Genomic DNA, 72,089 nt, shown 5'->3' on the forward strand with positions numbered 1-72,089 from the left:
ATGCATACAGACTGTTATGGCTTGCTCTTGCTAAAACTCCATCACCCTGGTCTAAAACAATAAATGTGTATTGTCTATCTTCAAGGTAATTTCCAAAGCCTGTATGAATTTTCTCAAGGACAGTGCTAATCAGCTCATTGCCATCCCCCTCTGCATGTTATTTTCGTTTTCTTGATTGTACCTAAAATGTAGACAATGATATTCTATATTATAGATAATAAATCTTTCTTTGATGTAAAACCCCAAGAAAATAAAAGCCTGTGTAGGCAAGGGTCAGGGCCCTCCCCTCTTGAGGGAGTGGCCGAGGCACTCACAGGCACTTTTCCCTTGAGAGAGTGGTCGTGCTGTTCCCTTTTTCCACACAGGGTGCTGTCGCCAGTGCGTTCCACAACAGGCAGACTCTGTGGGCGGTATCTGCAACAACCGCCAACCTAGAATTCTATTCCCACAGAAAAGAAATCATTTGAAAGTGATGGCAAATACATATTTTTTTGCAAATCACAGAAACTAAAAAAAAATTCACCGCCAGCAGAATTATGTTATAAGAAATATTGAAGTGAGTCCTTCAGGCCGAAGGAAAATGATAGCAGAGGGAATGTCATTTATGCAAAGGAAAGAAGATCACTGGAAATAGCGAATCGCGGGAAATATAAATTATTTTTTATAGATTTCTTGAAAGGTAATTTTCTGTTTAAATGAACATAAAAATAAGGTGAAGTTTTACCATGTGGAAGTGGAATGCATGACAACAGAACAAAGCCAGGAGGGAAGGAAAAGCGCAGTGCACAGGAAGTGGTGCAGTATCACCGGAAGGGGGACTGTGGTAAGTTAGGGATGCACGTTAAATCCCTGCAGCAGCCACTAAAATAAGAAGCTACTTGTGATGGCATTCAGGACCCACCTGCATAATACAGGACAACCTCCTTGTCTCAAGATTCTTAATCACATCTTCAAACATCATTTTTCCAAATGATATTTTAGCATTCACAGGCTCCAGGATCAGGAAGTGGCCGCTAGTCAGCCCAGGGCAGCATGGTTCTCATTTGGAAGCTGGACTGGAGGAGGATGTGTTTGCAAACTCACACACTTGCTGACAGAATTTAGTCCTCCAGCTTCTTTGGATTTCTCTTTCTTGGTGGCTATTGACCAGAGTCTTCTGTTAGCTCTGAGAGGCCATCCCCGGTTCCCGTAAATGGCCATTTCCTTCCTCAAAGCCAGCAAAAGAGTGAGAGGCGCCAGCAAAACAAGTGTTACAATGTCATGTAATGTAATTACACCTTGAAATTATATACATGCCACGACCTTTGCCATATTCTTTTGGTTAGGAGCAAGGCACATGTCCCATCTATATTCAAGGGGAATTTACACAAGAGTATAAATGGAGGAGGGGATCATGGAAGTCTGTGTAGTCTGCCACCCAGCCCCCAATAATTCACATCCCTGCCACATAAAAAATACAATTTACCCCTTCTCTAAATTCCCAAGAGTCCAATTTCATTGTAGCAATTTATCCAAGCCCAGAATTGCATTTTTGAAGTCAGGCCAGGTGTGGGAGAGGCCCCTTGCACATAGTCCCTTGATCAGTCTGTAAAACTGAACAGACAAGTTATCTTCCCCCAACACATCCAACAGTGGTGGGAGACAGTGCGGGTGGAGGAGGCTTAGAACGGAAGCTATAGACATCTCAATCAAAAAGGGGGAAATGAAAGGTAAAAAGCTGCACAGTAATTCTGAAATTTTCCTGTGGGAAAATGCTCAGTTCTTTGATTAGATTTCAAGATGTGGGAATAATTCTCCATGTCTCTCAGATCTGCTTTCTGGGATCTTAGTTCTACCTTCTGAGTCACTCTTCCTTTTTTAAAAGAAGGACAGCATATTATGATATTGTGATTTATTCTAAGAATTACATATTTTGTCTGTTACAATTTTAGAGCTACTACAACGCTTGAAATTTCTGAAGTGGTAAGAGTGATGGAGGTGGATTTTGTTATATTAATAAGATGACTTTTCGAAAAGTCCTTAAGTAACCAAGTGATGGGCACTGGTTGCCAGGAGAACCTGCTACATAATCAGTTTAAACTTTCAGTCCCACACTGACCTCCTAGGACAGGAGATTGAGTTTAAAAACCAAGGGCCAATGATTTGCTAAATCCCAGCTATGTAGAGAAGCCTCCATAAAAACTCAGAGGAGAGAGTTCAGACAGTGTCTGGGTTGGTGAACACATGGAGGTTTTTGGAAAACGAGACCTTGGAGAGATCATGGAAGCTCCATGCCCTTTCCCCATATTTTTCCCTGTGTATCTCTTCCACCTGCTGTTGCTGAGTTATAACCTTTTATAATAAACTGGTAATTTGGTCAGATTTCTTCCTGATTTCTGCAAGCTATTTTAGCAAAATCAATCAAACCCAAGGAGAGGGTTGTTGGAACCTCCGATATATATTTAGTCAGTCAGAAGCTGAGGGACAACCCAGACTTGTGAATGGAGCTACAGCTGGGGAGTTGCCAGTCTTGTGAGGCTGAGCCCTTAACCTGTGGGGTCTGGGGCTGTCTGCAGGTAGATAGTATCAGAACTGAGTTGGAATGCACGATGCCTAAGTGGTGTCCTACAGAATTGCTGGTTGGCATGGGGAAACCCTGCCTGGTACTTGAAATTGAGTGCAGAGTCATTTTGCACATGTCTGCAGCTCAGTAGTTTTATCAACCTGCTTCTTACCCACAGAATTGGGGGTTACGATAGTCTCCTCTCATTTTTCCCTCTCTGTATTTTTACTCTGAGCTGACAGTATTCTTTCTGAAACAATTTTCTCAAGTACTTTGTAGGCTTCCCATGGATTTTCCTGGGGTTCACTCCATTTGACAAAAGCTGCACCTACAGATCTTTTTGAGAAACCCCTTTTCCACCCCGGGCCTCTGCTGATTCAGCTGAGAGACCGTGTCATTAAATTTCCTGGAGGGTCTGGGGCTTGATTGAGAAGATCTGCGAGGTGTACCTTTAATCTCTTCAAAAGGCTACTTGTGTGGCTGAATGCTCTAACCTTTGGATCTTTTTGAAATTTTAGTAGAAGATTTTAGAGTTTCACCCTCAGTTTTTTCTCTAGAGTACTCTTTTCTGAGAATGCTTGGAAGCTGTCTCTCAACATTAGCATGTTTTGTCATTTGGAGAGGCAGAGAATATTTAAAGTCTTCAAATTTTGGTTTCTTTTAGCTTAACAGTTTTTTCCTCCATGTATCTTTTTTGATAAATTGAAGGAAAAAATTGTTAAGCTAAAAGGAACCTTCTTGATAGCAAGCAGAAATCAAGAGGCACATTTAACACTTTGCTTGGAAGTAGCTTTAGGTAACTAACTTACTCACAAGTTCTGCTTCTCACCTGATTTCAGAGGACAATTGTGCTGAGCTCTCTGTCACTACATCACAAGAGTCCTTCTTTTTCTATAGCCAATAACATATGTGTTTCTCACTTCCTTCTGAGTTCTCACTGGCAGCATTTTTAATGTCCATATTTCTACTAACCATCTAAGACAATTTAGAATTTCTCTATCATGACCTTCAGAATCCTCCTGGACTCTGAATTTTCCCTCCTCCCAGTTCCAAAGTCATTCCCATATTTTCAAGTATTTGAAATATCAACACTCCACTCCATTACCAAAATCAGTGTCAGTTATGCAACATAACAACATTACCACAAACATAGCAGCTGAAAACACAACACGCATGTATTTTCCAATTCCTGTGGGTCAGGAGTCTGGGCATGGTTTATTTGGTCTCTCTGCAATCAAGGTTAGGCCAGGTTGGCCAGGGCTAGGTTCTCATCTGGGGAGGGATATACTTCCAAACACATGCATTTGTTGGCAGAACTCAGTTCTTTGTGACTATAAGACTAAAAAATTCTGTTCCTTAATGTCTGCTGGGCAGGGTTTGTCCTCGGCTTCTATAGGTATAGTGCAGTTCTTTACCACGTGGGGAAGCAACATGGCCACTTGCTTCCTCAAAGCCAGCAAGAGAGCGAGAGGCTCCAGGAAGATGAGCACTACAGTTTTATAAAGTGTGATACATAACCATTTACTTACAATCGTATGCCTTCCATCACCTTCGCTGAATTTTAGTGCTTAGAAGTAAGTCACAGTTTGTCAAGGGGAGGAGATGATACAAGGTTGTGATACCAGGAGGCAGGAATTCAGAGACCACTGAAGATCTGTCTACCATAATGACCAAGCAAGCTTTATTCCCAAAATTCAAGGTTGGTTTAGTATTCAACAACTAATGTGATTCCCCATACTAACAAACTGTAAAAGAAAAAAAAAAAAACACTGGACTTTCTTTATAAATATAGAAAGACAATTTTATAAAATCTAAAACCTATTTCCAATAAAAAAATTCTTAGCAATCTGGGAACTTCCTCAGTCTGGTGAAGGACATTTATAATAAAGCCCCCAGCTGACATTATGTATAAGGGTGAAAGACAGAATCATTTTCCCATAAGATAAAGAGAGGGAGTAAGAGTGAGGGAAAAAAGAGAATGATATCTCTGAGATTTATAGAACCACATCAAACAATCTCATATACAATGTAAGTCCTCATTTAACATTGCCAATGGGTTCTGTGTCTTTAAGCAAAATGATGTATATTAAAACCAATTTTATCATAGGTCAATTGATATAAACAAGACTTAAGTTCCTATAGCATCTCATCAATGTTATAATGAAACAACTGTGAATAAAATGACATTATTTGAGAATCTGGTGCACGTATAATTGGAATCCATGAGGAAAAGAAAAGAGATAATAGAGCAGAAGAAATACCTGAAGAGATATAGCAGAAAAGTTTGAAAGTTTGCTAAAAGACACTTAACTCAGAGATTCAAGAAAGCTCGGTGAGCTCAATGCAGGATAAATACAAAATGATAGACGCACAGGCATAAACTAGTCCAACTGCTAAAAACAACAGATGAAGAGCAAACATGTAAAAATAGCCAGGGGGTGAGGTGGAGGAAGAGTACGGAGAACAGATACAAATAACAAGTGACTCCTCACCAGAAACAATGGAAGCATGAAAAGAACAAAATTACGTCTTTGAAGTGTCAAAGTATAAAACAACGTCATTGACCAGAACTCTACCCAGAGAAAGCACCTCATATTCAGAGAAAGGAATATCAAATAAAGAGGACCGCACACCAAAAGAGCTGAATGAACTCATATTGAAGGGCCCAACAGGGCGAGAAATGTCAATGAGGTTTTTCAGGTTGAAGAGGAACAACACCAGATGACCCCTCTGTCTCCTGGAAAGACTCAAACCACCAGAAAGGGCAAATACCGGGGAATATAAGGGGCTTTGTGTGTGTGTATAATATTTACAGTGTATATAAAAGTATAATTTAACAAAAGAGCTTTGGGTGTCAAAAGGTTGAATTAAATTATATTTTTTGCAAGGTTCTTATATTGTTCATGAAAAACTATGATATATTGTGTAAAAACATGAACTTAAACATGCCTATCATGCATATCTTTGTGGAAGAACCACAAAGATAAACAGTTTAAAAGTCAATAGAGGAGCTAAAATAAAATACTGAAAACTATTCATCCAAGACTAGAGAAACAATAACCACAGAAAAAAAGCACACACAGAGGAGAAATACAAAGCAAATATCAAGATGGCAGGTGGTAGATTTAACCTAACTGTATTGGTAATTAGCTATAATGGTTTTCTTTCTTTTTTTCTTTCCCACTTTCTTTTCTCATTCCTCCCTTTTATCTTCTCTCCCTCCTTCTCTAATATCTTCCTTTCCCCTCTTTCCATTCTTTCTTTTTATTTTTGTTCTTTCTCATTTTCTTTCATTCTTCCCCCCTTCCTTTCTGAATATCCTTCACCCAAAGTATGGCCTAGCAGTCTGTGCTTTAGGTCTTGAAATATAGTAAATTTCCTCTTGCTATTGCAGATGGAATCTGTTTGAATGACTTGTACCTTAGGAAAGACCAAGCCTCAACTAGCCACCGTATTTCTACTTCATTGTAAATGTTTGGTTATATATGATACATGTAATGAAGACACAATCCAAGTCAGAATGTGTGAGAACGTATGCAGTCAAAAATACAATAAGCATTTGTTTACACAGCCTTGGTAATTTTTAATGACATTATATTATGACATTATGGAGTCTCCTCTCCTTTTTCCTTTGGGAATAGACATTGCTTTAACAAATATCCAGCTCATAACTACATCAAAAAGACACGACAGTTATCTCAGCAAAATGGTGGATATAAGATTTTTGCGACAAGGGTGGCGCCTCCCCCTACTCCTCCCATTTCCTGGCCCCAGCTCCAGATTGCCACACCCCCCTGTGTCTTGCTGACCAAGTCATCCCAACGCTCTTGCTCCCAAGATAACATTGCTTATAGATATTTTTCAAATCCTGGATTGAAATAATTTGAGAAGGTCATATGGATGAAGGTCGTATCTTTTTGATCATTCTGATGACATCACGGAACCACACGCAAGCTTCTGTAAAAAATTAGAGAGTATGATTACAGCTAGTTACTTTCATTCCCATCTTTACATTCTAGAGTACAAGTTTGGGAAATAATACCTTCTAGATACATTTTGGCCTGTTTCAGTTCTGGTTCAATGTAGTAAAACCAAGCATCATTTTATGTGATGACCGCCCTGCTGGGTATTGGAAGATTTTCCGAGGTAGGTCAGACAACTGACTAAAGTGTAAGGTCTCTGCCGACTTTGAGAGGAAACTTGTCAGTAGTCAAAATTGAGAGGGACAAAGGGTGTCACGGAGTTAAGTCCTGACTCCACTGGAAACTTACTTTGTGATCTTGGACAAATCTTTAAATGTGTCTGAGCTTCAGATTTCTTCCACACAACTCTGTGCACACCCAATTCCTGTAAAATGAGAGCACACTAACCTGGTCCTAATATTACTAATCCCCCAATATTTTTTTAGAAAAAGGAACTCCTTTTATGGAAATAGAGTTCAATTAGTGTGATTCCAAACCTCTCCCTGATCCTTCGCTCCCTGAAAAGATGGGATGCCCAATATGACACAGTTGGGGGAAATGCCCGGGCCTCTACAGCCCGGTTTTCTTCTGTTTGGGAGCAAGCCTCTCCCTCGCAAACACGAGTCGTCGCTTGCTTCCCCAGCCCTTGGTCTTACCAGTTGAGCATTGCCTCCCTGGAGGACAATTCTGACTGGTTCTGGAATTAAATGAGTAGGCCTGTTGGTTCTCACTCTACACTGTCTCCTCCAATTTAGCAATATCAGTAATAAACGTGATTATTTTAGACTCATTTAATCATGTTCTTTTCCAGCATATACAAACACTGGTGGAATGGAAGTTCTCTTGAGAATTTCATAGGCTGTATGAGGGAGATTTGCGAAGAGTCCACCAAACAGATAGGCCATCCCGCAGAGGGGTGAGAATTGCAGGCTCTGCGCAGGCGCTCTCTCAGGCTCTTCTCCCTCGAGGATGCCCGGATGAGTGCGCTGCAGCTGCCGGCGTTTCCCAGCGGATGCACAGAAAACAGTGTCCTCGAGTGAGGATGGAGAAGGAGATGGAGTACGGGAAGAAGAAGAGGAAGAAGATTTGTATGACGGAATACCACTCTTTCATAAAAACAAGGGAAATCTTATAATTTGCGTCACCACGGATGGACCTACAGGGGATCGTGCTAAGTGAAGTAAATCAGACAAAGAAGGACAAATCCATATAATTTAACTTATTTGTGGAATTTGAAAAACAAAGGAAGTCGGTAAACAAAATAGAAACATATTTATACATACAGAGAACAAACTGATCACTGTCAGACAGCATAGGATTTGGGGACTGGGTTAAAAAGTTGAAGGAATTAAGAAGAACAAATCGGCTGTTAGAAAACAGTCACAGGGATTTCAAGTGTATCATCATCGGGAATATATTCCATAGTCTGTAATGAATACGTACGGTGCTATGTGGGTACCAGTCTTACCAGCGTGATCACCTTGTAAGTTATATAATGTGTAACCACTATGCTGTACACCTGAAACTAATATAACATTGAATGTCAACTGTTATTAAAAAATAAAAAGTACAAAATAAAAAAATATAAAAAACTGCAGGCAGGCTCTGATGCAAGTCTATCTCATTTTAATCCAAATTTCAGTCCTTCCAAACTGTGTCCTTGGGCAAGTTATTAAATCTCTGTGCTTCAGTGTTCACACATGTAAAATAAGAGAAAGGTAGCACCTGCCTTTCTAGGGTGATTCTGCAGATTATACAAGTTAGTATGTCTAGCACTTAGCATGGTGCCTGTTACATCGTCAATACCCAGTAAATGCAAATCACCATTACTCACTATTATAGTGGAGTTCCTCACAGCACTTGCACTCAGCACAGTAAGCGTTACAGAAGGTACTATTATCATCACTGGAGTGGCCAACATAGAGGAGGCATTTGTGCTATTTAGGGTAAGTAGTAGCGTGTGGAGATAATGGTGTAGCAAATACACCCAAACATTTAAAGGTTTACAGAACCATCTTTCAGTCCTGTAACATTCCAGAGAAATAAAGATTTACGTGTAAACAAAAACTTGTCCGTGAATGTTTATAGAAGTTTTATTCAGAATGATCTAAAAGTAGACACAACCCAGATTTTCTTTTTGCTGGGTAAATCGTTAAACAAACGATGGTACATCCACACCATGGAATATTACTTAGTAATAAAAAGGTATGTATTACTGATACCCATAATGACCCAGATTACTCTCCGGAGAATGATGCTGAGTGACAAAAGGGGCAATCCAAATACATTATATCCAGTAAGATTCCAATTGTACGATGACAAAATTATAGTGATGGAGAACAGATCGGTGGGTGTAGACATGAAGAGAGTGTGGCCTTGAGGGGGCAACACGGCGGATCCACGGGTTATGGGGATGTTCTGTACTTCAACTGTATCAGTGTCAATTTCTCAGCTGGGATATTATAATTTTTCGAGATATTGCTAATAAGGAGAACTGGGAAAAGGGTATCTAGGTTTCTTTATATTATTCTTTACAACTGCATGGGACTCTATAATTATCTTCAAATGAAAAGTTTTATTTTAGAAATTCCTTTATTTATTACCTAAAAACAAACAAAAGATAGAAAACATAACTTGCATTTTAACTCATATTTGATTTTAAAAGGTGGTGCAAAACTGTTTCTTAAAAGCAACTTTTCACTGGGAAGCTTATTCTCACGGAAAAATACATGCCCACGGTCACAATGGTTTCACTCATACTATTCATCACTCAGCCAACTCTCTGAGGTCAGACTCAGCCATGTTTGCTCTGGAAAAGGCCATTTTATTCAGAGCTGACAGCTCTCCAGACCAGCTACAAAGTTCTGACGAGACAGTCAGGGGCCTACTGCCAGTCTCCAGGGAGAAGCAGAAGACAGGGCCTCTATGGCTCCTGACTTGCATGGTCACTCTGTGGTGCCTGGGTCCAGAGTGTTGTCTGAGGGACAGGCCACTGGACAGAAGAAGCCCTGGTACTCTCCTAATAGCCAGGCCTTAGAGCTGACAACCGGTTCCTGGGGATGAACCAAGGGAGAAGGATCTGGGCCTCTCTGGCTGACCCACTTCCTCCTCCATGTGCCACCCTCCACACAAGGTCCCACTTGTGACCTCTATGCTCCTTCATGGCTCCCCTAGGCATTCATTTAACCAGATTCTTCAACATCTTTAAAGAGTAGTCATCGCTCAAAAAATACTCATCGAGCACCTCCTGTCTTGGGCCAACCACTAGCCTGCAGTGCCCATCAAGGCCGTCCCTCCATTTCACCACTGAGAAAGTTCAGCTCCCTTAACTTCATATGTACTGTGTAGTTTTTGAGTGCCTTCTATGAGCGCTCAAGGCATTGTGCATAACTTTTGCTGACCTTTCTGGGTTAATACCATCAGATCCTCACTGTTTGCATGAAGAAACACAGGCCTGGGAAGGTGAAGGGGCTCCATGTCCACAGGAGCTGTGAGTCTGATCCACACTGTAATATCTTTATTTTGTCTGGCTCTGGCCACTGGTGCTGTGAGCCTTGAGATAGGAAATCTAACTGAGCTTTCCCTGCACTGATTTGGTTAGACATCATTTCAATCTGTGTTCTTCACCTCCTGTCACCTTCTCTGCCTCTGCCTCTGGGAACCCTATGCTGGTGATTCCAGCCTGACCACCTGCCTTCAAATTTGGATTCATACTTGAAGATTCAGTGTATCATTTTTCATCCAAACTGACCAGCAATCTAAGTCAAAACTTGTGAAGATGCATGAGGATTTTTCTGTCACTACTGTTTGCAGATTCATTGTATGGAAAAGAAACACAACTGTGAAAGTCATTACCCACCAATTGTTTTATTTACAAGAATGAATACGAAGTCTCCAATACCCACTGGCCAGCACCACCATTCTTTATCTGCTTTCCAAGAACACAATGGTAATAGCTAATATTTAGGGAACATGGTGTTCTCCCTTCACTTAAACCCCTATTGAGTCCTCTGAGATCATTACTATTATTACCTTTATTTCACACATAAAGAAACTGAGACTTAGAGGGACTATGTAAATCCCCAGGGTCATGCAGCTAGAAGAGTCAGAATTTGAACGTCGGTGTTCCTACCTGCCTGTGCCAAGCTACCTGCAGGAAAAGAGCATTTGCCAACTGAGTGCACACTGTCAGGCTCTATCCGGGCAGCCCCTTGACTCTGCTTAACTGTGTGAACTAGTAGGTCAGCAGGCATCTGTTATTAAGTTCTTTTGATGCAACTATTCGCAGAAAAACCCTGTGGAAGCTACTAGCTAGTTTTCAAGAAAAATGACCTCATTATAGAAATATAACGATAATTTAAAGCTTGGGCTCTAAGATCCAACTGTGTGCACTTGAATCTCTACTTCACTGCTTAGAACACTGTGACCCTAATGAATCAGGTTAACTTTTCTACATTTCAGTCTCCTTGTCTGCAAACAGGACTAATTGTGGTAGCTGTCCCTAAAAGTTCCATAAGGAATTTATAATTAAACTTGAGCATACTGTTCCTTTAGCTTATGGAGCATTTTCTGGTTGGGTTCTGTGAAAGCTCAGAAGTGGATCATTTAGTTTTCACAAGCGTTCTCAAAACCCTAAGTACCTTTTCATCACACCTCCTTAAACTAGTCTCATTTCCACACTAAACTGTCCTAATCTTGGAAATCTTGCTTCCTTCGGAGCTAGAATCACAAGCACCAAAGTAGAAACAAAAACACTCTCAGCATTTATGAGGCGAAGTGCCACGAAGTGCCGGTTCTAGCAGAGCCTTCCTGTGGGAAAGACTGAAAAGTTAAGGCTGGGGAGTTCAAAGACTCAGAGCCGCTGAATAAAAACAAAATCCCTCAAAGTTACACTGATGGTTCTTCCGGATAATTTGTAGAGAATTCAACAGTGTTTATTACAGGTTCACTTAAGAAAGCCAAACATTCAGCCCTAAACACAATTTCAAAGCAAAACTCTGAACAATGTTTTCGAATAAGGAGGGAATTATGTGCACAATCTTACCTCCCAGGGGCTTTGAAGGATTAACGAGGGAAAAATAGAAGCTATTGGGAAAAAATCTCCAGAAGAATGAGAGGAAATAAGAGAAATTCACCATAATGGGACAGGTTGACAGGGCGTAATGTTTACAGTGCGACTTTTAATGGACATTAAATGCATCCCTGCAGGTAGGTGAGTTTTCTGTCCAGGGGCAACACCGCTGCGGGAGGGACACCCCAGTAGAATGGGAATCGCTGCAGAAAATGGAAAGCAGTTGAAGCACACACTGCCTTTCCTTTTCTTCTTTGACTAAGTGTCGAAGGAGCATTAGTGTTTGTCCTAAGAAATGGTGGTGGGGGAGCAAGGCAGGCTATCGTATTTCCTGCAAAAATGGCACACAAAATATCACATTATTATACTATTTACAATGTTTCTCCCTAAGGGGGAAAAAGTCACATTCTTCTCCAATTAAGACAGAAAATATTGAAATGATCAACATTCTTAATTATGATGAAGAGACAATGAATGAAGCTAAGGCCTTTAATAAATGTAGGATGTGGATATATTATTCTAGACCCTCATGTGAGTTCTTTGGGGGAAGACGAAATGTTGCAGGGCAGCAGCACCATGAATAACTCTTTGATCTTTCTCAAGTCTCCACTGTTTCAGCGCTACCCCGCCCCATCTGAGTTATGTAGCAGTCCCCACCGGGAAGCCATTCCCCTCTACAGACCAGACAGCACTGCAGGTGTGTTTCCTACCAGAGACAGCTGTGCATCACCAGTGTGAGCCACAGCTCGGGATTCAAAGGCCTGAAGCTCTGCCCGCTCTGAAAGTCAGAGGTTTCAGAACCAATGGAATATAGTTAGGGACACCCAGACTTTGGAATCAAAGTGATCTGGGTTTGAGCCCGGCCTCAATCCTTCTCTAGGTAAAGGGTCTTAGATGGCGTCTCATCTCTGGCGCCCACCTGCACATGGGAGAAAGTAAGACTTACCTGGCAGGGCTGCTAGCATGAATAAGCGAGATCATTATCTAAAGCACCAAGCTCATGTTATCTGTGTCATTGGTGTGGCGGTTGTCGTAGTTCCAGCCCAGAACACTGAGCCTGTTGAGGTATTGCAAACACCACATTGGCAGTGAGCAATGGATTAGTGACAGTGCTGTCCTAGAGTTGGCGTTGTTTTCCAAATAAAAAGTTTTTTTTTCTTCCAATGTCAGGCTTTATGGCCATTCAATACACAAAACAATATTCAATACACAATATTCCCTGAGATAAGTTATAATTGTCTTTGCTGTGAGAACCACTGTGTTTTGGAGCTTGTCCCACGTCAACTAGCCAACAACAGGGGCCAAATAGGTGGACCCCCCCCATATCAAGGATCTAGTCCTTTTCTTTTATGAGACACTTCAGAAAATTTCAGAAAGAACCACTTTATCTATACAGACTGGAATATTATAATGTGAGGTGTTTCTCTTTTTTCTCCCTTTTTACAGTGCATGCTAGGTTTCTTCAACAAATTTTTAAAATTGGCCTGGTTAATGAGAAGCATTCTTATAGCCACTGCTTTTCTCAACACAGGAGTGAAAACTCAGAACAGTATCATTCCTCTGTGGTAAGAATGTTGGGGATCCTGGCTGAGCACTTTGCTAGAAGGGAAAATAGCTTTTCCTTCCATCTGATTAAATACTAAAGAAGTGCAATTAAGAAAGTCTTCTTTAAGCACTATTAATTTGAGAACAAGACTCTCAAGAATGAAAATTTATGACAGTTCTCAACATGGTAGGTAAAGAGATGATTGCTTGATAGTTACTCGCTTATCTGAAAGTTACTTCTTTCCCATGCTTCAATGTCTCGTTTTGCCAGAAGCACACTGAAGACCTCGAATTTCTTTCTTTTGGGAAAGTCAAAGTTATCTTGTTGTAGGAACAATATTCCCTGAGATAAGGCCTACCACTGAATTGTTGATTACTCCATAAAGAAATTAGCAAAGGAAGTCATGGGAAGGTCAGGAAGGAGACACCTGACTGTTAGCCTTATGGATTCTTCTAGCATGATTTCTTATAAAATGTTGCTGTTGTCTTTTGCTTAGGAGAAAAGAAGTCTGCAAATCAGCTGGCATTTCAATTCCATTTCTTATTTTGCCACTGCTTCCTGGGGGGCTGGTCGTGGAAAATACATTTAGTCTGTTGATACCTTTGTTTCAATCAATAACTTATGAACTTTTACTTTTATAATGGGTTTTGTAAAAGCTGTCTATTCCTGCATAACAAATTGTCCCCAAACTTAGAGCCTTAAAACAACAAACATTTGTTGTCTCACAGTTTCTGTGGGTCAGCAACCCAGACAGATTTATTTGGGTAACTCTGCCTCAAAGTCTCAAAAGGCTACAGTGTTGACCGCAGCTGCTATCTGAAGACTCAACCGAGATAAAATCCACCCTAAGCTCACTCATGTGGTTATGGGCATGATTCAGGTCCTCCCAGGCTGCTGACGGAGGGAGGGCCTTTATTCCACACCGGCTGTTGACCAGCGGGGACACCCTCTGACTCTTGCCTTGTTGGCCTCTCCACAGAGCAACTCAAAACAGGGCAGCTGGCTTCCTTCTGTCTGAGTGAGCAAGTGAGAGAGTGAGAGCAGGCGTGCTAGACAGAAACTATTGTCCCTTTGTAATCTAATCTCAGAGTGACATCCTCTCACTTTTACCTTCTTTAGAAGCAAATTTCTGGATCCAGCCACACTCCAGAAGAAGAGAAGTTACATAAAGGCATGAATACAGGAAACGGGGATTATTAGGGCCACAGTGGAGGCTGCCTCCCGTAAACTTAGTCATAGCTGATCTGAGGGGTCACAGGAAGTCATTCATCTGGGTCATAGTCTCTGAAATTTCACTCTGTCTCTTAAATAGGACAGCATTATTTATTTATTCATTCAAGGCCAGATTTTAAAAAATCTATTCAATCATTTGAAAACATTTACTCTGGGGATGCTTCAAAAGGCCCAAGGTAATGGAGGTGACAATTCTGGCAACATAAGCCACCCTTCGTTAGTGAAGTCCTCCGTCTACTCCGTGGAAGTTTACACATCATGCAGTGACAACCAGACCCACATGAAGGCGGAGTGGGCCGTGGGGTTTTCTGTCGGCCTAGCCCCAGCCACTCTCCCCTCACCTGAAAGCCTGGAAAAGGCTCCAGAAAAGGAAGCTTTACATGAAGTTCTCAACACGCTTCCTAGGTACGTACAAGGTATCACTCTTGCTTGTTAATGCTCTCTCTCCAGGGCAGAAAGAGTGAGCTGTGGTTCCTGCGCACTGGAGAAGGAGACCACGGTCTCTCCTAGCACAATCTTCCACGGCTTAGTCATGGTTCCTGTGTTATTTCATTGCTATCTAAGTCTGGATTTCTTACTTGGCTTTTTTGTACGAGTCCTTCTGGTTTCTCCATCTATGTAGAAGTTACACTTTACCCATCCTTGCATCTAAAACAACTTTCATTAATATAGAATATGTGCAATGAGTTATTTATACACAAATGCCTCTTTCAGATGGGGCCTGATTTATAAGAGAATGAATTTAAGTAAAACCAGTTTGGTGTCCGTGATTGAAGGGCATCTAGGGGTGCAACTTATTTATACTTCCCCACTTGATTCCTTCCTTCTATTCTGGCTTTCCTTGTGTTTTAGACCAATTTTTCTTGCCCCTTAACCTTTTCTCCATGAAACCATGTATTTCTTTCTGTCATTCTTTGCCTGAATTCAGCTTCTGCTCCTGCAACAACCCTCTGTGGGGGGCAATGGGCACCAGGGCCTCTTCTAAGAAGGACAGAAATGAAAGACTCTCTTCCATCCCCGTCCCCAAGCGCAAATGCAGGCTGACTCTTTGCTCTTCTGCTCAGTCTCCATAGAGTTTTTCTATTTAAACACGGGGACACAGGTTTACTATAGTAGTAGTACGTATTTTAATGCATAAATATCTTTATCCACTTTGAGAATGTGTTTCCTGTTTTGACTTGTTCTCTAAATATGTATAATTTTTAAATTGCAGGTTTACGTAAGGAGGACAATTTAGTCAAGTATAACTTTCTTCACGAGACACGTCCCGGTTGCAGCACGTAAACTGTGGAATGCCAGCAGGCTTAGAGAAGGCACCGAGTCATCTTCCCCCACCCCTCCACCCAACACTCTAAAAATGTATCTGTTCTCTAAAGCAACTAACTCTATGAAAGTTCTGTCTAAGCAATGACAGTAGGGACCAAAACCTTAGCTGATATCACCAAGTAGAAAAAAATTCAAAATCCCGTCAGAGTGATAGGAAGTTCCTGTAGCGGGAGGACCTTTAGGCCCAAGTGGCCACAGGGCACAGTCACTTCACTGGCAGTCCCTTAGACTGTCTGCGGCGTCGGTAAACGATGGCAGAGACGAAAGTGACCCCCTGGGGAACGGGGCTGTGTCACTCCTTGTGTAGGCGAACATTAGTTCGGCTCCAGACGGCTTCTTTTTCTGAATCTCGCTCTGTTTTTTGGAGTGTCCATTTGTGAGGTTGAAGGACAAGTTTCTGACTTGAAATCCAAAGGCATAAGTTTCAAAACTGAGAGCTTTTACCTCAGATTGGAAAACAACCGACTCACTTAAATGGGTTTGTTTATTGTAAGTTAAATCAAAGCAGAAACATATAAATAGGTTGATATGTACCCAACACAGATGAGAGATAGCCTTCCACTGTGTCATAGGGCGGGTCTCCTGGAAAGAGGTTCCGAGGCGCAGATTTCTGCCCAAACAGTTCCTTCGCAGAGCGCTCCCACCTGCTGGAGACGGGGTGGGGGTGGGGCGGGGGTGGCCGCAGAGCGGGGCAGAGGGAGAAGTCGTGCTCAGCAAGCCCCTCAGGCAGTGCTGAAGCTGGGGTGGCCCTTCAGAGTTGTCACAAACTGGGCTAAGTTCAGGTTTTACAATCCCCTCCCCATTGTCCTCACGCCCTTTGCCACTGGGCTGACCTAATGACCTAATGACAGGAGAGAAGGGGAGAGACAACTTGGAAAACACAGCACCTTCTAGGCTGAGGGCAATTTCCTGAGAGGAACTTGGCTGTAAGCCCAGGGCAGCCTGCACTCCCAGCAGATTATTACCTCGGTCCTGGAGAGGGACCGAGACAGCCTTCCACCGAAAATGAGAAAAATACAGTCAGACACAGATCTGGGAGTTAAAACAGAGAAGATATTTATATAGTTTAATTATTATATTTAATGTTAAAGGATTCATATAAAAAGCTGAATAAAATAACTCAAAGTAACTCGTAAGTGAACAGAAAAGAATGATGAAAAACTGCAGTGATGCAAGCCAGGCAGCTCCCATCCACTACAAAGTACCTTCATGGAGGGACACTGTCAGCAACGGTGGGTAAAGTCAATACATTATTTCTGAAAAATGTGTGTGTGTGTCCTTCTAGGCAGTAATCTACAGGAAGACAGTTCTTTTCCTGCTAAGATATGGAGAGGTCAGTGAGATGCAGGTGACATGACAACACCCTGAAGATGTTGTATAGCAGACCCTTCACCAACATCTGATGGACGGCATGAGGAGACACCTCCACACACTCAGAGTCTCCAGTTGTCCCCAGTGATCTGTGCCAAGCAATTAAAAACATCAGCAATAGCCCTAGCCCGTGTGGCTCAGTGGATTGAGAGCTGGTCTGTGAACCAAGGGGCTGTTGGTTCGATTCCCTGGCAGGGCACCTGCCTGGATTGCAGGCCAGGTCCCCAGTGAATGGTGTGCGAGAGGCAACCACACACTGATGTTTCCCTCCTTCTCTTCCCCCTTCCCTTGCCCTCTCTAAAAATAGATAAATAAAATCTTTTTAAAAAACCAGCAATAAATGAATTGATGAAGTCCATGTCATTGGACAGGATGCTTCTGGATACTAAAATGTTTTGAGTGTCAGTAATTGACTTAGAACTCTGAAGTAGACTTAGACTCGGGACTCTGGAATTAGAACAGCAGGCCCACTTCCCATACAGGGGTAGGGAGCTGCCTGTAGTGAGTGCTGCAGACCCAGGACAATGACAGGAGGGTGTCCGGACCCAGCCAAGGGAGGCACCACTGGAAATAACCCTGGGAAGAATTCCCCCCAAATGAGAAGTGGGTATTGGTATTTCTACCAGAACTGATAGAGCTAGCTCCATTTTCACCTTATGTATTTAGTATATGGTTCAATTTATTCCATAGAGTACATGTAATTCTTCTCAATGAATCTTTTAGTCTTATTTAAAAAGTTCCAGGTGAAAAGAACCATTTTGGGCAGGAGGGTGTTAAGGAGAGTGAGTATAAATCTTACTCACTGGTATAAGCCCTGGGAAGTTTCTCAAATCACTTACTGATGCAGGATTTTATTTCATTTTTTCAGTGGAAATGTGCTTGTACATCAGTCTATCAATGGAAAAATAACAAATACAGCTTCAGTGTTTCCAATAGATCCCACACTGACAAGTACCTTGTAAGAAAAAACAGAGTGTTTTACTTTTATTAAGGTTTAAAGCCCAAACTTCAGAGCCTTGAAATGAGATTGGTTTTTGTCACACTTTGTTAGAGACAAGAAAAACGCAGTAGCCTGGACTCTGGTCCACTCTATTTGGATGCCAGGTCCCCTAATATCCTTTCTCCTGGCCATCAGCCTGTCCCAGTCCCTAGACTGGGAAGATCCACCCACCTGGACTTGAATAGACTAAGAAAGAGACTAAATTTCAAAAGCAAGTTTGCCCTGGTGTCGTCCTGAGCATCTCTGGTGCCCTGTGTGTCCCCATCAAGGGTGATGCCAGTGGTGTCTGGGTGTATGTAAGAATGAAATAAAATCAAAATCTGAAAAGGACTTTATAAACTGCAGAGCTCAACACACAAATATTAGGTGTCATTGTACATCCTTATCTTTGTTTCCAGGGATGTTTGCTGAAATAGTTGTCATGGATATTAAAAATTCACACCAAAGAGAAGATAAGAAACATGAAGAGACAAGAAGATCCCTTCATCTCCTTACAATTAGCCCCATTGCCCTATATCTCTTCCCCGGCTCAGCACCTGCAGCCGTCAGAATGGGGGGCAATTAAGTGGTTGTATCTGGGGCTGGTCTTCCAACACCATGACCAGTATGGTTTGCCCTAGAAGTTGCATTTCCAACCTTCTTTTACACATGAGGGTCCTGAAGTGCCTTTAGCCTCTGGATCTCCCTCCCTTCCTGGTAGAACATGCAACTGGGAGAAGGCCCACAGGCACGGAGAAAGGACAGGGAAAGAAAAAGCAGAGACCCTGAAGACAAAGCTCATATGCACACTGGTCCTCAAGGCATTCAGTTAGGTGACCTAGTCCCATTATTCTGAGGGCAGAGTGGGATTCCAGGAAGCAGAGAAGGCAAAGAATTTCCTACAACTTTCCAGTTCTGATCCACAACAAAGGGTGAGAATCTTCACTTGAAATACCTGTAGCCTTTAACCCCTGTCATTTCACATTCATAAAAATTAGCCACTCACAAGCATTCCTTCCCAGATTCACTTAAATTCAAACACGATTATTATTATCTTTACACCACTCGTGTTTCAGGTTGTCAAGACGGCCTCAGAGGTGATAGAGCTAGAAATATTTATTTCCTCTCTACTAAAGAGAGAGGCAAGGCCTGTTCCTTGGGAGCCCCCTTCCTCCAGAGGCACCTGTGTAGCCTAAAGCACCTCCATTTACCATGATGGGGTGAACCACAGAAAGAGTCCAAGCCTAGAGGTCAAGGCTTGAGCTCCAATCCTGGCTCCTCTGTAGCTGTATGACCTTGAGCTACTTCTCTTTGGCTTGTTTTTCCCCTACCCCAGAAAGTGTTGGGTTAGATTCTAACCCATGAGGGTTGCCCATGTTCTAACTGGGTTGCCCATGAGGGAACAAAAGAGCTCTCTAAAGGGAGCTTTTAAAATTCCTGATGCCTGGCACCTCCCTGACCAATTAAATCAGAAGGTCTGGGAATAAGACTCAGACCAGAAAAGTTCTCAAAGTTCTCCAGGTGATTGCAATGCTCCACCAGGGTTAAGATCTCCTAGTTCAGATCAATGGTTCTCCACTCTGGCTACACAGGAAGATCAACAAATGGGCTTTACAAACAAGAGCCCAGAGTCCCACCCTAGAAGAATTCCAGTAGAAATATCTGCGGTTAGTCTCAGGCATGATATGCTGTCAAAGCACTCAGATGATTCTAATGTGTAGCTAAATTTATGGACTGCCAGATGAGATGATCTTCAAGGACGCTCCTTGATCCAAGATTCTAAGCTTCCAAGAACCTGCATTTGTGGGGCTTTAAGCCTGTGAACCACTTTTTCAGGAAACTAAGGATTCTAACTGCTCCTCTCAGCTGCCGAGTTAAGCAACTCTGTCTGACTTTAAGGAACAGGAGGGCTATTCCCCCTTACATCCATCTTCTCCAGGCTTTCACTCTCAACAAGCAGGATGGACACACTATCCCCCTCATTTGCAATCTATGAAAAGGTCATCTCAGTCCCATCACAAGAGTACATGTCAGGATTCTTAATTTTTTGGTCACACCATCTCCTTCGGGAACTTCATGATTTCACCAAATAGATCCTCTCACAAGACAACTTCATTTCTGCACACGTATGTCAAATTGAGCTAAAAGTTTAATGGGCCCCTGAACCCTAGGTGCAAAAAAAGTCTATTTTGTTTCACCACAAAAGTCAAACATTTTCAAAGCCTAGGGAAGCCAAAATTGAAACATGGTAGAAAGAGCTGGGACTGAGAGTTAAGAGTTCTGAGTTCTAATCTTGGTTCCACTTCTAACCAGTTGACATTTAAGAGTGACCGAATTACTTAAGGCCGCAGTTTACTCATATGTCCAACTGAGAATCATAACACCTGCCCTGCCATCCTTCTGCTTTATCTTCCACTCTCATAAAAATTTGGTACTTTCTTCGCATACATATATATTCTATCCAAACTGTGTCTCTGGGGCCATAACACCAAAGTGTGTTTATTTACTTGTTAACTTATTCTGAGTGTCTGGGTTGACAAAGAAGCCATGGGGATAATGGTATGTAAGGGTCTTGGAGCCTGTAAGAGACTGGGTGAAGGGACTGCACACAATGTCCTTTTACTTGGAGAATGACTCAGAATCTGGCCTTGGGAGTGGCAAGTGGAGAGCCCGCAGACCCACCATGCACCAGCCATACAGTCCTTGGTGGGAAAAGGCCGGAACCGGGACCAGATGTCTGAGAAACAATCTCAGACTGCACAGTAACTGCCAAAGTGGCCACAAGCTTGGCAGGAACTCTTTAACTGGTGAGTGCCAAGTGGCCTGGAGAGAGTAGAAGTACTGGCGTGTGGGAGAGTCTGTGTTGCTAGGCTCACGGGACATGCAGGTCATTAGCACTCTAACCTGACGAGTGTGCCCATGAATTGTTGCCAGAAGAGCTGGTTGGATGGCTCTGAGGGGCTCCAGACCTGCTGCCTCACCAGCAGAGCACGAGATTGTTCTATCATTAACCTTGGGCAGAGTTTGGCCTAGATAGGAGAGGAAGTATGAAAACTGTTTCTGGTCGATCCCACCATTTCCCATTCTGCCCCCAGCCCACATTCCCTGACTTCTAGACAGTCTTTATAGAAGCATGAGATGGCAGAGGAGAGAGAGGCAGCAGTATGTGTCTTGGGCACTAAGCTTCTGCTCAGTTAGTTCACTTAGAAATGGAGAGAAGCCCCCATGCCCCAGGAGAGCTTTTTCTCTTGAATAACATTGAGGAAACAGTAAAAGAAGCCTTTAGCCTGGAGTGGTTATGCACGTACACGTGGGGAGACTAAAGAGTCTCAGAGAACTGTGCACAGCGCTCATGGTGGGGCAGAGGGCAGAGGAGAGCAAATGAGCCTGGCATTTTGACAGAGCTCTGTTCTTCTATAACAAAATGCTCATGCATTCTTTCTCTCTCTCTCCCTCTCTCTCAGGGACCCAGAGGGGCTGACTACTAGACAAGTTCTAGAGGTACTTCAGGGGTACTTTTGTTTTGACATCACACACACCATATATTTATATGCCTTCTGAATAAGATGGATGTCTGGTGACAGACCATCCTGCTGAAGATTCCTACCCTTCCCCTCTGGGAATCAGAGAAATCCCTACAGACTGGGGCGGGAGTTACTTGGGGAAGAATAATGCCAGCCTCCAGATTCTACACCTCAGTGTGGTCTCTGGTCCTTCTAACCTCAGGACCCTCAGTGGGGCTGTCGCTGATGGCCATCAACATGTCACAATCACAGGAGAAATGGCGGTGGGGGGACAGACTTTAGAGATACGGCTTCTCATCCTCATCTACTACTTCAAAAAATGACACACCGGCACTTTTTTGTCCCTCCGGTACATGGTTTCTTTTCACTTTGTCCTGCTGGAAAGGAAGAGTCCTGGCAATGCACCACGCGCCAACAAAACAATATGGCTTTCTTTGTATGTCCTTGCAATGCCTCCGTTGCTGTTTGTGGACTGTTTGCAACTACTGTTTCCAGCTGGGACAGTGGAAGATACACAAGTAGTATATATATTTCTAAATATTTACTTCATTGAAAATAAAGATAGGTATCTCATCGTTTCTTCCCATAAACTGAGTGATCTGGGTTTCCAAGCTGGGGCATTTCTTGTTGTCTTTACAGATCTGACACATGAATGCTTTCGTACCACAGATTCTTTCCTTTTTTAAAAAAATAAATTTTTTGGAGAGAAGCTTTCATGTTTTGCACAAAATTGCTTTCCAGTATATTTGAATCCCAGGGAGAACATACACACAACTGTGTCGATGAGGATAATGGGAGATGGATATGACCATCGGAAGGTTGTTCTGAGGGTCCCCGTCTTGCTGATTTGTCAAAGTCCCAATGGGACCACTGGCCAGAGGAGACCAACGAGAGCCACTTCCAGATTCAGGAACTCACAGGCTTTCCTGTTGGCAGCTCCTCAACCCCACACCTCAGTTCTGATGAAGTGAAATACCTTACCCGTTGATGGTGATGCCTCACCGAGATGTTTTTTACAAGCCCAGAAAGAACCTGAACAAAGCTCTCACACCCTATGTGGCGAGGAGGCTGCCTTGCAAGGCCACCCTTCCCATTGCTGCTGGAAGGAGATGGGGTTCGGGCCTCTCCACCTCCCCTTCTCCGTTGAGGAGGTTGTGCTTCATTTCCATATCAGCTGGGGTACAGTCCAGAGCCAGAAACCACACCCATTAGTCTAAAAGGGAACTTACTATGAAGAATTGTTAACTATAGATCTTGAAGAACTGACAAGGCAAACAGAACCCTTGGGTATTAGAGGATAGAAACTGGAGGTGAGGCACTACTATAGGGCTGAGGGCACAAAGGAAGAGATTGGAATTATTAAGACTTAGAGCTTTGAGGAGGCTCCAGGGAGCTGAAACTCTGACTTCTGAGAAAAAGACACCATCTAGGGACCGCCACACAGGGAGCAGGCAGTGTTGCTAGGGCAGACACTGGCAGGAACAGGAAGCAGGGCAATGTGTTGCTGTTTCCTCCTGAGCCTCAATCCAACACCCCCTATTGGCAGTACCTGGCAAAGAAGAAATACAATGTGCAGCTCCCAGCCCCAGCTTCAAAGGCTGAGAACTGAGTCTGAAAGACAATGGCTTAAGAGTGAGTGCACTTGACTAGGCCTCCACTGCTTTATCATCACTGACCTACTTTCCCCTTTTCCCTGATCCACCACTTAAACTGTGGACTAACCCTGTTTGTTTCCTCAGCATGGCTAAGCTTAGGTGGGAAGTGGATTTCCAGGAACCTTCTATTAAGGGAAACCAGCATGCTTCTGTCCCAGGCCTCAACTCTGTTGCCTTCGGGGTTGGATAATTCTTTCTTGCAGAGGGCTGCCCTGAGCCTCATAGGATGCCAAGCAGCATCACTTGCCACTGCCTATCAGGCACTCGTGGCAGCCCCTGACCTGCAGACAACCAAAAGTGATGACCCAAAGCCTCTACACATTGTCAATGTCCCCCGGGGAACAAAATCGCTGCCAGCTGAGAATTCTGCTCTAACGTCTCTCAGCATTGTCACCCAGGACTTTCTGGCCTGAAGATTAGAACAGGGAGAATGCACACGCGTTCACACACTACTTCGTGGTTCTTAGAGCTCTTTCTCTGGTTTATACAAGTGTATTTGAACAGTCCTGGGCCACAAGAAGAGACAGATGCTATTGTCTCCTCTTTCCAGATGGCAAACTGACTCAGGAACCCCCCACCCCACCGCGCATCCAAGAAACCCTATCAGGCAGAATCTACACAACACTGACAGACCCACCCCCAAATTTTAGGAGGGGTAAGGGGATGGTTGGACTGCTGACTGGCAGAGAAGGAAACCTTCCTCTTGCCCCCTAGCTACCAATAATGTTCCTTTTATTCTTCTTTTAAAATGTCCAGCTGTTGCCAGGAATACCATATAAAACATCTTTATGAAGTGAACACAGGCCCCAACAGCTTATACAAGCTGGCTCTGTCAAGGGCCCCGGTGTTTCTAATTAATGCTCGGACCCAGCGATCCACGCAAGCCCTACCTGCACCCTCTCCCTTAGGCTTTGACTTCTGGCTAACCTGCACTGGGGGCTTGTGCTTACGACTAATAAATGCCCCTGGAGTCTCTCACTGGGTCTGAGACAGCAGAAACAAAAGTCACTTCCAACCAGCTGTGTCCTGGCCTGAGCACTGAGCACTCCTAGGGGCACGCAGGGGAAAACTGCCTTGCCCTGTGCTATCCCGCTGCGCAGCCCGTGCAGCGAGTACTTCCCTGTGGGGGGCTGCTCAGTTTGAACGTGCTCAGCGTCAAGTGCAGGGTACAGCAAAGGGAGACTCCTCCTTACCCTGTAGAAAGATCATTCTGAAGACATCGGGCAGGTATCTTCACACCCCTCTGTTCACTGCAGTTATTAGGTGCTCCTGAAGGACGAGGGCAAGAGGGTCATCACTGGACAGGACAAAATAGGAGCATATATAAAAATAAATTCTGTGAGCTTACACTCATGGGCGTGCGTGTTTGTGCACATATGTATGTGGGGGGGGGCACTTGTGTATGCGAACCCTGTGGTCTGTTAGGCTAACTTCTTGACTAATTGATTACTTAGTATAATGGGGCATTAGAGCTCAGAGGAAACTCAAATAATAATTTGCCCAACTTACTTTTCTTATTAATGAAATTAAGATCCAGAAAAATTAGGTGGCAGATCAAGCCCATTATCACAGCCTGTTAGTGGAAACACTCAGGACTAGAACTCCCCAGGCAAACAGGCTTCTCTCTGCATCTCTCACCACTTCTTCCAGGTCCCCCTCTGGACAGGGTTGACAGTGCCAGCTGGTATCGGCTGACCCAGAGGGAAGGGACTGTTTGGTCAGTGCCTGCAAGTGACCAAGGCTGGTGGTTACTGGCTGCCACGACAGAAGATCATATATATCTTGGCCATTGGGAGAGACTGACCCTGGAGTGAGGAATCGTGAACTGTAACCAGTCCCTACATTCCTAGTAGAGAATGAAACCCTGGGAAATACCTAGATGGGATAAACAAATGCTTGCAAATAGATAATTCCTAATTCCCTTTACTTATTAATGTTGATTACTTAAAATCAAACTTAATCGGAATCTTTGCAGCTCAGAATTTATAAGTAAATAGGAAGCTCTGTTTGGGCAAGAATTGTGCTGTTATTGTCTTGGATTTTTTATGGTGCTTCACATCATGCTGGAATGGGGATTGAACTAGCACTCCAGTGCCACTGACTAATGAAATGACTGGAAGAATGATATAGAAATAAAAATATGAAATTTTTAAATGATAGGTTGACATCTAGGGCCAAGTCTTTTCAAAATAGTAAGGAGGTTTTCTTATCTCTGTTGACTATCACAGTATGCTAGGAGGGCGGTCCCACTCGGGCAGTGGGCATATTCCAGGGTGACTAAGAACAGTGTGTCCTCAGACTTTTCACACTTTGGGGTTGGGCTGGTTAGTGTGAAGCCTCAGGGATCTTGAAGGACGATGCAAAGCATTTGATTTGCAAAGCATTTGATGACTTCCAAACCATGTCACCCAAGGAAAATCACTGGAATCTTTTGAAGTGGGGATAATGAAGTCAGCATTTACCTCCTGAGGTTGTCATGAGGATGAAACCAAGCAGGATAATGCAGGTGCCATGCAGACTGTAAAGTGCAGGCCAAAAGGTGGCTGTTATTAGCATGCTACTGAAGTAAAACCACCTAAATCAGGGAAGCGGACCCCCTGTGCATTGGAAGCGGTTTTCCAAAGTCACACATGCAAGCACCGTGGAGCCACGTGGTGACAGCTGCAACTGCCGGAACTTAGGAGGTGTCTCCATGCAAAACAAACATCCTAATTCAAATGCAAATTTTAGTTCATGAAATTATAAAGAGTAAGGACTAACTAGCTACTGGTGTGTCTGGAATAATAAAATAAATAGTCTTAAATTTTGCTTATGAATAAACTGAATTATAACAAACAAGGCCATGAGTTGATCAAAGTAAACAAAGTGTTATATAAAGAAGAAAATGACTGCCCAAACTCCTGATTCCCCAGAATCATTCACCTTTATTTTTGCACACTTGTTTGTATACTTTCTTCACGGCTGTAAAAATATTAAAAAGTAATGGCATTGATGATGCGTACATAAGGCAAAGATGCTGAGTGTACGACATGAGTGACTATAGAGAGGGAAACCTTAAGGCTAGGTGCCACAGCTTCTCCTACAGATGAAGAGAAGTGGGGCAAGGGTCCCTTGCTCAAAGGTAAGCCTATAGAAGTCACAGGAGCCCCTCTGACGAACCCTTCCCCAGCCACCAGCCCTGGAGACATGTATGGCCCACGGCACACAGTGTGCGCACACTCCACAGAGCTGCTTCTCTCAACACATCCTGCTTGTCCGACTACTTACTTGCTTTAGTACTACAAGGACTCTGAGTACCACGAATGCCATGTGAGTACTATGAGCAATCTCTTTTAACAGTGGCCCTGATGATTGACTCTTCCTGCTCCACGTTATTACAAGTTTTGCCAACATGACAATTTCCATTATTCTTGGCATGTTGAGAAGGCCCTCTTTAACCAGGAACATCTACCAAGCCTCTGATCCCACGAAGCCTGGAAGAAATGAAGCTCTGCTGAGGCTGGGGTGTGGAGCAGCTGAACGGGCTCCTGTGCCCAGCAGGAAGGGAGCAGCAGAGACGGGGAACTGGGGCTCCACAGAGGGGTGGGATAGCTCCTGGTCTCCATCAGTTCTGCCTGAGTACCTTCCTTATTCCATTCGAAAGAGAGCCTCAGAGCCAGCCTTGTGTTCCGAAGCCTCAGGTAATTGCTAATCTTTCTACTGCTGGGTGCTTGGAATCATCAGTGACTCTGCTTCGCTCTAAATTAGTACAGATAAGCAACTGCTAAAGTGTGACTTTTTTTTCACTGTTTCAAAAGCACCGGTATTAAGATCCTGCCTTGCTTTCTTGGAAGGAAAGCAGAACAAACAAACCTGGAAAAATAACATAATGGCTAAACGTAAGATAAAATATAAAGCATTAAGTTAGAAATAATTTCTACCACTTTGATGTCTAAGAAGCTATTTTTGGAAGATAAAATACAGAATAAACATACACAGGCATATTACTATAATATACAATATCTGATTTGCACCACCATATTGTGGGAAAAAACTCAACAAATGGAAATTTCTCCTTCAGTCTGGCAGAGAGCCACCCTGCACTCTGACTTGGGAAAGAAGCCTGTAAATAATGTGGTTGCATCTGGTTTTATGTTACAGATTATTTGCAGATATCTAACTTTGATTATAGTTTAGCTTTTTAGATTTTTATCACAGAAACATATTTCAAAGAGCCCTAGCATGCAAATGATGGTGGAGAAGCTTGTAAAAACAAACTCTTGGGCTTCTTAGAGCCTAAGAAAACCAAAATAAAAACACTGGACAGGCTGCGGGACCCCCCAGCCCACTGGCACTGACTGGGCCCCTCTCACAGGGTCAGGTTCTGTCTGCTGAGCTCAGTGTCCTGCAAACACAGTGCTCACCCCCTGGGGTGAGCTGTGAGGTGTGGAACCCACATGAGCAGGAGGGGGAAGTCCAGCCAGCACCAGCTACCAGATGCTCTGGAAAGGGTGGATCAAGCTTGCTTGGTGGCAATAGAAAGGAATAGAGAAAAATGCCCATCTTCCTCTCATACAGCAAAGCACAGGTCATTCATAGCCAGGCACTGAAGCAACGCCCCACCCCCCACCCCACCGCGCCACCAAACACACACACACACACACACACACACACACTGTGTACCGCAAAGGGGGCATGGACATCAAAGGAGCCTGGAGGAAGATGAGCAGTGGCAGAAATTCAGTGCTGCCTGAGTAGGGGTATGAGAGGTAAAGATAGCCCTGCAGACTCACCCATCTTGTCAAATTTGCAGAGCAAGTTTCATCTGCCTTGGGGGTTAGCTTTGTAGTACCAGTGGGTTCTGATTGTGTCCTGGATCTTACCTGGTGGCGGCCTCTGACCTCACTAATGAATCCACATGTACTGAGGGCCTATCATGCTGTCTTCACGGTACTAAGCCTTGTGAAGGGGGAAAGGTTAGGAGTCAATTTGGGGGGCAAGTGGCAAGACCGCAAGACCAGCTCTTCTTAGATTTAGAAGCTGTTTGGATGCCCTTCCAGATGACCTGCTCCTAACTTTCCTCCAGCTTTGCCCTGCTCTTCCCCATGAGCCAATGCTGTGATGTTCTCCCTCTCCAACCCAGCAGCATCTCTTCACTTCTTCCTTCCCAGGAGAACTACAAGCATTCCAAAGACAACCCAGGGACAAGGTAGGGCCGAACTGTGGGCTCCAGTGAGAAGACACTTTCTTCTGGAAGGTCCCACCTAGTGTCTGAGAAATTCCACACATTCTTGCTGGAAGGAGATCTGGGCTAAGGGTGGGCTCAGGAGCTGCCCTTGAAGAGCTTCTAGTTTAACCTGGCAGAGGGCACTGTGCAGAAATCTCTGCAGAGAAGAGCCACCTGGCCCTTCTGGTCATTTCTAGCCACGTGACCCTATCGAGCCACCTCTCTGAACCGTAGCTTCCTCACCTGTGAAGTGGGGCTACTGATCTCTAGCCTGTCTATGTGTTTGAGACCATGTACATGAAAGTGCAGAAATAGAAGGTGTTACGGAATATTAGATGTTATTTGAACACTAAAGGGCTTAATGGACACCAAGGTCACCAAGAAGGTCTCATAAGTTCACTGTCTCAGAACTGAGAATTAGGCTCAGCTGTTGCTGAAAGAGCCAATGTGTCACCTTGTGGCTCATCTTAAAATGGTAAGGACACAGCCTTTCTGGGAGGTGGAGCAAAGCCTCAAGTGGACCTGCCACCCCCACTTCCTCTTAGGATCGTGAGGGAAAGTGCCTCTGTTTTCTGTGCAATCAGCCTGAACTGAAACACACATCACTTTGTGCCAAGTTCCTGGGGACTTGGGTTTCATGGGTCGGTGTGAGCAGGATCAGTGGGAACTTAGTGGTTTGACTTGAGGGGAACCTACAGGAAATAATTTAAGAAGATAATAAGGGAGATTTTTCCTGTCTGGAAATGAAGTCCATGAGTCTTTGCAGATAACATTATTCTCTCAAATTCAGAAATAAGTGCAGGAAAAGAGACTTGGCTGTAACCTGTCAGCACAGTTGGCCATACTCAGACTCCCTTGGAGCTTTGATGCCTTCAGCTTTGTCCAGAGCCCAGGTTCTGCAAACTAATGTGATGGTCTCCAGGACTTTTCTTCACGGAACCCAGTAATCACGTGAAGACAGGGTCCTGCCTGATGTCCTACCACCTTGGTCTCCCAGTCTCCTCTCTAGCCTGTTAGATTTACTCCCAACTGTCCCAAATATCTTTGGAATGAAAATTATACATTAACTCCTACTGAGGGAGAGGGCAATTCTTTGTGTGGCACCTCCTCCCCATGAATAATTTTTATTTTAACAAGTGGTTTGACCCAGAAAAGTAAGAGCGGTTTCAAAATTCAGAATTCAGAGCCATTTGTCCAGGAATTTTTGTTTGGCATTCATTCAATACCTAGAAAAGAGTAACCAGAATGACTGTACATAGAATAAAATCTAGTAAAATCTAGTCCAATCTCTTAACTTAATAGACCCCAAGCCCAGTGACTACTGGGTAAAGAAATGAATTCATGGATGAATGAGGGAAAGGAGCCACACAGAACTAAAGCTGTCACTGGAGACCATACAGGATTATAGACCAATGCCCTGATTTGCTAGAGGAAGGAGCTGAGGCTTGGAAAGCCTGCAACCTACCGAAGTTCAGCACAATCAGTGACAAAGGAAAGATGAGGGTCCTCCTCTCCTGACCCTGTGTCCTTAGTAGATGAGTCCCTCCCACTTCCAGCAGGACAGGCCTCTGGAGTCATGGGGAAAGAGCTCTGATGGGGGTAGAACCCCAGCCTCTTCCCCCCTCTGTGCTGCCCCCATGTCATTTGCGCAGTACTGCCAAGTCGCTCTTTGAAGCTGGAGGCAGCTTTCATCACTCCCACGACTAATATGAGGGAAGCATCCTAACATGAGTCTGGGAGAGAAGCCCCCTTGCTTGGTTCTCACGATTCCAGTTTCCTCTTCCTTGGCTGTCGTCCTATCTCTGATCAGCGTCCAGTAAACAGAAAAGAGCCTGCTTTATGCCATCACAGATAAAGTGACACGAGTTAAGGGCTCCATCTTTCACTCTTTCTTTGAAATGAATCCGCCCTGCCATCACTGCCTTTTGTCCCATGAGAGGAATGTGTGTGTGTGTTGGGGGCGGGGAGGGTGAGTGGTGGTGGTGGGGGGGGGGGGAGGTTCGTATCCAAACACAGGAAAGTGCCAGTGCTTTTACCTCTGAAAGGACAGGGGAGTAGCACAGGGACAGTGTGTTGGGAAGTACGGAGGGATTAAAGCAGCACTTTATTTGAGAGCATTTTCATCTTCATCGCTGTCCTCTTAGGCATGAAATGATTGCTCCAGAGGGAAAGCAGGGGCCTCTGCATGGTCCCGGTGAGTCAGGGTGCAGGATGTGGGCAGAACTCTCTCCAGCAAAAGGGAGGGAGATGCTGTTCGCTGCATTTCATATTGTGGTGTCACTTCCTCAAACTGTAACTGGCCTTCGAAGTCCATGATCTCTAACTACCTAATCCAGGTGTTTCAAAAAGTGAAAACTTCCTTTCCTAGGTATGGGAATAGAGGGGCCACCTCAGTTGCTTCCTAGTGCTGGTAGGAAGATGTGTGCAGTTCCTGGACAGAGGACGGAACCACACACCTCGTGTGGCTCTGAGCCACACTCACTAGAACATGTGAAAGCAATTCCGATTTCTGTTTGCAGTCAAAGCCCCAAACTCAACTTGGTGAATTGTGCATTGAACCCATTTATACACAGAAATAACTTCCAATTATTTTAGTACTTAACCTCACATGAAAACTCAGCTTGAGCATGGTTTTCCAGTCATTGACATCTAGTGCAGAAGGTATCTCACAGTACTTAAAGATGGGATGTGGGTGATGGGAAAAGAGGGGAGTTGTGGTGGGCTCTTCCCAGTGCTTCTTAAAGCTGCTGCACTTCATGCACTGACATGGTGTGCACCCTTCAAAGGAATTAGGATTGTGATAGAAAAGGTTTAGAAGGAAGAATATGGTGAAGTCTGTATCTCTTGATGTCAAATCACAGCTCGAGGACAAAATTTTGTTTTTATCCATCAAGTTTTTGTGATATAAGTTGGATATAAGAAGTCAGTTCATTATGGAGAATTTTTATTTCCAGTGACTTGCAAATATACTTTCAGGTAATTCTGTGGTCCTGCTGGGGAAGTAACTCTGCACCTAGCAGTGGGGCCAGGGGGCACAGCACCTGATCAGGAAATATTGTTTTTTTTTTAATTTTTTATTAGTGGTGGTCAACTCTGCTGCAATTTACTTTTCTGACATTGAAAGTTATTGATTTTTATCTGAGCTTACATACAATTTGGGCTTGCTAAATGTTTAGGTTTTTTTTCACTTCAGTTTTGATAAATCTGTTAATTACTTTTAAGTTACCAAAAAATAAGCTTAGAAAAGATATCTTTGTTGTTGCAATTTCTGATGAAAATAAATACATTTAGCTGGCACCCTAAAATTCTAGCTCTTAACCACTTCCTCCTATCATCACCAACAACTTTTTCTCATTGAGTTGATCTGTATAAAATGCGATTTAAAAGTAACAATATGAAGTGTTTTAGGAACATCATTATTTTATTAGAGTAGCAGTCACCTTAATTTTTAGAATAATTTTGGGTATTATAATTTTGACAAGATATAGTAAATTCAAGACCAGAAGGGTGAAGGGTCTAGAAATCAGTTTGGGGAGCAGAAGGAATGAGAATTTGGGGTCACAGAGGAGTTGAAGGTCTATCATGGGGATATACCCTTTAGATCTAATCTGTGTTTCTGCAGGATGTGAGAGCAAGACCACAAGGTCAATGTTGGCAGGACTTAGATTTCTAAAGATTAGAATTGTTCAAAAAAGGAATAAGCTGCCTTGTAAGGGAGTGAGCTCCTCATCAATTCTGTGGTCGGAGCACCCCCATCCACCACGGATGAGAATAAGTCTACCAAGACACGATCTGCTTGAGGAGAAGATGTAGCCAATTGCTCAAAGGAGAAGGGCCTTGAGCCTGTGCCTCAATGGGCTTTTATTGGGTTCAATTTGCACAGAAATACAGGTAAAGTTCATCAGTCATTGTCAGGCAGTAAGGATCAAACAATAGACAACATTCAAAGAACTATGAGGGCTTATTCTGAGTCAGAGTCAATTAGCTAAAGGGCTATAAAACTTTGGGAAACAAACTCATTTCATGCTTGGACCCTTATCAGAAAATTGAGGGCATTCTAAACAAAGCAGGTTTCACAGGATTTTATGCATTCTTTCTTGTTTCTGTTCAGGTCTTCACTGCCCTCCAGCATTGTCAGGTTTAAGTCAAGCAGGGGAAGTAAGGCAGCCAAGAGATTAGGAGACTTCTTGCAGACAGAATGAGGACTCAGGCTATGTCAAAACTGAGGGGTAAGGGTCCATCACCTCTTTTTTCTATAGCTTCCCAAGCCCTTCCCCGAGGGCCCCTTCATGGCCATGCCTGTCTTAGGTTGTCCACACCTTGAGTAATCTTACCCATCATTGGCTAACCAGTCACCTGCCCGAGGCCAAGCAGGGTGAAGTAAAAGGGGGCAGAGGCCAGCACCCCTGTCAGGAAGATAAGCTTTGTCTCCTTAGTGGCATATGGTCCTAAGTTCTCTTTACTCATCCTTATCCATTGGGGGAGTGGGGGTGGTTTACAGCTTCTGAAACCAGGTGGGGCGGTTCCCAACAATCAATGAGCAATTTCAAAAAAAACTAGATGACCTCCTGTCAGGAAGGTATGAAAGAGACTCTCTGGTCATGCTAAGATGTAGCATTCCCCATCTGGATCTCAAGAGTGTCAGGGAGTATGTGGGCCAGTGGAAGTGGATCAGAGTCAGATAAACAAGGAGGGGGCAATGAGGAACATGATGAGCTAGACACAGAAGACCTTGTAATTGTTTTGGAGAGCTCCTCTGGAAATTCAATAAACCATACCATTCATTCACTTCTTTATTCAACAACCATTTAATGAGCAATTGTCCTGGTATTAGGTATCCAAAAATGAAGAATGCTCAGTTCTTGCCCTTGAATTACTCCATCCTGGTGGAGAACAGAAATGCATAAAGAGAACATTTCTAAATGGGAGGTAAGTACAGTGCCAATAGAAGGTAGGGTCTTAAAGAATTAAGAAGGGCACTCAACCCAGACTGGGGTGAATGACAACTACAGTCATGTATCACTTAATGACAGGAGCACATTCTGAGAAATGTGTCATTAGGTGATATTGTTGTTATGTGAGCATCATAGATTGCACTTACACAAACCTAGATGGTATACCTGCTACACACCTCAATTATATGGTATGGACTACTGCCAATGGGTTTTTCTCTTTAAAAATTATGAGCTTTGCTTTTTAGCCTCAGAATCATTCCAGCAGCTACAGGCTAGCCCAAGCTCCAGGTCAGGCTGTGTGGGGAGCAGGGCACCAGCTGAGAAGACATGAAGGGTTTCACATACTGGTATATTTTATGTGTAAGTCAATGTAGATTTTAAGAATACTATTTATTCTTACCTAGGTGAATTGGAGATGATATTTAGTGCAGGCTTCAAATTCCATCTTTCTTTGTATGCCTCAATTACTAACATAATTTTTAGATTTTTGTATTGATGACAAAAATAACACATTTATAGTAGAAATTCTAGTTTGCTAAACAAAAACACAATGAAGAAAATAGAAATCACCTATAACATTACCCAAAATAACAAATTAAACATTTTAGGTATTTGCCTCACTGAGTCCCTCTGATTAAGTCAAACACTGTGTCAAGCTGTATAGATGTTTTAAACCTCACGGTAAATAATCGACAGAGGACCTTCTTCTAATGACTGGACCTCTTCACTCTGTACTCCCAGGTTTCAGGGTCAAAGGTGCCCAGACCAACCAAAAAGTCCTTCATTCAAATAATGGCCAGCAGGTTGGCTAGACCTAACCTGTGAAGGGATAGAGGTTTAAGCAAGGTGGCCTGGTTTACAACTGAAGTCTCCCTGGATCTGCTCTGTTCCCTGCATACACGGCCTTCTGGCCTCTCTTCCATAGCAACTGACACCAAATTGAATTATAAGAGGAATATAATTTATACCTCATCCTAAATACTCCTAATGTTATGAACTTTTAACATCAAGAAAATGAGAACCCTGTTTTCTACCTCAAATGAAAGAGTCATGAAATTTTCTTGTGCTATGTGAGGAAAGGCAGAAAGCAGCAAACATTCTTCCTTTCTCCTAAAACTAAAGAGAAAACCAACTTCACTCTCTCCTTTGTAAGCATGATAAACTGCTGTATTCATTTTTTTCTCAAAAAAGCAATACCATTTTTCTTTGTGCTAGTGTACTGCTAAATATTCTTTGAGGTTGAAGTCAAAATTGGAATTAGCCTTGCAAATCCACTTTAAAGTTTAGCTTTAAACTTGTTTAAATTCTTTACTCAAAATTAAATGTCACTCAGATATATATCCTGAATGACTCAATTAAATATCATTCAGTTTATATTATTCTCTACAAGTGGCAGGGACTAATGGGATCAAAGAGAGAAATGAAAACCAGGATGCTGTGTGACCCTCAACAGGTTTGAGAACCTCTTTGATCCAAAGTTGCCTTATTGTGAAGTAGAAAGAACAAGAGTTCCTACATATGGTAGGCTGCAAAAATGTCCACAATCCTTCATTTCCGGTACCCCCACTCTTTGCAGTGTGACTTTGCACACTTTCCATCGAGTAGTGAAGTCTACTTCCCATTGATTTAAAACTTGTGACTTTCTTTGGATAGTAAAATGTGACAGATATATGCTTGTCCTAAGCCTATATCTTGAGACTCTTTGGCTGCTTCCACTCTCCCTTAGAGCCTGCCCAGCCACCATGTGAACAAATCAGGCCGGTTTGCTCAGGAATGAGATCACTTGGAGCAGGCACAGGTCATCTCAGTTCAGGCTGTCCTAGACCAGTCATCCTCTGTCAAACAGCAGCTAGCCACATGTGCAACAAGGAGCCCAGGTAAGACCAGAAGAACCGCCCTGCTGAGCCCAGGTCAAATTGTAGAGCAGCAGAATTGTGAGCTACAAAAACAATTATTATTGTTTTACACCATTAACTTTTGGGGTAGTGTGTCATATAATGAATGCACATTGACACACCACCTCCTACAGGTTTATTGAGAAGTTTAATAAAATATTACAAAATATTTAAACTGTTCCTAGTTCTATGTAAACTCTAAATAGGTATTTGTTTTTATAATCATATCGTTAATAAAATTTTAAGATGTCTTCACAATTTCATAATTTAATTGGAAAGAACAAAAATAAAAATTACAAATGTTGGCTTTAGTAGAATATTCTGACTTGTATTTCAGCTCAAATCCAACAGTGATAGACTTATCTGCACTGATATTTTTGTTGTAGTGGTAATAGTACCCAGTGTGACTAGAATCTTTTGGCACATGAACAGGTATTTTTGCTGAATGATGAGGCTTTAAACTTTTGCCAGGGAAATTATAATTGTTTACACTTTTAAAAAACAAGTACCTACTTGATTTGCTTAGAGCCCCCTTTAAACAAATCTATCTTTCATTGCGATAGACAAAGAAAGATGGAAATTGATTGATTTATATCACAACTATCAACCTACTTTTGCTCACACACATATATTGTGTCAAGACCAAACATGTCATAAGCAAAATATGCACATTTTATTCTGCATGTGGGAAATCAGTTGAGTCACCCAGGGTGAAGTCAAATATAATTTAAGAATTGAAAATAGCTCTTGTTTTTTCCTGTGGTAACAAGTACTTAATATACATTTATATTTTAGTATAATTACTTATAATGTTAGATTATAAAAATTACTTTTGTGAATGTAACTTTCCTAAAACTTGTTGAAAGTGATTTTATATAATTACCTGGGTAACATAAAAATCTAGAGAATAGCAAATCAGCTGAAGAAATTTCAAATGTGACATTGCTTCATCATGAATTTTAGGGACTAAAGACATCCTCTCTGCTTGTCTTAGAAAGTCCACAAGATTGCCAAGGGCTGCCGGAATACATCTCATTTGCCAAGTCTTTTACTATACTTTTTTCCCTATCCTTATGCATCAGTAAAGCAAGCTTCATTTTGTAAATAGTTGGATCTTGCAATTGTTTTACGGACTTTGGTTTACAAAACAATGATATACCCTGTCATTGTCATTTTACTCCCCCAGCTATTTAAAGAGGTAGATGAGCCATACGTGATAATCTCCATCTGGAAAGCAAGCACATGAGAGAGAGAATTGCTACACTGCTGATCACCTACTTGGCAAGTGGTACCACTAGGTTCAAACACAATTTTTCTGGTTTCACGTGTTGGGCTCCTTCCATAGCAACGTCATCTGGATCTCTAAATACCACTGATTCATAGAAAGACATGGCCAAAGCACAATCCAATGAATCTGGCTTTACCATGTATTTGTTATGTGACCTTGAAGTTATTTAACCTTCTGAATTCTATACACAGAGGGGGTCAAAAGTAGATTTACAGTTGTGAGTATGCAAAACAGTTTATTCTTGTATTATTAATTATTATATTATTTATTTGTATCACAGCTGTGATACAAATTGCACACACACATAAAATATTGCATATGTCATGGAATTTTACTTAAATTAAATGATCCATGTAAACTGCTTAGCACTAGAAGTGTTTAATAGATGTTAATTGTTGTTATTATTTTGGTATTCATGCTATTATTACCCTGGTAGTAGGCTGAGGCACCTAGAGCCTCACTTCAGATTTCAGGATCTGAGAATGTTCTTAGAATTCTTTTGAGGATGCTAATTTCCCCTATTCTGTTAATCTGGTGTTTGGTTACTGTACAATTTCACCTCGAAGTGAAATGGACAAAGGTGAGACTTAATGTAGATTGTGTCTACTCTCTTTGGTGGTTGGGTCTGTGGGGAGTATGGGAGCAGTAAAGGAGTGATGCCTAGATATTTTCTCCCAGCTGATCGTCTTTAACTGCATGGACTATTCCCAATTTAGTGGAGATACTTTTGTAATAGAGGGGAACTCAAGATAAATCTAATATATTCTTAGGCACCCCCAAAATATATTGAGTTTGATAACAACCACTCATAATGCAACCAAAGCATCAGTAGGGGGCTCTGAGGTGAATATTTTCTATAGAAAATTGTTCTGTAGTTTCTAAGTCTTCACTCGTTTTTCTACCTTGTCCCTCACCACATGGTGTCAAATCGTCTGTTTATGAATGCATTTCCTCAGTTCCACTGTGAGACCTCAGAGTGCAGCAACTATGTCCTGTCCACCTCTGCAAACTTCTACTCACAGAGTGCTGAGCACAGAGTAACTGTTCAATAAATAATCTTTAAGTGGACAAACTTAATTGTCAGACTATTTCCTTGTCTGCCCTACTTCTTGAGAGGTCCCTTTCAGTAGGATGTTTGAATTAATTACTTTAATATCTATCTGACTTGTTTATTCTCTTTCCAAAGAGTATATTGGGAATTCCTAGCCTTTAGCTCATGTGAGTGGCTTTTTTAACCTGCGTGTGCACCATTTTGACAATTGTTCCTCAGGAATAAAAAAAAGTATAAGTAAAAAAAAGGACTACATAGTAAAAACTGTATGTTTCCATAAACTTTGTGTACATTTATTTGTGTCATTAAATACAGACACATGTATTTGTGTGTAATATATATCTCATGCACAATATATACCTATACATGGGTATGGGAGTCTATTTGTATATATTTATCAATTTCTCATCAATATTCTAAAACTGTTGGTTTTAGCTTTTGGCACTTGAAACTGTTCTTGTGTCTATTTGGTCTTCAGTCTCACTGACTCTTTCTGTGAGCACTGCATTGGCAAAATCACTCAAAGCCACGGCTGCTTTGGTGTGTCTGCTTCCTTTCCCAGGCTCAGGGTTGCTCTGAGATTTAGCCATTAAGAATTCAGGGCTTCTCAACCTTCAATCTTAGCAAAAGGCCTGCTAGAATATCCTTCATTTGTCTTCTGAGGAAGAAAACCTAGAAAAACCAACAACTCCACTCATGTACAAGGCAGTTTGCATGAGGAAGAAAAGAAAGCTGAAACTGTCTGAGCACTGCGAACTCACGGGGTTCCATCTGCTGCTGTTGCAGCCACAGTTCCCAAAGTCAGACCCGCAGTGAGCGGGCCAGGCAGGGCAAGGGTGGGAGCTCGCCTTTCTTACCCGAGGGGGTCCATCAAACCTCATCAAGGTGTTTTCCTAATTCCAGAACCATTTGCCCCAAACTTCAATTAGGTTATTTCCAGAAAGCAGAACCCCTTGCCATAATTTTTTGGCTTGAATAACTTTTTTTTGTTCTGTTCTTACTAGATGTGTGTGCACAACACCAAAGCTAGTGATTGGCATATTAAAAATGTTGAATTAAATCAAATGAATGGAACTGTTGAGTTTTAGAGCTATGGGAAGCAGAATATGACACCCGACTGAAAATTTTCTTCTGAAAGCTTCTCAAATCTGGACTGTATTTTTAGAGTTATGGAGAAAACAGTTGGTGAAGAGAAAAACTCTGAAAGGCACTTGACTGATGGTTGAATGTCAGGTCTTCGCCCTCATCAGAGGATCTCTAACTGCTCCCCAGAGGTTAATCTAATTCTGTAGAATGATAACTCTGAATTAACTCGAAGATTTGTATTTTCTATTTTTTCTTTCAACATAAGCTCTTATGTGCCACTACCCTCTTATGAAAGTGCAATATTTGGTGAAGTGCACCCGTCATTTTCAAGTAAATGGTATTTCCTGGGATGGGACAGGGGCAAATAGATTAACGAAAAAAATGGAACAAATAAATCTAACCTCCTTTTCTTATAGTTAGATTTTATGAAGTTTTTTCACAAGATTAAGGATTTCTACCAGATCCCCCACCTCTGGCCAATCTCACCGTGATTCCACTGACTGGAGAAAGGAAAGCACTTGGCATCTGAAGGAGAATGGCGGCACTCGGCACAGTCTCCTCAGCCCTGAATTTTCCCTCCCCCACAGTCAGGGCTCCCCTTCCAGTGAGATTTGTCCAGCTCGCCTGCAGTCGGGTTTGAGGCATTTTCATGGGCCAACATGAGTCACGGGAGATTCTGTAAACCTGTCGGGTCAGCGTTCTGTCATCATTCCCTTACTTCAGACTGTAGGCCTGAAGGTGTGTCTTTGTTGATCATTCTTGATGTGCTGATGAATGCTGTACATCTCCAGAAACTTTCCAAGTCTATCTCAAATCACTTTTACTGCCAAGACATAGAACCTCAAGACACCTTTTTCAAATACATTTCCTTTCAATTTACAAGCCCTTGAGTATTTCCAGGAAAATATTTTCCATATGTTTCTGTTTTGTGTCCACTTACCTCATCCTACTGTTTAGCAAGAAAAATTGACATTATCCAAGAAGCCTCATAATCTTTCCTTTCCATTGGAGGGTAAATGGCAACAGTCTTAATCAATTTCAAGTCTGGCTGGAGACTCAAAGCCACAGACATTTCACTTTGCAAATGCTATTGTCCTTTTCCTAATTAAACAAGCTATGCTGGAGACCCAGGGAAGACAAAACCATTTTAATCGCAGAGTGGACAAAGCAAAAGTAGCCAAGTAAATTGGCTATTACACAATTTATATTCTGTTGATAATGTTTTCTTGAGTACTTAAAGTGTTCTTACCCTCTAATCCCAAAATTTGGCTTCTAGGAATTGTCCCAAGGGCATGCTCAGAGACACACATGAAGATTAATGAACAATGTAATATCATTTATTACAGTGAAAAATTTTAATTTATCTGACACCAAAGACCCAAGAATATGTTATGACTAAAACAAATTATAACATTTCAAACCATGAAATACTATGCAACGCAATGAATATGTAGTAAAAGAAATTGAGTGACATAGGAAAATGGTAATAACATATTGAGTAGTGAGGTAAGTTACACCAAAGTGGCATGAAAGTTACTTAAATACTAGTGGGAGAGAACAAACTGATGAACTGTTTTCCATGGCCATCTGTGGGTTATTTGCTCCTGAAAAGAAAGAGAATTTCACTCCATGTCCCAAGAGTGTAGGCAGAGCTTGGAAGAGAATGGAGGCTGTGGCCTTTGAGGAGCAAAAAATGTTGACTCTCCTGGAAGATCTGGAGGCCCTCTGAACTAGAAGGGAAGTGTGGGTTGCAAGTTTCAACAGGAAGCTGAAGCCCAGGATCTTACTGATATGTGGTTCCCAGGAGGAGAAGCCAGGTGACAGAGGTGACCCAGGAAAGCCCTCAAGCATTAGCATTTAAGTGTTAGGATTTAATGTTATCTCTGTCCCTCTCTCCACTGGATAATTCCCACTGCTCCCTCACCTCTCCACCTCACTTGGCCCCGGACTGGAGCCCATGGAAACCTCACCTGCTCTGAGCGTCCTGACGCCTGCTCCCCTGGTTTCCTTCTACGTCCCTGCATTCCCCCGCACCCTCCTGAGCTGGCTCCTTCTCGTCCCCATCTAAACATGGATGTACTAAGGATTCAATCTGCTCCTCTTTCCTCTCCCTGCCTTTTCTCTCTAGGAGAGAAGGCAGACCATCCATTTCCAAATATGTCAATACCATTTTTATCCAAGATCATTTTTCTCCCCTGTGTATGCCTGGTTATCGCGACTTTTGGACTTCATTTGATACCACATAAAATGTATTAAAATGCACCTATAGTTCAAAAAAATATCCTTTTTTTGAAGAAGGTAGAGTGCTGTTTTCTGTTATTCAAAAAACCAGAATTTTATAAGCTTACTTTTGAAATTGTTTGAATACAGCATTTCATTTAAAACTAGCTCTCATTTTCCAGCCCCCAGCAAGCTTATCCAGGAATTCTTATAAAGCCAGAAAACCTAATCCCTAAATTATTTTAAGATAACATCTTTAATCTGTACTAAAACTGAACAATTATTAAAGATGGCATAAAACTACATTTTATAGACATTTGATGCACTATTTATTAATATCAATTTTTACTTTTATGTTTTGAATTATTTTTCTGAAATAATTTTAGACTCACCTAAAGTTGAAAAATTAATACAGAGTCCCCATGTACCCTTCACCTAGCTTCCCCAGTGATATATCTCATAAAACCATAGTTCATTATGAGTGATCAAAACTTTTTTAGTTACACCAGCTTTTATATGCACTGATTACACCAGTTTTTATATGCAGTGATTGTTTTGATCACATGTTTACTCAGCTTTATTTAATATATAAATATATACACATATATATACCCACACATATACATAAAACCACTACTATCAGGATATAGAACTTTGCATCAGGACAAAGGGACTCATGCTGCCCATCTCCAGTCACACCCTCCCATTCAGTTGCCTAATCTCTGCAACCATTGATCTGTTCCTTATTTCTAAAATTATGTCATTTTGAGAAAGTTATGTTAATAGAATCATACTATTTGAGATTGGTCTTTTTCACTCAGGGCCAATTCTTTCATCCCTATCATTTAAGCACCCTACTTTCCAAGGGGATCTGCCAGACCACATAGAATCAGTGGGCAGCGTAATATGTCTCAAAATAATTAAAATGAGATATTTTTGTGTGATTTGTCTGCTAATCTTGAAGAACAGTTGACAGATTCAATATAATATGAGAGATAAAAATCCATCGTGAAATTATTTTCGAATCATTTGGCATCTCCAAATTCCTTGGAGGCAGGTATCCTGAGGAATTTCTTTTTGAGTCAACTTTCTTTTTTGTCTCTGTCCCCATCTTTAACCAAGCCACCAACCCCTCTCACCTGAATACTCTGAGGCCCTTCACTCCCCTCTCTGCTTCAGCGCTTACCCTTCTGAAATCCATTTCCAGCATCAGCTCATGGCGCACACACTTATGAAGAATTTTACAATATTTACCTTGTTGAGTTATGGTCACTTATTGTTTATTTGTTTGTGCCTTCTCCCCTTCTATAAAATCACCCTGATGACAGCAAGTTCCTCTTGTTCCTAGCACCTGGGACATTTGGCACAGTCTGTGATTTCAGTAAATATTTACTAACTGAATGTTTACTAAGTGAACATTTACGTGGCTGAAAACTGCCCCCAAAATGGAGTAAGCAGGACAGCTGTCCTTACTACGCCACACAGTCACTCAGAAAATGCAGGAGGAAATTAGGAACTGCTATAGTAGTTGGGGTCACGTGGACTGGCAAGGTACTGTTGCTGATTTAAAAATCCGTCAACATACTGACTTCAAAACCTCCACAGTTTGGAAAATGCTGTCGGACCTTGCATGACCACAGTGGTTAGGATGCTGGCTTTCACCTGAAGTGCAGAGATCTCTCTCTCCTCCCTTTATCTCTTCTGCCCTTTTTGATTTCTTTATATGTATAGTAATCAGCCACTCATGAACTCTTAAGTCACACGCCAGTGAGAAACATATGGCAAAGAAAGGCAAGTTTCATGCCAGTACCGTAGAAGAACTACTACAAGTCAACTCAAGTTTGTAGGTTCACCCTAGACGCAATACTCTGTTTTGGGCTCTAACATGCTGATGGTGAGATCTAGCCAGCTCAATTCAATTGAATATTTTCTGCTTCAGCAAGAAATTTATTGAGGGAGGTTAGGGGTGATATATGGCATTTGGAACCAAAGGAAACAAGACCAATTTACATTTTGCAAGAAAAAGATTTTTTCATGACAAAAAAAAATCAAAGGCTTCTTCCTTCATAGAAAAGAAGTAAAATGAGAGTTTCCACTCCTAATTGAGAAAAAAAAATTGTTCTCCAAATAAAATATTTTTGTATCATTCTGATAAAACCAGGGCTAGTCATTGGTGTTAATAAAATATTTGGTGACTCAGATAATATCTAGTTTCTGAAGATTAAAGCTACTTAAACAAAAATATACTTTCCACTACTGAGCAGGATTTCCTTGCAGCCTTGGCTGAAAGAGGTCTCATTAAGAATACATATCTCTGACTCTAGCTGGTGTGGCTCAGTGGATTTGAGTGCCGGCCTGCAAATCAAGGGGTCACCAGTTCAACTCCCAGTCAGTTACAACTCCTAAAACCAGGCAGAGCAGTTCCCAACACTATGTTTTTTCCTAAATATACATACATACCTATGACAAAGCTTAATTTATAAATTGGGCAATTTCACAGATAGAAGATTTGTACTTACTGTAGATCTTAGCAACCTCAGCTTGTGATTTTTTTTTTCTTTCTTAGAAAGTCAAGAAATTTTACCTTTTCACTTAAAAGAAGCACTTTACAGCTTCTCATTGGCATATTCAAATTGCCAGCATCACTACTCTTTTGCTTTGGGGCCATCAAGTAAAATAAGGGTGACTTGAGCCCTGGCGCTGTGGTACATGGACAGTTTCTCTGACAACAGAGACAGCTACTAGGAGAGCATATTCGGCGTGAAGACACCGGACAAAATGATGACTCACATCCCTGGAGGGACTGAGTGGGATGGCACGAGAGTTCATCATAATTCTCAGATGATGCGCAATTTAAAACTTATGAATTGTTTACTTCTGGAATTTTCCACTTTGAGGAAAGCGAAGCCATGGACAGAGGGAACCACTGTACCCTGAGGAGGTCTGCATCTCAGAACTGCTTTGTGGCCGATTCAGCGTTTCATCCTTCTGTGACGTTTTCTGAGTGACCCCACTGGTTTCTCTGGAGTGGTGAATGAGAACAATTAAAAATAAACATTCTGGGTATTTCAGAAGCAGAAATTCACAGTGGCTAAGGACGTGGACTTTTGAAGTCAGTTTGCCCATATTGTGATCACAACTCCTTCTCCCACTCACTTTGTAAACTTGGACAAAGGATTTAACCTTCCTAAGCCCATTTCCTCTTCTCTAAACATGGAGTATATAAGAGTATATACTTCATGGGCTGATGTTTAAAGATCAAATAACGACATTTGTGTAAAGACCTTCATCTAATTTTAGCACCTAATGAAGTTAACTGTATTATGAATAAGTAAATAGTGGCCCCTAACCAGGGGCCGCATTAGGAGCCGCTATTGCACTGCATTATACACCGTGAGAGATGGAGTCCTTGTGGTGAAGGCACTTAACTGACCCAAGATATCTAAGACATTGAGTTGTCATTGAGTGATTTAGATTTAGAATATGGAATAAACCAGTGTGAAATTAATAAAAGTCTCTTAGCTTGAGGTTTTCAGTTGCGCGAAGGGTCGGGAGAGATGGCATTTACGATGAACTAGAAAATACCACTCAACTAGAAATTTTTTAGTAGAATCCATTCTCTCCATCAGAATTCTGGAGAGTGGTCCCTTCCTATGTTGAAATTTGGGCCATAAAAGGGCTCTCCAGGAATAATCATTTTACTCATCATTGGAAGCAGCCCTTCCAGCATTGCCAAAGGAGTTCTACTATTCACATCTTCCCAATAAAATAAAAAGCTCCCAGGGCTCATTTGCTTTAAGGTTTTATCCATGATGTATTTTTTAAATTCAAGATGTTCCCCCAAATAATCAGGAAGACAGTCCATGCACTGGGCTCCTGGAAAGTGTACCTCCCAGCTTTTTGTACCTCCCCACACCTGGGTCATTATAGTAATAGCCTATTTCACTGGAATTTTTACACCTTCTTTTAAAACAAGAAGTTAAGCAACTTCACACAAAATATCTTAGAACCTATAAATGTCTCACCCAACACTCTCCTTAGAATTCATGTTCTCTTGCCTATGGGATTCGAGTAAAATATACAGTTTATCCAGGAAGGGTCATGCCAAATGGAGACGTAGCACTTTGTTTAAAAAGTAGATATCTTATTACTTACAAACCTCACCTCCTGGCCCAGCCTAATGCCATAATTACTCTCTTAAATTTCCCTTTATTTAACATCATCTATCCTGTCTTCTTTTGTTGCCATTATTTAACTAACTAAACAGACAAAATACAATACCAAGGGCTAATGGAGGCATGAATCCAACTCGTGGAAACCTGCTTTTAATTTAGGATTATGGGGCCAGTTCCCTAGGAATTGCCACATTTTAAAGCAAATTGATTTTTCCTTCATGTCAAGAGATGACTGCTCTAACTAAATTTGGCTTAATCTAATAATGAGTCATGTTAGTGCTGTCTTCAAAATTAACATTTTGGTCCCAAATCCAAACTTTAATCATCAGATGTATATTCTTGCTGGTCTAAATAAAAAAAAATTAAAATCATGAATTCCCATGAGGACTTTCTCCACTCTCATGTAGACCTGTTAGAAGGTACGAAGGTGAACAGATAAAACAAAATTACATTGGCCACTTAGCAAACCACTCTGAATTATTTTTCTTTTTGGAGAGATACTGAACATTTCCAAAACTACTGGGAAATTAGGAAACTCACTATAAATATAAGCACCGGCTGAATGAGCAGCATGATCAACTTTTGCATATCTAGTGTTTCACAGTGTCATACATAGAACTGCTGCTGAGTGATGAGTGCTGAGTGGGTGTGCCCTTCACCCTTGAAAATACTAAGCTAAAAGTGAGAGTAACGCAAGAAGGATGACTCTTTTCTTTTGGGCTCTCTATTATATATACCAGGAGATCAAGGAATATGAGTATTTATTAATTGACTGACTGAATGAATGAATGAATGAATGACTCTGAAGCTAACCTGGTACCCAGGATGGGTTGCTAGGTCTAGTTCATACGGAATCTTTAGGCCAGGGAGAAACTTGGTGACTAAAATGCTGAACAACGACTAGTCAAGCATGACTTTCCACTTGCCTCCCAGTATGACACTTAGGGAGCCAAACAAACAACAATTTTATCACAATTTTGACCATTAGGCTCAAGAATTCTGCCAAGTTTGACTTGTTAGAAGTACAATTAGATGACTAGATTCTTTACCTTTTTCTGCTTATAATAAGAAATGGAAGGCAGTGAATACAGAACTGAAGAAATCACAATGAACTGCAGGAAATTTTTATTTTAAACATTTCAGATGATTAGAAAGTCTATACATAGTTGTTATATGCCCTGCCCTGATCCAGGACAAATTGGTAGGGAAGGACATCGCCTCCTTCAGGGAGTTTTGCAGCTCCGGTGCGCATAGGAAACTGCTCTCTTGTTCTGCATTTATTCAGAGTGGAGCACATTCTTCTTCATGTTAAAAGCATACGAAAAAGAGAGAGAGAGAGAGAGAGAGAGACCAAGATTTCAGCTACGAGAGCCAGTAACAGAGCTCCCAAAAGATGCTTTGTTTTCACATGTGGATTAGACCACTCTTGAGTTGGGTGGAATGATGCTATGAAGCGGGGCTGGAAGCGCTGTGAAAATAAATGAAATTCAGAATCTTCCTAGATTTAAGCACAGAATACCAATCACTGTCACCACATAAATCACAAAATTCAACAATTGTTACAGCAATGTGGTCACTAGAATTGACTCATATATTTCAACTCCTCAATAGCAACACCAACTTTGTTTATGCAAACTGGATTTTAACACTAGTTCTTCAAGTTTTCAAAGAATTTCATAAAGATAAAAGTTGAGTAGCATGTGGAATATATACATATTTCTTCACCACATATTTACATGGATTTGTATGCAAAAACCTTCATAGGGGACAAGAAGTGTAACCATGCTGGCCTCTAAAATGGAACTGGGTCTGGGGAGAAACACAATAGACATGGAACTGAACACATCAAAACTGCTTAATGTTTTTCTGACGTGCCTCCTGGCAGTGGAGAACAGCATGTCCAATTGGAAGTGCAGGGAGAACTCTGAGGCAGTCAAAAATGAAATGAAACCTTTTCTTTCTCTTTTTCTTTTTGAACTCCATAATATAATTTTTCAACATTGTCCTTTTGAAGTCTGACATTCAGATGAAAATTCCTGGAGGATCGTGAGATGCTGGAATGCGTGACAAAGGAGGGCACGGAATGTCCTTTCATGCGGGTCTTTAAAAAGAGGGCAGGCAACAGAAAGTTTAGATCCTGCTCCACCCTCTAACTCCAACATCCGAGGAAAATGAATTTTAGCTCAGCTTGGCCAGCACAGATAGAACAAAACGTAACAGAAACAGTCATTTCCTTCCTAATCATCTGTACTCTCACCCCCACAATATTGTAAATAAGCTCCTTGGTAGCAGGGGCATTCTCCATCCTGTTTTGGTCTTTTGTTCTTTACACACATACATTTGCAAGAACTCTTAATATTCTTGCTCTTCCCTCCTGCTCCGTGCTCACCTACGATTCCCCCACCTGGGAGCAGGACCACATCCACATGCATCTGGGCAGTCGGCTCAGCCCAACTGCTGGTCTGTGTCCTTCTGCACTTGCTGATGGTCCAGTCCATCCCTAGTCCTAGTTCAGCTATTTCCTCATTCCCTTCAGGACTATGCCACATCTTTTCTATTCTCAAATTTTCTGGGATTGAAATTCATTCCCCTGGGATAGTAGAACAAAGTCCTAACTTGAGGTCCTCAGTGTCCTTACCTTTGGGTAGGATAACACACTCTTGGTCCTCTCCACTCTTTCCTAGGCCATGGCCTCCTGCTTTGGGGGCAAACAGGCTTCTGGGTGTGAGCTCCTCAGCTTCTGGTCCTCTGTATACAAACTCATCCACGTCCACACCCGGCCTGGCCTGGCCTACTTCCAGTACCAGAAAATGAGGCACACTTCTTCTCATTCAAGGTCATGCAACTTCCTGGACCCTGAGCCCCGAGCCCCAAGCCCCAAGCCTCCAATTGAATTTGCTCAACCTTTCTCCCTTCTATGTTTTCTATTCCTCCTATTTCTTCTTCTCTCCGGCTTCCCCCAGTTTCCCCATGGCATATACAACATTCAAATAGATCTCACCTGATTCTCTAGAAAAGTAATAAGTCCCCCTGACTGCCTTCTCTTTGTAGTGACCCCATTGTCAGTCAGACTTCATGAAGACAGTTCTGTCCTTTGGGCAATCCTTGATCACCCCTCCAATCACTCCTTACTACTCACTGTCTCAGCTCTCACAAGACTACTCCTTTTCCTGAGGCCATCAGGAACATTCATAACAATGATTCATATTACTGAACATCTTCATTATCTGACACTGTCGACCCCTCCCTGCTTCTTGAAATGCTCTTCCCTCAGACCCCACATGCTTCCTGAATTTGATTTCTTCTTCGTTTTCTCTGTACGTCCCTCTTTCTCTCCACCCATTTAAATGATGACTTTTCTCTGAAGTTTGGTCCTTAGCCCTTCACTTTATTCTTTCCTAGACTGAGCTCACCTAATCTATTTGGGAGTCACAGTTATTTACATATAAAGGATATTTGCCGCATCTCACACCCTGAGGTCAGACACCCAGAAACAACCACCTGTAATATTTTCCTTCCAGCATTAAATAACATGTCACACTCAGTGTGTCAAAACTTCCCCTTCATTTGTACTTTCCATATATGTTCTGTCCCCATGGTGGCAGAATCTTCTCTGGCTGTGCCACCTGGCTACAGGTAAATGTCATTTTTACTCTTCATTTTACTGGCATGCTCTGCTGCACTGCTAACCAGCCCCTGTATTTTATGATTCATTTCCTAAATCCATCTCAACTCTGCTCCTGCTTCTGACAGACAATACTCTGGCTCAAATGCACCTCACCTTCCACAAGGATTAGTGCAGCAGGCTCCAAGTACATCTTCTGCACCCAGTGTTGCCTCTTCAAATACAAGGGAAGGACCCTCCACAAACGGTTGGGAACTGCCCTGCCTGGTTTCAGAAGTTGTAATCCCCCATGTCTAAGGCTGAGTAAAGGACTTTGGGACCATAAGCCACTTAGGAGACAAAGCTCATATTCCTTGTAGGAGAACCACCTCTGACCCCTTTCTCTTCACCCTGCTTGGCCCTGGGCAGATGACTAGTTAGCCAAAAACTGGTAAGATTCCTCAAAAGAGGAACAACCTAAGACAGGCATGGCCATGAAGGGGTCCTCAGGAAAGGGCTTGGGAAGCTATAGAAAAAGGAAGTGATGGACCCTTACCCCTCAGCTTTGACATAGCCCGCATCCTCTTTCTGTCTGAAAGAAGTCTCCCAATCTCTTGGCTGCCATAGTTCCCCTGCCTGACTTAAGCCTGAAACAATGCTAGAGGTGGGTGCCACCCTGTGCTGGAAAGGGCAGGTTCCTTAGGGTGATCAGGCCTAAGATAGAATGCATAATAAAATCCTACAAAACCTACTTTGCTTATACCCTCAATTTAAATGATAAGGGTCCAAGCAGGAAGTGAGTTTGTTCCCCCCAAATTTATGGCCATTTAACAATCTGACCCTGACTCAGAATAAGCCCTCGGAGTTCTTTCAATGTTGTCTATTGTTTAATCATTTCTGCCTGACAATGATTGATGGGCTTTATGGACACACCCTGTATTTCTGTGCAAACTGAACCCAATAGAAGCTTGTCAAGGCAAGGGTCAAGGTGCTCTCCTCTTGAGAGAGTGGCCATGCCATCCCTTTTCCTCCACAGGACTTGGTAGTCCATGTGAATTTGTCTCGTATCTCATTCGCAATGCCACAGATCCCAGGAGCCTGGATCTGTGTCAGCAAACAACTGGAGTTATCTTCTGGAGGGTGGGCCTTTTATAGTACAGGCTTCCCTTGCTATGTGAATGTTCTGGGAATTCATCTGTATCAGTGTACCAACTGGTATTGTTGTGAGAGGCTGTGCTTGGCTTCAGTGATTTTTTTGAAGACCCTTTCAATGTGATTGCCCATTTCATGATGGGTGATTTTTGAAATCACCCATCACACCTGCTCACACTGTGCTTGAGTGTTCAGCAGTATTTGACCCCAAATGGCATGACTCCCCTGTCCAACCCTCACTGTTCACTTGATCTCATCCCAAGCAACTTTTAAAAATTTCCCTGGATGAAAAAAGTCCTCAAAGAGAAATGTTTTGCTGGTGTGGAAGAGGTGAACCAAAAAAAACAGCAGAAGCACTAAAAGGCATCAAAATTGATGAGTTCAAAAACTGTTTTGAGTCATGCAAAAAAAATCTCAATAGGTGTATTGCATGAAATGGAGAGTACTTTGAAGGTGACTGAAGTTTAAACATGTAAGACTAAATACACAATTTTTTATAAATAAATTCTGGGTTTTTTGTGTCCCACCCCTGAATATCCACCACACCTCACCAGAAAGATTCATAACTAAATCTGACCTGTCATTCACCTCCCTAGTACCTACAAGATGAAGTTCAAACCCTTCAGCTGGCTGTACAGAGAAATAGTGCATAGTATTTCCAATCAGAAGAAGCTGACATGATCATTGGAAATGCTAGCACCCATATGGTAAAACCTGACGTGTCAACCCAATTCTACTGGAAATTATAGTAAAATTATTTGCATATGTGCTTATCTCTCAAACAAGATTGTCTTGAGAAAAGAAACTGTCCCAAGTGCCTGAAAAATAGGGAAAATTTATTAAATGTGTGTTGAAGTAGATGTGGAGAGCCTTCCTGAACTTGCTAAGGTTCTCTGAAATTTGCTCCTAGAAATTGGAAGACGGGGAGGGAAAAGTGGCATTAGCTGTTTGAGATTAAAGGATGAAAGTGGATTTTTGAGGGCAAGAAGTAACAAGGTTAATGGGTGTTTGGCTCCATGGGGACTGCTTTTAAGAATGGTGGTGCCTCTGATGAGTATGATGGGTTCAACAGTACTTGGAAAGAAGAGGCAGAGATGCAAAGAGAAAGAGTTGTTTCAGACCTGCACTTACCCTGTAGTGATAAGCACAGAGTGCACATTGGAATCTCTCTATATTTACATCTGTCATTGAGAGAGCAGACGGTCATCTTTGTAGACTTGACCTGATATGACAGGTGTTTACCACGTAGGTGTCAGTATTCAGGCAACATGATTAAGCTCAAGAAGTGTCTGCTTTCTGGGAATGATGAGCTGCTTTGTAACGGGGTCTGCCACCCAATCTGAAGAACCTTTCCTCAGCAGGGGGGAACCTCTCCAACTGCTTCGTGACACTTCCAGAGGGCCAGAGCGTACCGCCTGTATCTCCGCCTATACTTAGACTCCAGAAGGTCCCATGAGATCTGCAGCTTTGTCCTTAAAAGGAAGTCCCGAGTCCTTCGTTACATGGACGGCATTTTCCTGCACACCTAAATGTAAAAATCCCCCAGGACACTGCCTTTTTGTGTTTCTCAGTTTATGTGACTATGATTTGTGAAGTTAAAATTATAGACCAATCTCAGGCACCATTTTTATTACCATTATCTAAAACTTCCTGTACTTGTGGGCAAACAATAAAAAGGGACCTTTTTTGAACCTAATTACTTTTAAGAAAATACATTTCTTTCTCTTGGTTATTATTCTCTTTGTCTATCAATAGAATCTCTTTTCCTTCCTGAATTCTTCATTTTCTGATCATTATTAAAATTCCCAAAGGAATTCTCTGGCATTTCCTACAAGGCCAAATTTTTGTGGTTTGTTAGAAAGCCGTATTATGAAGAGCTGCCTGGATTGCGGCAATACTATGCAGGACCTCGAAAACGCAACATTTAGAATACTAATTTCAGTGCCGTGATGAAGGTCCTGCCACCAGACCACCTGATTTCAAAAGAAAAGATCATTTCCTATGAAATCTCTCATCATCCCAACTTGTTCATGTGCTTATTTACTTTGTTGTTTTCTACACTGATTCTTTCCCCATTTATCTCTATCTATGATGAGGAGTTTCATATTTAGTGTTCACTTTTTTTGTCTGTATTCCACCAAGTCAGGCCAGATGTCTAATTTGGAGGTGAGATCTCAGGAAGACTCAGATGACAAATTAAGGAACTGGAGAAGAATCTTCATTTCACTTTTGGTGAGTATCACCCACTTCTGTTATTCTATCAGAATATATTAAAAAGAATCCTATGATTTGACCCCATAAATTGTTAGTGAGAGTAGAAATTTCTATAATCACTGAGGAGGGTAAATTGGCAAAGTGTAAATAGTTTAAGTGTGCTGCCCTTTGACCCATGAAAAATTACAGGAATGTGTCTGGAAGGATATTCACCAATCATAGCATTATTTATTAACAAAAATCTGGAAACAACCTAGAGAGGATATGAGTCAAAAAAAAGAACAAAAGAATTCTAGGTAGTCATTAAAGGTAATTATGTTGTTATGTAGAGATTCTCATAGTATAAGAAAAGAAAGATAGCAAAAAGAATATATGATAAAAAATTTATCCTTAGTTAAATTGTGCATACATTTTTAAAAGTCCATGAGAATATTCAAAATGTTAGCAGTAGTTGTCACTGGGAAATAGAATGTTAAATATTTTTGAAAACTAGTTTTCCATTCTGTCTGAATATTTTATCATGAGCATATGTTATTTTTCACTTGGGGAAATAAAACGATACCAGATAACTTTGCAAAGCCTGTGACAGGGTACCTTTCTGAGCCCCAGAGGGAGCGCAGGAGACAGACCTTCTGAACCTGCTTGCAAGGAGCATTCAGTCAGTCGCCTTGGTTTTACTAAGCAGTCCACACAGGCTGCTGCACTGCACCCATTCTGCTAGAGAAGAGTCAACATCTTTGATTCAATGACGGAAAGGATGGGAGGAACCCAGGCCCTGGGAATGGTGGTGCCTGCCTTGCAGGTCACACAACACCCACATGAGACCCAGGCCATGGGCCAGCTGAGAACATTACCTAAGATGCCAAGTTCCACTCGGGGCTAGAGAGGCCCTAAGGACCCCTGGTGAGCAAGCTGACCTGCTCCCCCGTTTGCTCTGGCCTCGCGCGTCGGGGCGGAGCATGCTCCAGCGCGGACCTCTGTCAGGGACAGACAACACAGTGTTTCCTGGTGCAAATATCCTGGGTATGCTAGACAGTATTTTCAAAACAAAACAGAACTTGATTTAAAATAATAAACCTTCCACTGATGTTGATAGTGAGGAAGATATATTACTAGGTCTTGCCTAATTTTGGAATCTCGAAAGTAACTCTTCGCATATGGGACCAGTTATATTATAATAAATAAATGATTTGAGCTATTTCTCCTTAGACTCCATAACAAGCTTTTATGGTTTGGGGTTTGTTTTAACAACAGTAGCATGACTCAATTCCCTCAGGTTTCCCAGCCAGCAGGAAGGAGTCAACCCAGATGTGGCAGCAACTTGCTGGTCACACCAGCCCCAGACACGCCTCTCATTCCCATGGCGTTGGCTTCCTCATCCTTGCAGATCATCACAAATGTCCATTTCTTCCTGGTGTGTGACTCTAAGGTCCTCAGCCTCCAATCGCCTTAGCAGAATGGAGAGAATGGCATGTCAAAGTTCTAGACTACAGAGATCTTCGGTAAAACTACAAAGTTGCTGCTGAAGGAGCTTTGAGGGACAAGACGACTTTCTAGGGAGTAGCACTGAGCCAGCTTTTGGCTGATGGGTGAGGAAGTAGGAATAGCACCCAGTAATTCAATGAGAAGTGGGAGGGATGACCCTCCAGCTTGACCTGGAGCCGGGGTTGGTGACATGGGGGTAGAGAGGGAACAGCAGAGGGAAGAGAGGGTAAAACTTTGTGACCACTTCCTATGTATAAGACGCATTATGGGTCCTAATAAGAGCTAACACTGACGGCGCACCTACCATATACCTGGGCTGCGTCTAGTGCTTTATATAGGTGATCCACCGAGTTCCATGTGATTAGGGCCATTATGCCCATTTAACGGAAGAGAAAACTGAAGCTTATAGGAAGCAGGAGAAGCTTACTGAGAGCAGGAGAGGTCCAGCTATAAGCCATGTAACCAGAACTGCAATGTGAGTCTAACTGCAGACCTGAGTCTTTGACCATTAACTAAACTACAATGTCTCTCAGTCACTCTGCTGAGTAGAAAACCGAGTCTGAGAGGCATAAGTAGTTTGCCCAGTCACAGAGATAATAAGCAGCAGACTGAGAATTTGAAAGCAGATTTGTCTGACACCAACACACATGATTCTTCAACTACCCATGATGCTTTTGCAGCTTCTGGCTGTGAAGGAAGATTCTGGGTCCACTTAGCAGTGTTGTCAATTGGTCTGCACTCAGAGACATAGTAAGTGGGTCCACACTTAAACCCAAAATATAGCTGGAGAAAAATGATGTAAGGACCCATGTGACGAATAAGCCACCCATGTGACCAATAAGACAGTGGATATATGTTGTAACTTTTCTGGCATTTCCTTTAGAATTTTTTTGCTTTTTTAAATGCATCTTTATGTTGCTGACTTCACCGGCATTGGTGCCAACAAAAAGGGAACGAATTACTGGGCCAGGAGTCAGCTAAAGGTCCCTGCCTGAAGGAATACAAACCCGAAGGAAGGATTTTTTTCTTATCTGCTTTTGCTGGAAGGACTTTTTTCCACTCTTTACTTTGTGAAACAGCTCTTAGGTAGGCACCTTGGGCACTTGGGAATATAATTGATATTATATTACACTGACACCCCAAACTGCAATGGTGACATGTGGTCATGTGTGGGTTTGGCAGACCTCATCTCTGAGTCTCCCCAGGTTTCTCTGTGGTGTCTGCTATGTACCTACTATGTGTCAGATATTCTCAGCTGGTCACTGGTGCCTTTGGCCTCACATTTCTGCTCCTTGTTTGGTTCCCAACAGCTGATGTTTACTGTTCTCATCTTCACTTGAGGAAGCGCCAACACTACCACCAGGAAGACCAATGACTTTTTTTTGCTCTTGAAAGCAAAAAAAGTCAGCTCCCATGCTGCTGCTTCTTTCCAAGATTTTCTGACTCCGGGTCCTTGGTGGGCTTAGTGGAGAGGTCCAGAGAGTGGTTCACTCTCCAATGTCTTCCTACATACACCTTGTCCCGTGGAAAGTAGTTCCCCAGTGAAGTCACTGGCCTTCACCCCTCCCTGGGGGAAGGGCAGAACCGATTATTGCTGCTCCTCCCATCTCTCGTGTACTCTACATGCAATGAATCTGTCTTCCTTCTGCAGGCATGAAACAAACGCCCCTTCCTGCTTATCAGGGAAAATAGTAAGGACACATGCGGCCAGCAGCCTCTGAGAGGGTTCCCAGTGATGCCCCTCCTGGTACCCATGCCCCCATATCATACCCTCCCCCATGTGAGGGCCAGACCTAGTGGACGGAACATGAAAACAGTGAGGGTGTCACTTCTGTGATTAGGTTACGCTATGAATGGAATGTTTGTGCCCAACCCCTAACTTACAGGTTCAATTCTATTACCCAATGTGATGTCATCTGGAAGTGGGGACTTGGGGAGGCTATTAGGTTATTGGGATGGATTAGTGCCCTAAGAAAGAGGTCTGAGAGAAATCCCTGTCCCTTCCACCACTGAGGACACAGTGAGAAGACAGCCAACAATGAGGAAGTGGGCCCTCAATGGACACTGAAGCTGCCGGGACCTTGATCTAGGAATTTTAGCCCCCAGGACTATGAGTAAATAAATGTTTGTTGTTCTTAAGCATTTGTCTATGGTATTTTTACAGTAGCCCAAATGGACTAAGGCAGGTTGCAAAAGACTATGATTTCCATCTTCCACGCCCTCTCTCTTTTCGTCCCCAGCTCCCTTTGGTGAAGCCAGCTGCCATGTATGAGCTGCCCTGCATGGAGGCCCACTGGCAAGGACCTGAGAGAGGCTCCCAGCCCATAAAGAACTAAGTCCTGCCAACACCCACATGGAAGCAGATGCTTCCTTGTTGAGCCATGAGATGACTGAAGCCGTGGGAGAGGACCCAGCTACACCACACTTGCATCCCTGAGCCACAGATCTGTGGGAGAATAACGCTGTGGCTGTGGTTGTTGTCGTTGTTGTTTTCAGACATTAAGTTTTGAGATAATTTCCTGCACCGCAATATATAAGACATAAGAAGAGGTAAATCTCTCAGACCCATTAAATTTAGTTTTTTACTCAAGTTCCTTTAAAAAAAAATTTCCACTGTGCATGGCTGAGCTGGCAGGAGAGGGGCAAGTGTCCATGCCAGGGCAAGTGTGACTGAGTTTGTGGGAGAGCACTTAGACTTTCCACCTAGTGGACCGCAGTGGGGCCTGAAGGGGCCTGAAGTATGACTGTGAGGGAGCTGACCAGTGGTGCAATGAGCAAGCCTGTGATCCCTTCCTCAAAGATTTTACCTTCTGGAGAGTACTTGGCAGGGATCGAGTTCTTGGCGCACAAAGAAGCTTCAAGTTGAAGGTGAAGATAGAGCTCTCTTGATCCACTTAGTTACATGCCAGGTCATAGCACAGTCATACTGATAAAATATGTTTTGAAAGATTGCTCTGTGCCAGATGCTTTTGCAGTGTCTGACACAGAGCAGACGCACAGTAATACTTGTTGACTAATAGAAGTAGTGGTATAGCAGTAATAGTAATAGTAATAATAATAATAATAATAATAATAGGTGTTTATTCTGTGCCTCCTCTTTTGCCAGCTACTATATCAAGTGATTTAGATTCTTTTTCTTATTAATCCTCATGACCACCCTACAAGGTATGTACTGCTACCCCCATTTTTGCAAGTTGACAAAGCTGAGCACAGAGTACTATAGTGGCGTTTTCAAGGTCATACTAAGCTAGTGAGAATAAAAATAAGACACAAGGTTCTGGTTCCACTACTGTTTCCAGCCCAGATAACCAGTGCTATTCTGGCCCACAGGTGGAAGGGGCTATTCTGGGAACTGCCCAGAACAACGTAAAAGCTGAACCTGTTGAAATCCCAGTGGTCTCTGGCTCCTACTCCTTGACCTTGACAATTTCTTACGAAGCTTACTCATGATGTCCGCGACTGCCTCAGTCCTCCCAGGACGTGCTGCTGTGCTTCTCATGAACCGATTCTGTCTGGTGTGCTTCAAGAGAATTTCTTTTGCTCTCCAATCCCAAAGGGCATTTGGCTCTTGAGATAAGTGGACTGGGACATACCAGCTACCAGTGTCAGGATTACTGAGAAATCTCAGTCACCTCAGGTCCTATCTACTCCAGTTTCTCATGTTCGATATATCTCAAAACACATTTAGGAAACTGAAAAACAAAAACACCTTTTTTGAGATAAGAACTATTTCAGAAGGAAACTAAAAATAAAGTATAATCTTGATCTGCATATGCCTACATTTCGGCCTGAGCTGCTTGAATTTTGTCTGAAAAGCACTGACCACATGATGTCAGGCAAGAAGTGACTTTAACCTCTAAGTCTCCACTCCTTCCTCTGTAACTACACTGTCTAATACGGACACTGGCCACTTGACATGTGCTGTAGGTAGAAAATACACACTGGACTTCAAAGATTAGGTCCCAAAAAAGGAAAATTGTATCACTAATACATCATCATGGACTACATCATTAATGCATTATTGTTAATACTTTCATATTGATGGTATGAAAAATAGTAATATTTTAGATATATTGGTTAAATAAAGTGTATTATTAAATTTGCCCTGGTGAACTCAATGCAGAATGATCCTGAGTTGGAAGAAGACTCCCTGGGCCCCAGCAAAGTGCTGCCCTCTTATGCAAACAATAAACAGATCATTCCATAGAGGGGGATCTGGGACCAGGACAGAGGACTCTGAGTCCTTTGAGCATATTTAATTTTCTGAATTCTTTCTGAATTCACCACCAAGTTCATTACTTGTTTGTTGCCCTCTAGGCAGAAGAAATTAAAACTTTGAGAAAATCTCCAGTGGAGAAATAGATCAAAGGCAGCTGAACTTGGTCAGTGGCATGCAGGATAAATATTATTTCATGGCTCAAACAAATCTTTTGGCTGCCTGGGCAAGACATGTTGATAAGGGACTTTTATGTCTCTTCTCTCCACTCCCCATTTTCCCCAACCCTGTTGACCTCTTCTTTGTAGTTCTCTGAAGGGCCCCTTATATGAGATTTTAATATAAGAAAGTCGAAGCAATCATCTGTGCTGTGCACGAAGACTTTGGAATCCAGCAGAAACAAGATGAGGCTCCTGTCCCCTGCCTGCCGTGGAAACCACCAGGAGGGCTGCATGTGTGGTGTGCCGTTGCATTGAAGAGCCATTTCTAGTCTGTGTTTGAGTGTGCATTACCACAAACTGTGTAATTTTCTGGCCCTATCACCTCCAGGGAGATCATTTAATGCACTTTTTAAAGGGTCTTGTGAAAAATGGAATCTTAGAGGAGCTACCAGCAACCTCGTAACAGCTAGATTATGCTGCTAGAATCATGGGCGCTAGGAGCTGCGGGACCCTGCACAGCAAATGAGCGAATTCTCCTATCTGGGACAACAAAACCAGGATGCATTTATTAAACAGTTGTGATGTCCCAGATACCCTGCTAAAGGCTTTGCCCACGTCCTATCTGACCCTCAGAGCGATCCTGTTGGGTATTCCCCACTGTTTTCACTTTCTACTAATGAGAACGTGTATAACTCACCCGAGGTCACACAGCTGAGTAGCAGAAGGAGAAGTCGAAATCAAGTCTGTGTGAATCCCAGGCCCGGGCTCTGAACCACCAAGCTATGGAGACCCTGCGGTCAGGTCCTTCCGGCTGTGTTCCTATGCTTCCTATTAATAAGAGTTTTCCTGACTTTCTTTTATTTTTTTTAAGGATTGTAGTTATTTATTCATTTCTAGAGAGAGGGGAAGGCAGGGAGAAAGAGAGGGAGAAAAACATCGATGTGTGAGAGAAACATTGATTGATGCCTCTTGCACACACCCCAACTGGGAACCGGTCCCATAATCACGCATGTGCCTTGACCAGAAATCGAGCTTGCGATCTTCAGCTTCGAGGGACAATACCAATGAGACACACCGGTCAGGGCAAGAGTTTTCCTGATTTCTTAACACTGAAATTTCTCCAACCCAGGCACTGCTAATTTTAGAGTTTTGTTGCCATCGCACATCTCCGTCAGTCTGAGTTCATCAGGAGGTGGGCATCCAGGCCGTCCAGGCTGCTGCGGCAGCCGCTCGCCGTTCATCCCGGGAGGTGCTGGCCACTGTGCATTAGCAACCTGCATGGTGTACCCAGGGCCTGCTGTAAGCAAGGTTAACAGTCTTCAATTCACTTACTGCCAGCTCCTAACCTCCCACTTCATTCTTGATGAATATAGAACAATAGAGGAAGGTGTCAAAATGGTCCCATAGCATTGACTTAAATATCCTAGGTTTCCTCTTAACTTATTTTAAATAATTCATGTAACTCCAGTGACCCCCTCTGTGGCTTGCTCCTCACATCCTTCGTTAGTTAGGTAAAGTAGTCAGAACTAGAAAGTCGTCACAAATGACACTGCTTCTGGCACTATGATTGCAAAAGAGTCTGTGAAGTTTATGAAGTTCATCTACAAGGTCATGGGACTTGTATTTTAACATAAAGATCCTTAAACCTACCTATACAATTGAGGTTTCCTCAGAACATCTATATGAATCTCTCGATAATGTCAGACTGTCTCATCTTTTTGTTAAATAGAAAAAGAGTGATTAAAAACTCCTTTTTTTAAAAAAATAAAGTTACATTTATCTCACTAAAGAAGTGAGATAAAATAATGATGCAATTTTTCCTGTTATCTTACAAATAGACTCATGAATATTCCAAGAGATATTTTAAACTGTATTTCGAGGGTTAGCATTATCTTGAAAGACATGATTATTGCAAAGGAAAATAGACATCAGGTCTAAAAACATAAGATTTAAAGAAATACTTTAATTCTCTCTAGTCACATTTGTCTGAGGTGGTAGGGCACAATTGTTGGTGCCACGCCCCTGACTGCTAAACACAAGGTAAAAATAAATGAAAATAACTACCCCAAAATGCTAAATTGAACTCTGTGGCTTGGCATAAAATGTAGGGCTTATGTTTAAAAACTTATTTTTAAAAGAAGAGTAATTGAGAGGAGGGAGAAACCACTTTAGCTTCTGGCAACCAAATGTTCCAGGAACTGTGAGGGCCAAGGAGCAGCCTCAGGCAGCCTCTGAGCCCGTGCTGCAGGCACCCTCGCTCAGGGTAGTTCTTATTATGGAGAGAGGCTGGGCTGTTCACGCATCTGTCACAAACTGGCTCCGGAGCCCTAGCCTCATGCAGGGGGACCCACAGCCATGCCACACTGGAAGGGGCAGGTACAGAGCCACTGGAGGAGCCCTGATGCCCCCTGTTTCCAGCAGGGTGCTCGCTGGCTCTGCACAGGAACTAGGGCAGAGCTGAGCAAGCCCAGTTGCCCTTCTCGAAGGTACCAATCAGATACACCACCCGACTTCCCCAGGGGCCAGGTTAGTGAGGGAGGAAGGCCAGGGTGTCACAGCCGTGGAGCTCCCTCCACCAGGATGGAAATATTGGGGTGCTTCTCCCTGACTGTTAAACTATTTGTGGGAAAGAGAGTGGGAGACAAGATCATTTGCTGATTTTTCATGCCAGTTCCCTAATGACATGCCTGTTGCAGGGTAAATACCATCAGTGTTAGTTATTACAGTATTATCTTGAGGTCCCTGTTTTTTTCTCTGCAAAATGAACTTTTAGACATAGTTTTTCCTGAGATCCCTCCCTGCTATGGAATTTGAAATCAAGTAGCTATTTGCCTAGAGTCCTTATACAATAGCCTGGAGTTTCACAAAATTAAACTCCTCCCCCCACCCAAACAGGTTGTCTTGTGTGAACATAGCCTAGTGCCCCACCTCCCGCCCCCCCCCCCCCAAGGACAGCAAAGTGCTGCCTGGGACACTGAGAAAAAGTCTGATCTCTCCTGATGAGGTGCTTCAGCGGGGCCTGGGACTGATTTCCATATATTCAGAAATGGAAAGAATTATTTAGAGAGAGAATAGGAAGAAAACCTGTGAATTGAAGAAGAAAAGAGAGAAAGGAAAGAACGACTGCAGAACCCAAAAGCAAGCAATGAAGATGGCACAGAAACAGCAAGAATCTCACAGAAAAGTGCCCATGCACCATGGGGACCCCCACCCACGAACTGTCAGCATTCACCAGAGGTGCCCATCACCTCGTCAGCTTGGGCAATGTCAAACTCTACACATTTCCAGCACAAACTTACTGTCACTTTTTTTTCTCAAAATAATTCTTGGAAAAGAAATGCGCTTGACTGCCACAAGGCAAATGAGCATAACTTTAGAGTATTGATTACAAGGATGGGAGTAAGCCAAGGGTACCTCAGTAAAGACATTGATCGAGACCCGTGGTTCTCAGGAGGGCCCAGGGGACAGTGGCAATGTCTGGAAATATTTTCGGCTGTCACCACTGGAGTTGGGGTGCTCCTGGCATCTAGTGGGTAAGAGGCCAGGGAAGCTGTTCGACATCCAACACAGGACTGCCCCCCGCCCACAAAGAATCATCCAGCCCCAAATGTCAATAGTGGAACCCTGGTCTAGACTGGGGCAGAGCACATGAAGGGTGTAGCATAATCCTGGTGTGGGTTTGTTTCCAGCTTTTCACTGCCATTCAGAAGCAATATTTTAAATGACACCAGGGGCTCTTGGAGTTGATAGCTCCCTGGTCAGGGTGCTTGTGAGTCTGACTCCCACCTGCGCAGGGTCGGCTCTCTCGGATACGGGCTGGGTCCCCGCAGGGACAGTGCAAAACCCACCAGGTGACTGCATCCTAAGTTCAGTCTTGAAGAGGCAGGTATATCACTGTTCTCCGAAACCGTTGTCCTAGAGAAAGAGGAAGCCAGGGACCGTTGCTGTCTGGCAAGTGTGTGAGTCTGAGGCCATATGCCCCCCGCCCTGCTGGGAAGTTGGAGAAGGACTCATGTGCATTTTAAATTTTCCTCACCAAAAAAAAAAAGTTAGATACAACTGGTGGTCCGGGGAGGCAAGGCCTAGAGAGAAAAGATTACCAGTTACCAGTTACTGGTGGGAGAATGGAGAGTTCTAGATAAACGTGATGTTATTTTAAGATCTAAAAATATTGTTCACGGGAACTTGATGCATGTAGTTAGACCTTGAATCAGAAACAGTCCATGTTCCCCAGTGAGACATTCCCGCCCCCCCAACCAAGCTTCTTTCTTGAAATATCCAGTTTCACCAGTGTCCCTGTTTCCTTTCTCTGACTGCCTTCACCTGCCTCAGATGGCAGGGACATGCAGCCACCCCTGGACCTGCACTGGGCAGAGATTTCCAGTTGTCCACTTGTTGCAGAGGTAAGAGCTGGGTTTGGACTGACTCCACCACCTTAGCAAAGAAGCCTCGCTCAGGAGTGCCACCTACTGGATGCAGGAAAAAACAAAGAACAATGATTCAAAGATGAGCAAGGGTGTGTGCTGCTTCTGTTCATGACCCAACTTCTGGTCAGAGCCATGGGCTGAGATGCTCCACTTAGGCCCAGATTTTACATAGTTCGCTGTGCTTTGATTTCTTTTTTTTTGATTTCTTAAATTATTCTAGATCAGCAGTAATAAAAAATGGTACAGGACCTAACCAAGGACCTAGACCTGGGATAAAAATTAGTGCTCACCTCTGAGGCCAAGCTGGTGGACTGGTGGAGGCCACCTGGAGGATGGAGGGGAAGGGGAATTCTGAGAGTCTCCTAGTGTAATTGAAAGGCTGCTGGCCCAGGCCGGGTGGCACAGTTGTTTGGAGCATCGTCCCTTACCTCAAAGGTTGCAGGTTTGATCCCTAGTCAGGGCACACACCTAAGTGGGTACAATCCCTGGTCAGGACACATATAGGAGGCCATCAATCAATGTTTCTCTCTCTCCCCACCCCCCTCCCTCTCTCTCTAAAATCAATAAACATATCCTCAGGTGAGGATTAAAAAGAAAGTTAAAAATAGAAGGTTGGTGACAGATGGCTGCTGGCCTGGCCTGGGAAGGAATGTCACTACCTGGTCCCATGGCCATCCCTGACCTGGGCAGTGGACACATCGTCGGTGTCTCCATATGTTTCTGTATCACCGAAGGTCTGTCTGAAGGGAAGACTCGAATCTACAACCAACATGAACCAATTTGGGGTTCAGAAAAATTAGGATTCTGGTCATTTTTATTAAGGTTCCCCATTTCCAATGTCAGGACTCTAATATTAAAATCCTACATTTAGCAAATTTTTGAACAAGGCAGAGCTTAAAGCCTAGCCCTTTGCAGGTGCAGGTTACACCTAGTAAAGAAAATAAAGGCACAGGGTAGACGTGCGGCACTGAAGCCCTATTCACATTCTTCTGAGGAGGGAAGACTCAGCTACTTCTATCAGATTAGCCATTATGATAATCACCATTTTGGTGAGTTCCTTCTACATGCAACGCACTCTGCTAGGAGAATTAGCTGTCTAATGTAACCCTTATCCATCATCTGCCACACGGAGGTATCGCACTTTTTGCAGACAGAGGATCCAAGGAAGCTCGTGGAAGCTGAGCGCCGTCCTCACTCTAACACTGCAGGTGATCCAACTCTGCAGCCATGCTGTCTCATCGCCAGCGGGGGCACAGGGACTTCCTCAGGATGACTTAACTAAACGGAGTCGGAAGAGTGGTGTAGGGGGACCGGGTTGGAAACTCCTCAGAGCTTCCTAAGTGAGGACGCATGACAGAAAGTCTCCACCACATGAGGTGGCAGCCAGCAGGGCATCCATGACCTTGGACAACAGCGGGAAGGAGAGGCTGGGAACAAGGACTGCACAGATTTTTACCCAGGCCTGGGTGTCTCTTTTCTTTCATTTTATGAGAATACACGAGTATTATGGTTCATATATTTGAACCCAAATTAATAAATATTAAGATAGTAAATATTAATTTATTACTTGTTATGAACTCATTGGTTTTGTACATTAAACTTCATAACTTTAACAAATTAAACTAAAATAATTAAGTTAAATGGAGAGAACGGTAGATGGAGGGAAAATGTGTTCTGAAGCCTCATTTTTGGTGATCTTTCTCCAAAAGAGCACCCAGCCAGGATGAACTTTGAATATGAAGAAATACCACAAATAATGCATTTTCTGTTCTCTCCACCATGTACTGAAAACTACATTCACTGTTCCCCAGTCAGCTCCCCCTTCAACAATCAGGCCACTGTCCCTGAGCGTCGGCAAGGGCCTTTGACATAGCCAACAGCAAGGGAAATGTTTGAACAGTTCCGTTAATACGGCAACAGAGGGTCATTGTTATCAAAGAGACACTGAGGGCAAAGCCGTGGCCGCTTCCACAGGCCCACCTGCTCTGTGTGGAGCACGGGCCGGCTGACAGGAAGGGCCGCGTCCCGGCACAGCCAAGGCCTAGCTCTGCAGTGAGGCTGCGGGAACCGGGAGTGTGGGATTGGGAGACAGGGAGAGCTGGGTTTGAGTCAAGATTCTCTCACAGAATCTGTGACCTGTGACAAATCAGTATTTTTAAAGCCTCCGGCACTTAGCACTTTACCTGGCACGTAGTTAATACCCCATAAATATCAGTGCTTTTCCCCCTTTTATTTTAAAATTTGAATTATATATAATATAGTACAGAACTATATGTACAGCATAAATCCTAAATGTAAAGTTTGACGAATTTCTAAATATTTAAAAAGCACCCAGCTCAGAACCCAGAACATGTCTAGCAAGCTAGAAGGCTCCATCGTGCCCCTTCCCGGTTATACACGCAGCCCTTAGAGGGAGCAACTTTCTTGATATCGATCACCCACCATACACTTGACTGTTGAACTTTCTGGAATTTGTATCTTACAGTTTATACTCTGTCCACATCTGGTTTCTTTCACTCAGTATTTTGTCTCCATGTTGCTTCATGTATTGTTAGGTTGTTCTATTTTGTTGAGCAGTATTCTGTTGCGTGAATGCATCACAACTTAACTTGCTTTACTGGAGATGGCCGTTCGAGTTATTTCCAGTTTGGGGCTCTTAGGAACAAATGTTCTTGAGTGTGTCCTCTTATTTTTTATAGGCATGGAGGATGAAGTCTGCTTCCCTCATTACTGGCAGGCCAACTGTTCCAAAACCCCTTTTCTCTTCTGTTTTTCTCGTCTATCACTTTCGTGAATGCATCCAAATACTGACTACAGCCGTTTTTAGGTTTTATACTTCTGTATCTCTCCCTGTATTGTGTCATTCAGCTTCTGAAGAAAATAAATAGGAGAGGTAGCTAGAGGATTTGATGACAATATCTGCAAAGAATTGTGTTTTTGAAAGATAGACATAAAACTATTTGACTTCAAACCCACACAATTTTATGTGTACTCTTTCTTTCAAAAAGTGTATCTTTAGACTAAACTATTATACAAGAAATGTGCTCTAGGAAAAAAAGTTTAGTTTGATATGACTCTTATTCTCAAAAGCTTATAATCTATAAGGAGAGATGATGTCTATATTCAATGATGATATGATAGGATTTCCACTTACACCAATGGGAACCCTGGGTTCCAAACGTATAACCCAAATAGGTCCGTGAAGGAGGTCTGCCACAGAAAGGAGTCTGTCTTTGTAGCACCAGTGTGTGATAGCTGCCATGAGAGAAAGTCACAGGAACCAAATATTTCATCTCATTATTTCAATGACAAGGCCTCGCTCGATGTGCAAGGCCACTTAGCAGCAAGGTCTATGATTCTCATCTATGACGGCAGTGACGCCCTCTACCTGGCCTCTAAAGGTGAAGAGATGAGCATAGTGTGGACATCACCTGAAAGCTGCACAAGGAGGCAAAGGAGCCAGAAAAATGCCCAAAGCAGCTGGAGTCAGTCCGCCTCACGTCTGGAGCTGCCTCTGTGTCCAGTGCAGCATGCAGACCCACGATGGGCCACGCTCCCGGCTGCATGCTGGCTCCTCCTTCCTCTAATGTGCCCCACAGGTCTGAAATGTCATCTCACTGGCGGGGGGGGGGGGGGGGGGGGGGGGGGGGGGGCGCACCNGGGTGGCAGGGGGAGGGGGCAGCATTAAGCTGTGATCCCAATACAATGAAAATGTCTCTAGTAAAAGGGAACATTGCATCTGTAGACCTGTAGGGGGTCGCCGAGTCAGATGAAAGGCCCTGTGTGTCTGACACAGGGAGAAGGGTGCTCCAGGGGGCCAAGGTGGGGTAAGACTTCCTTCCTTAACTTGACTGAGCATCGGCCTCTCAAGTGGCCTTCAGAAAGGTTTTTGAGGCTGCAACTTTTCCATTGGCTGTGACACCTACCACACCAAGAACAAAGACATGATACATCAAGTGCTCGGGGAATTTAGGCCACCATCCTAGGAGACAGGTATTAATAGCTTATTTTATGGATTAGGATGTTCAACCTGACCCGCCCAGTGTGGAGCCGGTGGTGAGAGAGGGCGCAAGTCCTCGCACACAACCCTACGCAGCAACACTGGACACTCCAGAGGCCAGGGGTGCTCTGTTCCCTAGTGATGGCAAAAGTGTCTGTGTCTGGGCACAGCCCAGCACCCTCTGCAGTCATCCTGAGAGAAATCAGCACGGAGTTTCATCACTGCTCCTTTTCTCATCAAGCTTCTCTGGTCCATGCAGAAAATAAAAGCAAGTCCCAGCGTCAGGTGCTGGGAAACAAACAGTGGGGGGAAAGGAGCACGGCTGTCCTTCCCAACCAGCAGCAGCAAGCCCCCTCCCAGGCCGGTCTTCTGCACCAGTTGCACCATTGAATGAAACCCAGGAGTAAACGCCACACCCCAGGAGGTCCACACTTGCCCATGCAGGTGGGACCTGCACCGAGTTCCCGTTAGAAGACCAACCTGGGGCGTTGGAAGAGAATCAGTGGGTGGAGCCAAACTGGGCCCAGTTCTGTCACTTCTTGGCTGTCCGCACAACAGGCATCTGGTTAATACTCTTCCCCTTTAATAACGAAACAACTTGCAATTGTATGTGGTGCCTTAGAGTTTACAATATTGTTGTTAATTTATCCAATACATCTTCAGAAAAATTAGGGGAATTGCTACCTGATTTTAAACTTATGGGAGCCAGAGATTGAATGACTGGCGTTGCATGACCTAGCCAACAAACATCAATGTCAAATGGGAATCCATATATACTAGGATGTTGTAATTATTAAATCTTTCAAATATAGAAAGAATAGAGAGAATAGGTCATACTTTCTGCCCCCCTACCTAGTCTTAATGATTGCTATTATCTCTCTGATTTGCTTCATCTGTTTTTGTTTTGCTGACACAATTTCACAGATACCTCAGCATCTCACCCCAAAGTGCTTGGTGTATCTCTTTAAAACTTCAGACCACCTGTACCTCCTGACTGCAAACCCAGGGCACTGCCCAGCACTCCCTCACACACCAGGGGAACTCACTTCCATCAGCAGTGCATGCGGAGCACATTCTAGACCAGGCAAGCTCCAAGCAGGGGTGTCCAACCTTCGGCCCCAAGGCCATGTGAATCCCAGGATGGCTATGAATGTACCCAACACAAAATTGTAAATTTACTTAAAACATTGTGAGATTTTTTTTGTGGTTACATGTTGCAATGTATTTAGTGTGTGGCCTGAAACAGCTCCTCTTCTAGTGTGGCCAGAGATGCCAGAGGGTTGGACACCCCTGCGAGGTCTTTTCCATTCGGACATTTCTGGTTTCTGGTGTTTGCAGCCAAAGCAATATTCACCGTGCTGGCTTTTGTGCACTGCTCTCTCTTCTCCCTTGGAAGGTGTCCCCTAGCTGTTCCTGACTCAGAGGACACCATAGCTCTTCAGCAGGAGAGCTGAGAGAGAGCCAAATTGTAGAACTGAGAAAATCAGAGCTGGGTGCCCAGTACAGACAGACCAAGTGCATCCTTCAGTTACCAGCAAAGCAGGGACACCAGAGGAGTGTGGAAAGAATAGATGTGGAAAACTACACACCTGGTATTCAAGTACTTATCTTGAGAAAACAAGAGTTTCATTGGTCTGTGTGGCACTCACTTCACAGGTTAGCAAAGTTCCTATTTTGGATTTTCAGGAAGCACTATACATTTGCTGAGTTCAGAGCTTGTAGAGCGCTATCCTGGCTCCTACCAGCATAGGGAACTGAGAATGGACCAAGTTTCTCAACAAGTAGTGAGACTCCAGCCATGCTCAGGTCCTGTAAAAGACCTCGGGTGTTTAGAAATTGGGGTCAGGGTGTTCTAAGGCAAGTGGATGGGGTAAGACGCCCCTCCCACAACGTGGCTGAGCACCAGCCCTTCAGGGCTTTGAGAAAGGTCTGAGAGGCTGACATTTTCCCGTTTGCTGTGCCATCTACCACAGAGAAGGGATATGTCATCATGGTCTGACTGAATTCACGCCTCCACCCTGTAAGACAGGGGTTCAAAGCCCCATTTTGTGGGTTAGGACATTCTGCCTGAGAGATTTGGGCAGACAGCATCCCAGGATTCCTTGTGTTTCTCAGCGATAGGAAACTCTAGCCGAGTAGTGGCTGTTGTCACAGTGTGCAAGGAGGTGGCTGAGCCTGACCGCATCCCTCTGGCTCCTGAGGTGAGCTCCCTGCTTGGAAAGCCACCCCAGAACCACTAGCCATCCGGACTTCCCTGGGCCGCAGCCTCTGTGTTTCATGGGAGGGCACAGTCAAGGCGCTGTCCCCAGGGGCTTGTCACCCAGACCCCCACCCTGTGGGCAGGGCAAGCTGAAAGCCTGGCCCAGTGCCGAGGCCCGCTGGGCCGGAAAGCTGGCTGCAAGTCTGGACCCGTTTCAGCCAACATACTTTACACCATGCGGAGAATCCATACCAGACACGGTCTTGAAGAAGCCAGTCTCGAGGAGCAGTTTATTGATCTGGCAGATGATTAAAAGGCAACAGAGATGAGCTCAAGTGATGTTTTGGTTTTTCCATCCTGAAAGGGAATCTGAAATTTCCTTGGGGGATCATTAGCCTGTCTGCTGCTGCCGAAGAAGCAGATGACTCCTCGGTGCAGTCAGAGGTCACGAGACTGTCCCAGCTGACGTCTCCTGGCTCTCTTCCGTCCTCAGCAAGACACCCTGGGGAGCGACACGGTCCACCTTGGATGTGGGGCACATCAGTCCTTGTTCCCCATCGTGACTGCACTGAAAGCAGCCCTCACACAGTTCGCCCGCGGGCTCTGCCCTCTCCTCTACGTTTGAGGAATGAGAGAGATGACAACAGGCATGGCTGTGAAGTTTAAAGCTGCTCCAAGAGAAAGGGAGGGAAAACTGGCTTGCACCCGTCAGAAAGGGCTGACCATTTCCAGCAGGAGGGAGAAGGGAAGGAATTTGGGCTGGTGGCTATGAAGTCACCTGGAGTTGTCATTTGAAACAGACGCTGCTGCTGCCAAAGCTCGGATAACCTAATGTGCTACACAGCGCATGACTTGGACTTGTCACGAAGCAGATATGCTATGGTTCAGAGGAAAATCACGGGAGGTTCAATGCTCCGGCAGCAGATTATTTACAACCTGTTCCTAATGTGAGAGCTTTTACATCAGTGGTTTCATGGACAAAAGCACATATTAAGAGGCTAATGTAATCGCTCATGTTGGCAGCAAAGTACGACCAGACTGGGTTTCCACAGGACACCTAGAGCCATAGGCGTGCTCCAGTCTGCTTGGGAGTAAACAGCTCTCCTGGAACGAACCACAGACTGCCCAGGCCAGGGCTGAATGGAGAACCCGAACAGCAGCTGAATCCTGAATGTCAGCTTCTTCAAAGCGAACTCTCCTTTCCTCCTCTTACACACTTTCTGACACTTTGTTGGAATGTGCATGTCTGTGCTTTTAAACAAGTCGAGCACACCAGCTCCTGAACTACCAAAGAAAGCTGATTCTACTTTGGAAACCTTGAACAACAACAACAACAAAAAGACCTAAATTCCCTTTCCTGCCTCAAAATTCTCCGCAAAATTTGGCTATGGTAAAAAACAAAAAATGCTTTGTCCCAGAAAAGCACTCACACGCACAATTAGATTGCTCCGTATCAAAGAAAACCCCCTTAGATATTTTTATGGGAGCTCATGTTTATAGATGAAATGAGCCCCCTTTGCCCTCCCTCCCACCAAGCCTTGCAGCCCACTGTTTTTTGTCAAAGATAGTTGTAGTTACAGCTCATTAATCATCCATCACCCAGACAGACTCTGCCAAGAATGCTGATAGCATCAGCGCTCCAGGGAGCAGCCTGCAGAGGCAGGACAGGACAGGCGGTGTGGCGACATTCTCTCCAGCCTGGTCTGGAAGGCCACCAGCCCAGGGGCCTCATTTCATTTCTCAGTTCTTTTTCATTGACTGAAATTCATGCTCCAATGCAGGCTTCAGATCTGCTGGGCAAGCTCTCAGATGATGGGATTTTTTAAAGTACATTTCACAGATTATGTTATTACAGTTGTCCCAATTTCCCCCCTTTGCTCCCTTCGCCTGGTACCCACCTTACTACCTGAATGGTAACCACACTCCCAGGCCATTGAAAACACTGGCATAATTAAAAACAATCAGATATGGTCAGTGTCCTTTGTTTAATTAAAGGCATTCACTATTTAAAGAATTCTCATCAGAAAAATTTTTTTCTCTATTTTTTCTTTTTACTGCATCTATGTGAGAAGATGGGTGTTAGCTGAACCTATTATGGTAATCATTTCACAATACGTGTACCTCAAACCACCATGCTGAATGCATATTTACCTTGTACAGCAAGCAATATATGTCTATTATTTTTCTATAAAACTGGGAAAAATAAAACAACAACAAAAACACATTGGCTGTGCTCACATATGCAGATGAGTTTTGTTTTATTATTACATCACCAGTGCAGTTGCATTTCTGAATATTCAGCCAAAACCGTCTGTGATTGAAGCAGTGTGTCTACACACATACCACTACACACGCACACACTCGGAGGGGTGTGTGCAATGTTTACACAGTGGCTCTAATTTCTGAACCCAGAATTGGAGCATCTGGTGTGGTAAACAAGAATAGCATTGTTTTATCTGGGAAAATTACACAAATCAAAAAAATCAATGCACAATAAATTATAATCCAAAATTTTCTGGGTCAGAAATGTCAACAAACGAATATTTGCTTTTCTCTTAAAGAGAAAGACTAATATCAAATCATCACATTAAGAGCCAACAAGAGTTTTTAAAAGGGAGAGCCTTAATTTGTTCATAAATATCTTTAAGTAGTTTAGAGAGACAAAATTTACTACATTTCAGAGGTGAAAATTTAGAGGCCACCAAGATGAGATGCCTACCTCCGGTCACTCGGGGAAGTCTCATTCTATGACACCCATTTAATACGCATTCCATTCGCCACCCTGTCAAAGACCCTCGTTTCCCTCCTCAGACACTGACTTTAATGGACACAAAGTCAGATTCCAGCACAGGGCAGGCAGCCTTCACTTCCTTTGCTGGGTCTCTGTTTCAGGGAGTTAGACGGGGAGAGAGGGAGAGAACGCGGACAGTGGGGGAGGGGTGGGGGTGGGGCGGCCGAGCCAGATTTATGTGTGAGATGGCCTCGGCTATGGGGTCAGGGCTGCTACCTGAAGTTCGCTGGGATCTCGTGGATGTTCTGGATCAGACGAGGAGGAGTTTGTGTGAGTCATGGGATTTTTTAATTTTTAATTAAAAAAATTCAGCAGTAAATAAAGCTCAGCTCTTTTTTATTTAATGCCACATTCTCCATCAACTGATTTAATTACTCGGTTAGGAAACTATGTGCCTTGTGGATGGACTACAAGCTAGGGAGTGTATCATCCACTTGGCCTTCCTAAAGGTCTTTAAAAGTGTGTTTTAGAGAAAGTCACAGAATTCAGGTTATTCAGGCACACACAGAAGCCTGTCTGTAAACAGGAGCATTTACAGAAGCTCTCAGGCAAAATCTTAAGACAGCTAAAGCTGCTTACTGAGCTGTGCGGGTGAGTCTCGGATGCACAGACATGCCCCTTGGGCAGCTGGAGAGAGAGAGTCATTCAAACAATATGACTCTAGGACCTTTGGCCACCCTTTAATTACCCATGTGTGAACCCCGAAAAGACCAAATCAGAAGGGAGTGTACAGAAGCAATTTCAAATCCAGAAG

The sequence above is a fragment of the Sturnira hondurensis genome, unplaced genomic scaffold, assembly GCF_014824575.4.
Source record: "Sturnira hondurensis isolate 20B ecotype Veracruz unplaced genomic scaffold, ASM1482457v3 Scaffold0007036, whole genome shotgun sequence".
NCBI classification, from domain to species: Eukaryota; Metazoa; Chordata; class Mammalia; order Chiroptera; family Phyllostomidae; genus Sturnira; species Sturnira hondurensis.